The following is a 60948-nucleotide window of genomic DNA, read 5'->3' on the forward strand; positions in this document are numbered from 1 at the left end:
CGCTTACAAAAGCAAACATCTTATGAGTGCTTATTATAAAGGCCAGAATGGACTCCGAAAATCTAATATTATAGCCTTTGGATGTGACAGCAAAAGCCCATGAATGAACAGGATGAGCTATTCTGCATCCTAAACAATTTTTGGCCACTCATTCAACCATTTTGTACTGTGCAACTCTTTTTTTTTTTTTTTTAGAGGAAGCTTTCAATGGTCCCTGTTTACATTCCAGTGGTTGCAGCAAGGTAGTTGGTTTGCTAAGCAGTGTCTCCAGGTGCAGAGAGATAGCCGAGGTAATTACAAAGGAAATTCCCTGACCACAGTGACAGTGCCTCTATGACGAGCTCTTACTGTGTCATTTACCTATTCTCCCACATAAGCCTTCAAATACCATCCTTCATCTGAGTCAAAGCCTCTTGTGAAGATGCGTGTTTGCTCACTGAACACACCCTTGAACTGGGTTACTGGAAGCAACATTTCTTCAGAGGGAGATGAGTAATGATAGGATTCTCTGATTAAATCTGGAAAAAAGGAGGAAAAAGGCAAAAAGAAAATCACATATATATAAACAAATGAAGAATGCCACCAAGACTTTGGAGATTCCAGGAAGTCGTCATATGTGAGAGGGCTGAGTATGTTTTAAGCAGAAACATATACATATAAACAGAAACATTCACAAAAGGTTTTCACAAAAGAGGAGAATTAAATTATTTAATATATTCCTGGTGCAAAAAAAAGGTATTTGGAAATATATAGATACTATTGTGTAGTTTGTAGGTTGAGGCTGAGACATAAACGCTCATGATTCATTGCTGCATGCAAAACTTTGCATGTACGTATCCTTTGATGTCGCTGTCTTTTTCCATCCTGTCCTCTTAGAGTACCTCAGTGCTGTAATTTACAACTTCCAGGTTCTATCTTTGGGATCACATTTCATTACAATGTGCTGCATTAAATATACCAAAATCTTCAGCATCTGTAATATGTTATTCACAAAATAACAGATTATTTCACTCATGTTACCCTGAAGTATAATATCCGACATTAAAATCATACCTTTATTTCATAGCATGCTGTGTTCAATGCCTAGGTAAAAACAACAATTTGTGAAATTAAAGCGAACAGAATTCATCACCATGGTAACCTATTGTAAAGGAAAAAAATATTGCATGTGTCCTTTTTGTATCCTTTGACTACTTCACCTTTTTAAGTAAACTGTCACATTTCCTATATCCTTTTTCCCCCAGTACAAATAAATGATGTCACTGCACAGTCATGGGAACCTTGAAGACATTGACTTTGTGAAGATTGCAAAAAAATAAATAAATAAAGGAAAGCCATAAGTTCAAACAAAGCCTCCGCTTGCCACCAAGAACGTTCCTGCCCCCAGAGCTCCAGCAGTGTAGGCCTCGGCACAAGGCTAGCAACAGGAGTCCTCCACCAAATCATGCTCCTTAGTCTCAGCTGCATCTGCGTATGATGCGACAGAGCTGTAATTTCATGTGCCGCTGGCTGTATCCGTGAAGATTTATTTTGTGTAAATACATGTTTTACTTCCTCCAGATCCCACCAGCAGATGGCAACCATTAGTCCATCTCACTTTAAACAAAATACGGGCTGATATAAATACATTGCTGACCACTTCAACGTGTGTGATCAGACTTCTGTCTGCAGGCCATTGCTCCAATTGAATATGAAGTGAGTCCTGCATGTAGGGAGTGGCTGAAAATAGCTTAAAATGCAGCCTAGCTAAGCTCTTTGCATGCTATGGCTGATGTGCTACAGGGATTTCCTTGAGTCAAAAGGGCATACAGTAAGGGAGTGTAGAGATTTCCTTTGTACGATGCTTTCTTTTCTTTCATTTTCTGTCTGATTAATAGAACATTATTAAATATATGGAGCAAAATATATCCATATTTTGCTTATATAAAATATACTAAAAATGGAAATAGCATAAATTCCAAACTTCAAAATGTGGTGATTTGGCAGTGTGGAGAAGAAACAAAGCCATGAAGCTATGAAGCAAATCATGTGGAAAAGTATGAGCATTTTTATTTTTGATATAAGCACTTATTGAATCTAATGACGAGATATTATCCCTTCCATAATAGACAATTTAACTTCTTGGTAATTGTACTGTTTAGTGAATCACCATGTATAAGCCACCATTCCTTTTGGTGGAGGTAAGCAGGGTTGCCAGGCCTTTGTGACAAAATCAGCACAAATCATGGCCATTCAAAACTAACCCCAAAACTAGTCGAGTGGTGAATAAAACCAATCCGGTTTCAAAATTCAAAATATGAGATATTGACCTCACTGACCTCATGCAGTTGCAATCAAAATTATTCAACCCCCATTGCAAATCAGGTTTACTGTGAACATTTACAGGCTTTCAGCTGTTTGCAAGGAACAAATCAAACAAAAGCAATTGAAATAGTTCAACACAACGAATGCTTCAAGTGGTTTCCCCAAATTCAACTGAAAATGCAACTTATGATGACTTCTGTTTAAAAATGATTCAACCCCCTGAATAGAATCCCTCACAACAGCACAAATATGCAAAACAGGTGTTGTCTCAAGCTCACCTGATGCAACTAATCAAGGGCTTCATTAGTTGCACCAGGTGTGCTTGAGCTGGAACACATGAAATACCTGAACTGGCTAGGGGTTTGTTGAGTGTACATTACCTGGACGGGGCAGGAAAAGGAAGCTATCAATGGCTGCAACCAGATTTCTGAGAAGGCAGGTTGTAAAAAAACCCTTGAGTGACTGCAGAAGACCTGCAGCAAGACTTGGTGGCAGCAGGCACTGAAGTTTCAGTGAGCACAGTAAGGCACGTACTAAACGCAGAAGGTTTCCATGCCAGAACTCCAAGACGTACACCACTACTGACCCAAAAGCACAAGAACAGTCCAAATCATATTAACAAGCCTCAGAAACAAAACTTTTAGGAACTTTAGGCACAATGGATCAGCAGTATGTTTGGAGGAAGAAGAATGAAGAAAGAACACTCTGGTCAAGTATGGTAGTGGCTCGGTGATGCTCTGGGGCTGCTTCGCATCCTCTGGCACTGGAAACCTGCAGCATGTGGAAGGCGAGATGGATTCATTGCTGTATCAGGAAATCCTAGGAGAAAAAGTCATGCTGTCTGTGAGGAAGCTGAAGTTTGGGCATCATTGAACCCTCTAACAGGACAATGATCCCAAGCATACCTCAAATTCCACCAAGGCTTGATTTCAGAAGAAGTCCTGCAAGATTCTACAGGACCATCACAGTCACCTGACTTGAACCCTATAGAAAATCTCTGGTGGGATTTGAAGAAGGCAGTTGCAGCACGCAAACCCAAGAATATTACCGAACTGGAGGCCGCTGCTCATGAGGAATGGGGTAAGATTCCTCAGGAACGCTGCCATAAGCTGGTGTCTGGCTATGAATCTCGTTTGCAGCAGGTCGTAGCAGTAAAATGGTGCTCTACTAAGTACTAAAGATGCTTGCCATGAAGCGGTTGAATAATTTTGAAACTGGAGAAGTCATTATAAGTTGCATTTTCAGTTGAATTTGGGGAAACCACTTGAAGCATTCGGTGTGTTTAACTATTTCAATTGATTTAGTTTGATTTGTTCATTGCAAACAGCTGAAAGCCTGTAAATTTTGACAATAAACCTGATTTGCAATGGGGGTTGAATAATTTTGATTGCAACTGTACATTGTACAATACACAGTAATTTTGTACATTAAAACGACCAACTTCAGCAAGTCAGAAGTAGCTCAGACATGGCAACTCTGTAGACAAGAGGGTGTTTCAAACACAAACTGTCATTTAATTATAGTGCACTATTATAGAAGGTGTGAGCGAATGACTCAAAACAGATTCAGTGCTATTATATTAGCTTTTGCCTGGTAAAAACATCCCTTAAATCATGGACATAGTAGCATAGTAGCATTTAGGTGTGACTTTAAATGATTTTTCCATTTGCATAATTCTGGAAGAAATTCAGACAACTTTCGATCATTATTTCTCAGCCACCCTGAAAAACCACATACCAAAGATGACAACATAAGTGTCAACAGACAGATAATTTTTTTAACATCATCAGTGAAAACCTTAAGTAATTTAAAAGCAGTGGTTCTCAAACTAGTCCTCTGGGCCCCCAAGACAGTCCCTATTTTTGCCAGATACAATTTTACAAAACACAGGGATTTTAACAGATCAAACTATATATATATATATATATATATATATGTGTATATAAGTATATATGTGTATATATATATATATATATATATATATATATATATATATATATATATATATATATATATATATATATATTAGGTACAACGTTTAATTAGCTTCCTCTTAGTTATCTTGACATGACAGAATACTATTAAATATCATAATAATGTGATGGCCAGAAAATGATGTTGATATTAATTGTGTAATGCTAATATCATTAGCATCATGTTCTATCTGTATTAATACGAGTCTTCATTCAAAAATCTGGATTGGCAACAAACACTAATGGCGGAGCTAATGGTGCAATCAAATGGATCTCTAAGTGGGAAGGAGAACATACTATACACTCACACCTAAGTGATTAAAGTGATTAGAACACTAGGCAACTTCGAAATATTGGTACCAAATATGGAAGCTATATGTCTTTTATACATATAAAAAATAAAGACAATAAAAAGAAAAAAAAATAAAGAAAAATAAAGAAAGTGAAAACCGTACAAAGCCACTTGGATTATCAACACTTGCCTCGGATATGTTTATAAATTACAAAGAAAACACTGCATCAAAATTCACTATAATCACAGTTAGCATCAAGTGCTAGCCAAACTTAAAAGTTGTGTTGTGTAATTAATTAGTCAAAAGAACTTGGTTAGTCCAATGACAGACTGGTATCTCATCCAGAGTGTATTACTGCCTGTCTTTCATTGATAGGCCCTGGATCAACAGCGGCTCATGATCATACATTTTGATGGGGTGGGATGACATTAATAATCACATAACCTCAAACAATATTAATTCAAGAGCACTTGGCTTATGCACTGTGCTAATATCTAGTTAATTAGACAGTATCACTATCTAGCGTGTAACCCCGTAATAGTCAGTTACGAGTAGACAACATACACAGCCAGAATACTGGCTAGCAGCTCATATTGAGCAGTTTGAGAGGTTTAATTCAACTGTGTTCAATACAGTGGGTGCGCTTCTTGTTGGCTTTAACCAGGATTACCATGTGGCAGCCAACTTTCTAGCCCATCTACATTTCAAAAACATACAAAAGACCTGAAACTTTCCTCAAAATTTGCATATTGGTTCTCAGTCTATGTATTCCATAATTCCCCTTTCCCTCTCCAAATCTTTGCAATAGAAATGGTTCTGTACATTATAGATACACTACTCACACTGAAACTTTACCTCTGTTTGCGGAAGTTTATTAGATTTAATTAGAATTATTTCATATAAAATCTTGGTGGCCCCTGTGGATGAACTGCCATTGCCCCGGATCCATCACAACTCTGAACAGTATAAAGCTCTTACTGAAGATGAATGAATCACTGAACTTGTATGAATTTACATCTTTATAAGCCTCCCCTTTCTAATACAGTTTATTATAGATATTATTTGTGATATCATAGCAATACTATATAAATTTAATAAGAATTGTGTAGCCCAGCATGACTTTTATGATCTGCCACATCTGCTTTGATAAAAAGGTGCAGGCTCTTTGTTGGTACCTTGAATAATGAAGGCTAAATCAGGAGGCAGAGCTTTTTCTTACAAAGCCATTATGGAACAGCATTGGAGTCTATGCTGAAAACCTATTTGTTTAGTCAAGTCTTTTGTTTATATATATATATATATATATATATATATATATATATATATATATATATATATATATATATATATATATATATATATATTAGGTATAAGTATAGATCTTGAGGGTTCATTGGCATAGAGTGCTTTGGTAAACGGATGTTTGGATGTTGTTGTCCCCCATGCATTCAGTCATGTTTGTTGACAGTGGCGTGGCTGTCTGCTTTATGTCCTAGGGTGCGCTCTTGTCTGTTACCTTCTGACTCTCCCTCTTAGTTATGCTGTCATATATAGTTTTGCCAGAGAACCTGCTTGCACTCTTCACACAATGTATATCTTTTTAAAGATCACACCTAATAATCTGTGTTTTCCCTTACAGATCCCTACAAAGCCTACAGATCATAATCTGTGTATTGTGGATGGTACCACACAGACACCCTAAAGATGCCTTCTTTCTTGGTTCTTTCTTGGAAAGCCTAATGACAGCAAAGTTTCCATCAATGGACAGTTAATAACTTCAGTTTGATATAAGAAAATTAATGTTCAAACTCTAATGATGTTCATACTCAAGTTCCTTTTAACACACTTGCCACTGCTTAATAGACAGCTATAGAAAAAATTATTTATAATCACACTATCCAGTGTCACTCAGATGAGGATGGATTCCCTTTCAAGTCTGGTTCCTGTCAAGGTTTCTTCCTCTTGTTGCCTTGGGGAGTTTTTCCTTGCCACCGTCGCCTCTGGCTTACTCATTAGGGGTAAATTAAAATTTTATATCCAGATTTCTGTGAAGCTGCTTTGTGACAGTGTCTATTGTTAAAAGTGCTATATAAATAAAATTTAATTGAAATTGTCTTTGACCATTAGATACCAATGTGATAACACAAAAATACTCTAAATCAAATAAAGTCTTGGGAATTCCTACATGTTCATTGTATACTTTTTTACCAAATGTTCTTTAATTAATCATTATGAAGGCACTCTGTGACTCCTGTCCTGATCTACAGTTACTGGCTGCTTTGAAAAGGCCTTATTATTAGCCAGTGGTGGCAGGGATATCAGACTCTCAGCTGTGCATTCTGCAATAGTGTTAGACTCACAGCTGGAGGTGGCTCTGGGAAGAATGTTAGCATGGTCCACCCTCTTGCTGTGCCCTATTACACCAAGTCCGGAGGCATGCTGAGGGAGTGTACAGGATCAGTTTCCCTCAGTGCTGTTACACACTTTTCAACAGCTACCCACTCCTTCCTCTACTGTGAACAATATAGAAGTACTTAAAGTTGAACCAGTACTATCCTGTGCCTAAGACCTATTTAACCATTTATTTGGGTTTAAGTGTAAACTGTTTTAAACATGAATGGCTTCCCCGGGTATCTAATAGAGTGTCAAATGAGATAGCAAATGTGATCAGTAGAAAGCAGCTTGTTGCCTGTAATACAGTTAGCATGCTAACATAATAGCAGCTAGATTTCTCACATGCCTAATTGTTTTTGCTTTCAGTACAAGAAATATAAGTGAAGCTTACATAAAATATTTAACCTAGATGTAAATTTATTATTAAAAACACACCACATAAGATAAGATGTGCTAGTTGCCTGTATAGCTGTTGATGTCAACTAGCCCCATTGAGTGAATTGGATTTGTGGATTTATAATTTATGTTAAATCAGGAGTGTGTCACTTCACTACACTCATTTTGTTACACTCACCTTGTTTTCTCTTGAGCGAAAAAGGCAAACCTTCGGACTCAGTTAATCTCTGTGTCCTTTGCTAAGGAAGTTGTAACAATTCTAAATGCTTTAGGTTTCTTGTCTCAGGGGTGTTTTAATAGCACACTTGAGTGACTTATGGAGAGTCCATCTGGGCTCACTGTTTTATTAGATTTTACTTGGCTCATTTAATTACATCTGCCTGATGAGACAACCTTGGCTACAGGAATTAGAGAGGCCTGTTTGGTTTAGTATTTGAATTAGTCACATTAATAGATAATACTTTAAAAAAAAAAAAATAAATAAAAAAACTTTTAATATGAGGCTAATTCTCATGCCAGTAACTTAGTAAACTGGTATGTTTAAAGGGATGACTAAGAAGCACACAGTGACATTAATAATAGGGCATTTAATGTAATCAGAACATTATGTTCCATCGTGTTTTTCCTTGAAAATTGAAGCACTTCACACCCCGAGCTACAGTAAATATTAGTGATGTTCTTTGTATGAAGCTGATTAATTGTTTCCAAATGTTCAAGTCTGAATGGCAAGACTGTAGATATTTAACATTTAATTTCCTCATTCCATTCGGCTAAAAATCATAGAAGTAGAAATAGTAGAGCTAATCAGACACTATATCAACCCGATTCAAGTACAAACTTTATATTATTGTTCACATTACATTCAGTTCATATTCAATGAATCAATTAGCAAAATTAATGACAAAGAGAAAGTTGAGATTCTGTTCTTTGTACAGTAAGCTATAGGTTGGATATTCACAAGCTTTTATATGTGGAGGAAACGGAAACAGACAGTGCTTTATTACCACATAAAAGAGATACTGGAAGGAGGGAAAATGCCCTTTTGCCTGGCAGTTTTTCAGAAGCAGCCCACGAGAAAATTCATGGTTTAGAGATTTAAGTATAAGCTGATTTATTTAGTTGAAAGGATTTTTATAACAGCTGAACAAATCCAATCACTAAGCGTTAGGGCCACTTCTTTCTTGAGATCTGGAGACCACTGAGAACTTTTTGGTAGACTAAAAAGCATTGAGGCTGATACGCACAATGCTTCGTCATGCTTGATTCACTATCTAAACTGATTCTGCCAAGGGACTGATCATTAGTTAAAGGTTAATTAGGTTTGGATTCTGAGAGGAACAGGCCTGTTATTGCTTCAAATAAATCATATCATATTTAAAAAAAAAAAAAAAAAAAAAAAAAACCTCTCATATTTAACACCTGAAGAAAGATTCATGAAGCCTTGAGCTAGTTTAAGCCTTAAGAGTTTAACTAGAGGAAGGAGAAATTAAACTGTAAAACTTTTTTGTAAAATGACATTTAACATTGATGCTTACTGACATTTACAAACTACTCATATCCATGACATTAATCATTGGAATATTGAGAATAGCTGTAAAGTTAATTTTGGACACTCTCTCTCTCTCTCTCTCTCTCTCTCTCTCTCTCTCTCTCTCTCTCTCTCTCTCTCTCTCTCTCTCTGTGTGTGTGTGTGTGTGTGTGTGTGTGTGTGTGTGTGTGTGTGTGTGTGCGTGTGTGTAAATGCCCCATTTCCTATTTGATGTAGCTCAGTAGTGATGATGTGGTTGATTTTTCCTTCAAAGAGAGAGATAGACAGAAAGAGAGTGAATTGAATGAGAGAAGATTATATGTCTTTGTAGTCAATGCATGACATAACCTTTTTAATTTAGAATATACCAAGGTCATAGGCTTCCTATAATAACTTGGAAGTAACCAAAGGGAAACAGAAACCTTTAATCTGACTTTCAAAAATAGGGCGCTGGCTGATCAGCCACCTTGCCAAGTGGGCACAGTTTCTGGATCCGCACGGTCGTATGCTAAACATGCTTGGCCACATGAAAGCAGGGCCAATGTGGGCTGCTGCAGCACAATGAGGGATCTGCAGCATGCACGTCTGAAACGCCTTTAATAGAGGCAGCGTGTGTGAGCCTGTCCCCACGTGTCCCTGCTCCACACGACCACACTCACCACCACATCATTCTGTAGAGCCTACAGAAGCACTGAATGTAGCACAGAAAACACTCGGTGCTGACTGGACACAAGGACAAGGACAATGACAAATGACAAAGTTAGATGACAAGATCCCTCCACTGGGGAATTAATGCCACGTGGGTCTAGTCCAAATTTGAAGCTGATCCACATCAAAGAAAAGCAAAAGAGTGTGTTTGAACAACACTTAAAATACAGCATGATGATGTCATATCATTCTATATATATATATATATATATATATATATATATATATATATATATATATATATATATATATATATATATATATATATATATATATATATATATATATATATATATATATATATATATATATATATATATATATATATATATATAAATGGTTAATATTGTTAACCACAGTGCTGCAGAAATCTCAACTCCAGTTGGTCAGAAGGTGTTGATTAAGTTTCTATAACAGCATCTCTAGTCAAAAGTAGTGCAGACTGTAATTCAAAATTCACAGTTTTTTCAATATATTAGTGTGCTCTTTATAATATGTTATCGTTTCTATATTAACAGCTCATACACAAGGACTTGAATGGACAGTAAGGCTAATGATAAAAAAAAGCCTTTTTTGGGGGGATAAACCTGTGTTGTGTTTGCAATTGTTTGATATCCATGAGAACAAAGTATTTTTTACAAATTTTTTAAACAAAAGATCAAAAGGTCAAACAACAAAGACAATTTTTCACAGCCTTCTTTGCTCATATTTACCACGGGTGCCAATATTAGTGGAGGGAACTGTATTTATCTTACTGACTTCAACAGAGAGAAAAAAAACAGAGATACAGCTTCTATAGCTGCAGTGATAACAGGAACTAGCTGATGTTCTACAATACTGAATGTAACTATAAACTGTTAAAACACAACATCTTCCATTAATAAAATAAAATTTGTATTAGTTGAAAAATTGCTGTGGTGTAAGAGAAATAAAACACTCTAGGACCTTCCGTTATTTGAAACTTTGAATATCGAATATAGTGTGACTTACAACTCATGTTTGATTCTGAATAGTCACTAACAGATTTCTGTATATTCAGGGAAGGGAACAATTCAGTATTCAGTAATAAGTGCTTTTATGAGTTTCAATTGAAGTGTTTCTATTCAAGTGAAGAACTTAATTCCATTCAAAGCAGCTTTTTCCAGCAGTGAAGTTCTGCATTAAGTACAAATTTAGTCAGAACAACAAATGTAAGAGGTTTGTTGAAGTAAATGTTAAACCTGGACATCCTGGGAAAGTATTCAAATGCAAAACTATAGGTAACACGTTTATACTGAACCTGGAAATGGATTTACATCATCCTACACTTCAGCACCTAATTTTTAAAACTGTCTGTAAGACAAAGACTCCAGTCATTCCCCTCAGCATATGTAAAAATCTCCTGTAAATTATTTCTCCTGCCAAGAACCAGTATGTTAAGTTTGTGCTTCATCTTGAGTAACTTATGATGTCATTTTTTGTGTTTCTCTTACTTAGTTTTAAGAGTATGTCATTTCCTATTTGCCTCGGATTCACCGTAAGTTTTTCCAAAACTCTCATTTTGCCTAACTGCATCCAGGCCTTCAAGATGTCTACTCCTCAGTCTGTCTTTTTTTTTTTTTTTAATATTATTTATCCTTTTCACAAGATGTGCAGTGTGAGATATGATATGCTTCTCTGAGAGGTGAAATCATTCAGCTTAACGACTGGAAAAATACATAATCCTGTTTAAGCCTGTGTGTATTCACTATATCAACAGCTACTTCAGGGGGTTTGTGGTAATTCAGTCACACACAGCTCTCTGTAAGTCAAAGTAAAGGAAGTGAGGTGATGTTAAACTGACACCAAAGGATGTGTTCAAAAGATGTGGCAGTTACCCTGGGATAAGGTTACGGAGAAATATGTTTGATAAACAGAAGGTAAGAAATAAACCATGAAATTAACAATAGAGGCATTTCTATTGCTATATAAAAGAAACAACTCATATGAGAAAGCTAACTGCATGCGTATTGGAGTCAAGTTTCCCATCAATAATCCACTTTTACTGTGTATGTTTACATATAGAGAACTGTCATTTTTAGAACTGCACAGTATGAGTAAACCGTTACATGCTTTGTTGTTATAAGTTAGGATATCAAGCCTAGTTAAAATGATTGCTTTCTACCATGGTTAATTATTTTAAATGCCCCTTCAAAGTGTCCTTTTTAAGAGTGGATTGGCATTCTAGACACTTGTGAAACCACACAGGCTCACAGACAAATCTTTGTCTGTCCTCAGTGCTTTCCTAAGAGTAGTTAATTTGGTCCAAAGCCCTTCTAAAATGTTTATGTTCACACTGGAGGGGACAATGTGTCAGCATGGCCCTCTGACCTCCCACTTCCTAACACACATTACCCTGTGAGAACGAGCATGCTGGACTCGCAATTAGTCCGCAGGTCAATGCTTGAAGCGGGCCAGGATTTCTCTTCACGAATGTACAATTTCTAAACATCCTGTTAACAAACCGATCATGATGCTAGTAACAGACGAGACAGTAAACATACACAAGTCCTCTTAACAGAGTGTTTGCACAAAGCATCGGATAAGAAAAAACAGAAGAGCAGAGTGGGATTTAATGTCATTCTAAAAATGTTTACAAATCATTGACTGAAATAAATATCAAAGCTGAAACTGTAAAAATATCAGCCTGAAGAGGAAAAGGAAGCACTACACTACCCCAAACAACAGAGCTATGCAGAGAAAAACTACCAGATTAGCTCAATCTCTAGGATAAGTAGTACAAATGCTGTACAGTTTTGATCTTAATGCCAGTCATACTGTGAGTATAAGATAAGATAAGATAAGATAGTACTACAGTATGCTGTAAACCCTCTTATCTCTCTGTCCACTCGGTAATAGGAATGTTTGAAGTACATCACAGCCAATCACAAAAAGGTCATTCCTCATGAAAAGACTATGAAACTCCTATTTTTGCAATCTGTAACACATTGAAGATATTGGGGTCGACGTGATTATTTTCAAATGCAAATTGTACTGAAATCTGGAAACAATTTGCACTTAATAAAGCATGAAAGGCACCTGCATTGTGTATTTTAATGAAAAAACAGATTTATTTTAATTAAAGACATAAGTCAGTCAAGGAGTTCGATATATTGCATAAGGCCTTTGATTTAGACTTGGATGGTTGAATGATGGAGCTTGCACACCAAAATTGCATGTTGAAAGATACACACACACGCATACGTTCGTTTTACTATCAATATGAGGACCTTCCATTGACCTAATTATTAATGCAGCTAATTAATGCTATGCCTACACCTAAATCTAACCCTAACTTTAACCTCAGTAATTTTTTGTCTCTTAGGTTTTTAAATAGAAGCAGTTTTTCTTTTTGCTTTTATAATAATAATAATAATAATAATAATAATAATAATAATAATAATAATAATTTTTTAAATGGCCATGTCCCCTCCAAAGTCTCCTCCACCCCCACCTTAACACACACACACACACACACACACACACACACACACACACACACACACACACACTCACTCATGTATACGCTATGAATCAAGCATGTGAGATTTATCTGGATATTCCTTTACTTTAAGAGCCTTGCTGTGTTGGATTTGATCTTGAAATCAAACACACAAGCATATATACTTTAAATTTAATCATAGGGCCCATACTCTGACTTTGAACAGTTTCAAATGAAACTGTCTTCAAATCCTTCTAGGCATATACAAAATAATGGAAACACCAGGCAATATATCAGGATTAAAGAGCTGGACTGCCTTTGGTCTTCAGAGAAGCTTTAGACCTGCTTTAAACATGGGTATTCACATTTTGAACAACTGCTAGCATATACTGAACAGTTCATCTAATGAACAGAGACAGGATCATGTTCTCAGCTTAAGGCACAGTGGCACAGTGGGTAGTGATGCTGCCTCATAGCTCCAGGATCCTTGATTCGATCCTGAGTATGGGTTGCTGTGATGGACTGGCATCATATTCATGGTGTATTACTGCCTCATACTCAGTGTTCTGACTAGAATAAACAGTTACAGAAGCTGAATGAATGAACATTTGGGATGAATATTTGGGAAGCGCTGAATAGGTTACTGATGCATCATATAGGTATGTTTTCATAGCCTTGGTTGGCCTTCACACAAATACGCATATTTAACTCCAATCCATATATGTACCTGTGCATTTCCATTTACTTGTTACTTATTACTTATGAAGTATTACTTATTTAGTTATAGAACGATAAGTGGAGAGAAAGAGAGAGAGAGAGAGAGAGAGAGAGAGAGAGAGAGAGAGAGAGAGAGAGAGAGAGAGAGAGAGAAAGAGAGAGAGAGTACGTCTTGCTTTGTAAAATATCCTTGAACTAATTTTAGTCACAAAAATAAATATCTGAAGGTTGAATATCTAACTGTTCTTTACTTGTCACAGCTTTAATTCTCTCTCTATATAGAAACATATCTCTATATAGAAACACTATAAGTAAAGATTACAAATGTCCTCTTATATGATTGCATTAATTAATTTGTTTTGCATAAATTGCACCAAAGAATGAACAAACTTAGTTTCAAATTAAATACTCACTGGAACAACTGTGTTTAAAATCCCATAAAATTTTTATGAAGAGCAAAATAGATTTTAGGGCCCAATTATGTGAAACATTTAAAAAAACATTTTTAACATTGTTCATATTTATCGTTGGAACAATACAAAGAAATTGTTCAGTAAAGCTCAGGAAAAGTACAGTTTAAAGGGGGGGAGGTGGGGAAGGCTTGCATGCCTTCCTGCATAACAACAGGCCAAGGGCGCGGGGCTTGTGTGAGGAGTCAAAGTGGAGCATGACAGCGGAACAGAGGAGTCGATATTTAATCAACCCCATGCCAGGGCCGCTTTTGAATATTTGATGGTGCTTTTCTTCGATGATTACCTTCCCATTACGGTATCTTGTCAACGGCTGAAGGGAGAGGTTTGAGTTGCCATTGTCCAGGGTCAGCATGGCCTCAGTGTCCTCTGGAGCTTGCCTTTATTGTGAAGCTTTTAGCTGACTGCTTCTCTGTTGCCCCAACGTTATTCTCTCAGCCTCACACGACCGGGTTCTCTGACTTTATCACACCTGCCACTCACAGTATCAGTGCAGGAAAGATTGAGTACCAGCCAAGTAAAAGGGATGGAAAGAGAAAGTGATGGAGAGAAAAGCTAACTAAGAGAGAGAATGCACAGGCTCTCACCCCACACACTGAGCCCACACTTTAATTTACTACTCACCATGAGTTAAACGGATTAGGAGACACTGTGTTGCATAGTTAGAGAAAAGGAACTTGGCTCTACACATGCTCATGCTATACCACCATAGTGTCATTGACTGTTTCTTTGCTTTATGATGTCCAACAAAACTTTCACCGAATGTTACATAAAATTAAATAGTTCCACTACCTCACTATATACACGTGACTTGTCAATTCTTCTTGTGTTTATTGTGTATAATGAGAAACATTTTTGCGAACAGCAAAGGAAATGCTGTACTTTTTTACTTGTGATTTGAGAAACCATTTGTGAAGGTAGCACAGAAACATGGATAAATACTGTTTTGACTTTTAGAGACTGTACAATGTTTTAAAAGGTGTAAAATCTTTTGGTCCATCATCAAGGAGCAGCAAATCTAATTAACACATAAAACTACTGTATTATTAGTTTTCTAGTACATGGACGTCTAGTACATTATACCAGTCTAGTTTTCTAAGAAAGTAACATTTCACATGTTAAATATTTAAACAATGACAAGGAGTTTTACAGTTTACAAGCTGCTTTCATCTTCGAGAGTGTTTTTTATTTTTATTTTACTGGATTTAATATAAACAAGCGTGTGGTTGTGTACTAAATCAGACTGAGAGATTAAAGGCTCAGGAATACTTTGCAGTTGTTTTGAGCTCTTCTGAGGTCAACATTTCTGTATTATAAAAATTCTTTATTCAAATATTTTGAGATACTGGATTTTTGATTTCAAGATTAAAACAAGAAAGGATTGAAATATTTCACTTAATGTGTAATGAATCTAGAATGTATGAAAGTATCACTTTTTGAATTAAATTATGGAAAAAAATTAACTTTTCCACGATATGCAAATTTTTTGAGATGCACCTGTACTTATCTTGAGTGGTTTCTGATCACCTACAGGTGAAAGCCATAAACAGAACTGCAGAAATCTTTGGCTCCATGGAGTTGACATAAAGCTTCCATACTCTATAAAATTGCTCTATCCTTTCATTAACTAGTTAAATGAGTTAAATATTTAAGTGGTAATAATTCCATTGCAATTTTGTGCCAGCCCTTCATAGTCAGTGGATTATCAGTCATCCAATAACATCCAAGGATGTTCTTCATTGCAGCAAAGGTAAGTATATTATACAACCTTTTCTTACTTGGTGATATTACTTTTCTGCTAGGGAGGCCCAAGATGAAAGATAACAGGTCAAGATCCCCATTGACTCCAAAGATGGTGTTAACTGAATGAACTACTTAGCCCACAAATTTGAAGTTGATGACAGGACCAGAAACAGTGAGTGAGAGTTTCTGCCATTGTCTTACACTTAAGACATCGAACTAAAAGAGATTTATTAAAAGCATTTTTTGCAACTGGGTAAGATATATGTCCTGGGATTGGGAATATTTCCAAATATCATCCCAATCATCATCACTAATGTCTATTTATAAATCCTTCTCCCATACAGTCTTAATACCCACTTTTGTGTTTGCAGCCATATGTACATTCAGAGTATTATAGACTATATCAAGCCAGTGCTTTAAATAATTTAGGCTATGTATTTTACGACCTCCTGAGCACTTCCCCAGTTGGGTACATGATGTCACTCTGTTGAGGTATATAGCTGTAAGGAAAGTAAAATGCCCTCCATAAAGTCACTGCTTAATATAAATGTTTCCCTTCATGCCAGCGTTGTTCTGATCAAAGACTGAGTGATGCGGATGATAAGATCTACTTGTGCAGGCCTCTCTGTGCTCCAGTCTGGGAGACAGAGCTGGTAGAGGGAGGAACAGAGCCACTGTCGGCTGCCTGTAAAAGGAAATATCAAACACCACTGATGTCTTTTCTGAGGAAGTACTTTTAGATGGTAATTATTGGCTGTGCCTCAGCCCTTCCTGTTTGATGAGCCACTGCACAAAATGACCCATAAGAATAATTTCCTAGATGTAAACTGTTTATGTAAGACCTGTATACTCAGGGGAGAAGGAATTTACAGAGATTTTTGTACTTGGATGCTAGTCAAATGGCAATTGGTGTTCAGAGGTATATCTTTTTCAAAAATTAAAGTCATTATCTGCAGCTGCTAGGTAAGTCTTTCAATTCTGCTAATTACATCAAGCAAAGTACAATAAATAATAAATTATACCAAAGTATGCTATACCTCTAATACCACATCAATTTGCATTTGTTTTTTTGTTTTTTTTACTTTTATTAAAGAATGACACATCATACTTAAAATTTTATAGTTACATTTAGTGTTGTGGAATGCCCATGAAACAAGTTAGGTCCCATTATCACTTAGATTATAGCAGCTATAAACTGTTGTTCCCTCACCAGCTTCTCTTTTTTCTCTCTTTTGAAGTTTACAAGACAAATAAATGCAGCTTGTCATATTACAGAGAAACCGCAAAGCACAGCTTCTCTGTCCTGAAGACTCTCCTGGAACAGCTTTACGTCTGACTGTTACAAAACATTCACACAAGAGAGTCTGTTCATAAATGCCAAACAAATGTCTCCTTACAGAAAACTTCACAATATCAACAATTATACATGTTTATTGTTTTTTAAAAAAAGCTATTAATTATTATACAAGTACATACAAGTCTGCATAATTTATAATAATATAATATAAGAATAGTAATAATGTATTTGAACTTGCACATAATACGAATGTGAACCACATAATACAAAACCAGCCGGAACTACTGTCAGAGTCATGCTGCAATAAAAAATTAATCTAACACCTTCTGACCAATCAGAATAGAGAACTACAATGGTGCTGTGGTATAAATGTTACTAGCCCTCGACTAAAAGCATGTGTCCATTAGTGACACCGAAACAAGGTTTGATCTGTACTTAGTTAAGCAAAATTATCAATGGCTTTTCTTAGAAACACATAAAATGTGTTTGCATCAGCATTTGCATCTGCTTCAGATATAATAGTTTTGGCTGGCAATATCGAAACTTCTGTGTTCACTGACATGGTGTTTAAATCTAGTCTCAAACTGCTAACGATGCTGCATAGTCTATGATTTAATCAGCTAGATCCAAATATAGCAGAATGCTTCCATCTTGAGTCTGAACAAAGAGAGGCAAACATAAAGCAGAGAATGAAAACAACACTAATCGCTAAGGTCATTAAAAGTTCCATAAAAAAAAAAACCATTGGCAGAGAACATTTAGAGCCATGTAAACACTTTTTGAATAAGAACATAAAAAGCAGATGATTGGTGGGTAAGTATTGAAATACAATAATGAAAAATACTCCTCAGCAATGAGACCTGGCATTTGGGCTGCATTTTTGTGTGCCATCAGGTGTATGATGTATCCCCTTTCCTGTCGCAAAGGGCAGACTGAAACCAGAGCCGCATGACCCCTGTCACCCTCGACTATAACCATGACACCATTGTTCACATCATATTCACCTGTAACTTGCTACTGTCAGGAACAATGACAATTAGACATTAGGAAGGATTATATATATATTGTTGTCCTTGGCTGTAATTTTTCCAGCTGAGCCATGTGCCTGGTGCTGTGGTATTAATCTGTGTTGTTAAATATTTATACATTGTTTTTTACAGTGAGTTCAAGCCGCAGCAACCAGGTGGACTTTAACAATACCAAGAATGTTAATGAAGGAAAATAGTGCTTGAAGATCCATTTCCTTTCTTTTAGGAAAACCTAGCTAGCAGCTTGTATAGGTTTCCATGAATTATGCTAAGCTATGTTCACACTCTGCTTGAACTGCAGATGGAGAGGTACGTAATGGTGTTAATGAAGTCCGCTTTGTTTCAATAGAAAATGTTGCACAGTTGTTAGACCAGTTAAAAAGCTTCAAGGTAAACAATTGTGTTTCTTTTGTTCAGTAGAGTGTAGTTTAGTTTTGGTTCTGTTAGTGTTACTGTGGTCCAGAACCATATTGTTTCTTGGCTTGAAACCTTTTATTACAGTCTAACAACACTGGAAAATATACAGTATCTCACAAAAGTGAGTACACCCCTCACATTTTTGTAAATATTTGATTATATCTTTTAATGTGACAACACTGAAGAAATGACACTTTGCTACAATGTAAAGTAGTGAGTGTACAGCTTGTATAACAGTGTCAATTTGCTGTCCCCTCAAAATAACTCCACACACAGCCATTAATGTATAAACCGCTGGCAACAAAAATGAGTTCAGCCCTAAGTGAAAATGTCCAATTTGGGCCCAAAGTGTCAATATTTTGTGTGGCCACCATTATTTTCCAGCACTGCCTTAACCCTCTTGGGCATGGAGTTCACCAGAGCTTCACAGGAGCTGGCATCATGGAGCTGGTGGATGTTAGAGACCTTGTGCTCCTCCACCTTCCGTTTGAGGATGCACCACAGATGCTCAATAGGGTTTAGGTCTGGAGACATGCTTGGCCAGTCCATCACCTTCACCCTCAGTTTCTTTAGCAAGGCAGTGGTCATCTTGGAGGTGTGTTTGGGGTCGTTATCATGCTGGAATACTGCCCTGCAGCCCAGTCTCAGAAGGGAGGGGATCATGCTCTGCTTCAGTATGTCACAGTACATGTTGGCATTCATGGTTCCCTCAATGAACTGTAACTCCCCAGTGCCGGCAGCACTCATGCAGCCCCACACCATGACACTCCCACCACCGTGCTTGACTGTAGGCTAGACACACTTGTTTTTGTACTCCTCACCTGGTTGCCGCCACACACGCTTGACACCATCTGAACCAAATAAGTTTACCTTGGTCTCATCAGACCACAGGACATGGTTCCATTAATCCATGTCCTTAGTCTGCTTGTCTTCAGCAAACTGCGGGCTTTCTTGTGCATCATCTTTAGAAGATGCTTCCTTCTGGGACGACAGCCATGCAGACCAATTTGATGCAGTGTGCGGCCTATGGTCTGGGCACTGACAGGCCACCTCTTCAACCTCTGCAGCAATGCTGGCAGCACTCAAACATCTATTTCCCAAAGATGACCTCTGGATATGACGCTGAGCACGTGCATTCAACTTCTTTGGTCGGCCATGGCGAGGCCTGTTCTGAGTGGAACCTGTCCTGTTAAACCGCTGTATGGTCTTGGTCACCGTGCTGCAGCTCAGTGTCAGGGTCTTGGCAATCGTCTTATAGCCTAGGCCATCTTTATGTAGAGCAACAATTCTTTTTTTCAGATCCTCAGAGAGTTCTTTGCCATGAGGTGCCATGTTGAACTTCCAGTGACCAGTATGAGGGAGTGTGAGAGCGATGACACCAAATTTAACACACCTGCTCCCCATTCACACCTGAGACCTTGTAACACTAATAAGTCACATGACACCGGGGAGGGAAAATGGCTAATTGGGCCCAATTTGGACCTTTTCACTTAGGGGTGTACTCACTTTTGTTGCTAGCGGTTTAGACATTAATGGCTGTGTGTTGAGTTATTTTGAGGGGACAGCAAATTTACACTGTTACACAAGCTGTACACTCACTACTTTACATTGTAGCAAAGTGTCATTTCTTCAGTGTTGTCACATGAAAAGATATAATCAAATATTTACAAAAATGTGAGGGGTGTACTCACTTTTGTGAGATACTGTAGATTACTATTGAAACATATGACACAACACTGTTTGATGCTGAAACCTTGTAATAAGTACATTTGTCAGTCCTTTAATAATATTATGGTGCTAGGTGCATATACTTTCTTGGTGTTTGGTGCACCTGCCCATAGCCCTTCCGCACCTACTGCAGGAGAATGTTTAAATATACAGACACATCCATTCTCTATACCCCTTATCCTACACAGAATCGCAGGGGAGCCTAGAGCCTATCCCAGTGAACTCCAGGTGGGGGACCCCCTGGATGAGGTGCCAACCCATTGCCGGGCACAATTGCACTATCCACACACCCATTCGCACACCACAGACATTTTGGAAATGCCAATAAGCCTACAACACATGTCTTTGGACAGGGGGAGGAAACCGGAGTACTCTGCGGAAATTGTATATGTTCCCATATACAGTATATGGGGCTCAACAGTTAAGGCTCTGGGTTACTGATCAGAAGGTCAGGGGTTCAAACACCAGTACCCCCAAGCTGCCACTGTTGTGTCCTTGAGCTAGGCCCTGAATCACTGTGTGTCAACAAGATATGGACAGTTTCTCCTAATAGGTTTACATTAACTCATTTATTTAATTCATTCATTTTTAGTAGCCACTTTATCCTGGTCAGGGTCATGATGGCTCTGGAGCCTATCCCATGTACATACCCAGGCACCATGTACATGCCCATTCACACCTACAGCAGAGGTAATTTAGCAGAGCCAATTCACCTATCAGAAACTGGAGAACCCAGAGCACCTGCAAGAAACCCACAAAGACATAGGGAGAACATGTAAAACACACTGAGAGTAACCGAAGCACAGGATCAAACTAGGGACCCTGGAGCTGTGAAATGGCAATGGCACCTGCCACACCACCATTTATTCATTTAACACATGCTTTTAACCAAGGCTCAGTATTGGTATGGACTGGGGGCACAGTTGGAAAATTCTTTCTTTCTTTCTTTCTTTCTTTCTTTCTTTCTTTCTTTCTTTCTTTCTTTCTTTCTTTCTTTCTTTCTGTGTTATTGGAAAACTCATAAATTTAATGGTATTGTTATTAATTAATGATAATCAGTCTTTCCCATATCAAATGCTTTCCTGAAAATCTATTGAGTGTTCACATTATAAAGACCATGACTCAAACAGTTTGAAGAACCCTACTACAGTAGATACAAAAAGCTGATTTTAAATTGGAGTAGTTGAAAAGCCTCCAGTGTAAGTTGATTGCAAAAGAGGACCAAAATAAAATAAAGTGACTCTAAACATGTGGAGTGGCAAAGAAAACAAACGCATGCATCCAATTTTTCACAATACTCCAACCACAATCTTGAGTGATACCAGATGGAATTAGTGGTTTTGTATATCCCGTTAAAATCAGCTGTGTTAATGTCCACATTAATAGAATATACACATCCTAATAAATTGCAGATCACTTCCAGAATGTGTTCTTCCTCTGGAACCTGTTACAATCCCAAAACAAGCAGAATACATGATTAAGAATACAGCTGAGCGATAAATGCTTTTCTCAGGTTATTAGGGCTTTTGAGACCACAATATTTAAGCATTAACCACTGAGCTACCCAAGGGATAAAAATGTATGAGCCAAGTTTGTAAGAGTTTTCTGTAATAAGAACTCTTCAGTTGAAACAGTCTATACTCTCAGGTAAAGTTGTTGATTTTGTAGCTGTAAACTGCACCTCAAACCACATGCCTGGAATTAAAAAGCTACACTGACCCACAGAGTGAACAATTCATCTAGTTCAGAATCCTAATGAAGTGCTTGGCATGGTGGCTCATGCTCAACACAGGCTGCTCCAAGCCCACCTGCTGGCCTTACATGCCCAGGCCTTTTGCTGGCTCCTGCTGAGGCCCAGGTGGCCCATCTGCTCCCATTCACTTGCTGCATATCTCACACTCAGCCAGCAAGATTCTGACCCAGAAACTGTCTGACTAATTATATCACATCATCAAGCCCATCCTTTTTTGCCCTTGTTTCCGTCTCAGTGGAAAGGTTGCAAAAATCCCAGCCGCCCGAATCAGAGAGTCCACATTAACCTCTGACCTCCATCTGATGTGTGTGGCTTGGAACACTCTCACACCCAACCGTGGGCCCATTAACACATCGCTGCTAAAACACAAGCTGTTTTGATGGGATGAAATTATCACTAAGTGACATAGAAGAATGGCCTCCATTGTGCAAGGGGAGGGAAGGGGCAGCCGGGGGGTTGCTCTCATAGGCCAGGGGCTAACATTTTGAGTAATATGAATGTCAGCCCATTCCCTCCTGGGCCCCCACCACCATCTGAGCAAGTGCCATTTTCAGCAGGACACTTCACCATAGAACTGAGATAATGAGAAGGCATACACAAGAACAGCTCTAGTGGAATTACATGTTCCAGATCAGCAAAACGCTAATTAAGTCGTCAATGGTGATTCCCATTCATGGCTGTCCTGAGGCTTCCACTGCATCAGGAATGTAATTAGTTTATGTTCACTGGTAAAGGTTAAAGGGTTCTAAAGAGAATGGCGAGTGTTTTTTTCCCCCTCAGGATATCAGGCTAGATGCTGTGGTAATTGCTAGATGTTCTTAGCTGCAGGTGTGTGATGGAGCTCATTTGGGCTTTGGCAGTTACTGCTGAACCCTGACTGAGAAGAGTGGGGAATGACAGGGCCTGTTTGTCTGGCTCACTGCTTTCCTGATCCATACTGTTTTGGATTTACATGTGAAACCTTATATGAACAAAACATTATAAGTTATTAATGGTATTGTGACAGTTTGCTCTTTCAGCAAAAGATTGATTTTATTAGAATTCCTGAGAACTTTGTATGAGATTGTTTGGCTTGCTACATACATTATAAATAGAGAATGACAAGAATTAATAGGTCCAGCTGTGGACACATATTTATTCTATTTCTCCTGCTCTCTCTTTCTTAATTCTGACATGGCAATTTCCTTTAATCGGTAACCTTAGACTGCTATATTTTCTGTAACCAGTAACCTTACAAAACCTTAGAATATAATACTGTGTATTCTAATGCACATTCCTACAGATGAGTCACAGCTCCATAGTAAATGCCTGGTTCAGATGTGTTGCTAATGTAATGGGATGACCAAAGTCACAGTGGTGGGCAAAAAGTAAACTGATTTTAAAGTGTTCTTAAACCTGAGATAGGCCCAATGAGTAATAAATCTCAAAGGGCTCCGGAAGTGGTTAATCCTGAGCTTCTGAGACACACACACTAATTAGTGAGCTCTTAGCATCAAAGGAAAACAGCTCTTTGATTTACAAGAAAGCTCTGTTCAAACCCACATCAAGTCATGTTCCTCACACTTTGCGCTGGTGTTCCTCCTCAAGGCCTAAAGATCTTAATGCTTCACACAGCATGTGATGGGAGGTCAGGACAATGTGTATAATACTCCATGACAGAACGCCTTTAACTAATGTCTTGTGAAGAATTATGCCAATTTGCTACATTACATGCTATTCAGTCTTTAGTCCAATTTACAAACCAACCAAGGGCATTTTTAGCACCAACAATGAAATGTTTGATATTATGTTCCAGATATATCCATGTTGCCTGGAGGTGTATGGAAGACAGTTATGAGTAACATCCTGCATTTTTCCTGGATTGTAAGTGTTGTCTTTTTGGTACAAAATGTTTATCAAGGTGTATTACAGGGTGGATTTTAAATACAGCCTGAAATATAACTAATACAGATTCCTAAGCATAGGATGTAATCAAAGGATAAAATATTTAGTCATAACACACCAAAACACTGGCTGGTCTATAATTTCACTTTTCTTTGAAAAGAAGTCTGTTCACTCTAGTTTTTCTTTTCAGACATTTCCATTTACCTCATTTAGCTGACACTTTTATCCAATGCGACTTACAATTCAGAGAGGATACAAATGAGTTTTTGAGGGCTCAAGGGCTCAAAAATGGCAGCTTGCTGGTGCTGGGATTTGAATTCATTATCTTCCTATCATAAGACCAATGCCTACTGAGCCACCACATACGAAGATCACCAGTTAAATATGTACACACATATGAAAGCACATCAAGTTCTTTCTGTTTAGGGAATCTCAGTTCAATGATTCTACCTCCTTTGCACTAGACAAAGTGACTCAATTAGACAAGTTTTGTGAACAAAATTTGAGGACGTTTAGGTTTGGGTTTAAATGAAGACAGTCCTGGCACTCTTTTACTCTCAGACAGTCATTCGGCATAAACACATAGCTCTAAGCAGTCACATCAGGATTTCACGATTTTGTGACCGCAGAAATGAACGCAAAATCAAGCAAACTTCACAATATTCAGAGGAGCTTTCAATTTTTTCAAAATTACCACAGATTTTCTGCAGATTTGGGCCAAGGCGTGTCATATAATGTCATCATAATGCGCATTGAGCCAAATCCCCCTTCGATTCAAACATGACTACAGCTAAAAGCCTGTGCAAAACAATTTCGTGCAATTGCAACTATGCCAATTCAAGTAGTTTTCCACAAAAAAAGCAAAAGCAGAAACACATCATTAAGAATGTCTCATTATATGTCAATCACAGTTATTCATCTTAAAACTTTATTCAGTAATTCAGTAGCTACATTGAAACTAATGAAAAATATAAAGCTGGAGACTCCCAAGGGGTCGTGGGAGTTCTAAGTGGTTAATTCTCATTTAAGAAGCCAACAAGTAATATAAGCATCACAGTGCCAATGTACCAAGCAGCAGCACTGCGTCATGGACATGAATGTGACTCTTTATGCTCTTGGTCCAGGTGCAGATACTTCACACTTCAGCTTCTCCACATTTGCACCCCTATACCCCAGTCCCTTCCTCTCCCCTGTACTTTGTGCTTCAGTACTGCTCTAATGTAATGTCCTCCCTGAGTAAAATGAAGTCCATGAAAGGCTATAAAAGTGTTTTGTAGTGATGGGAAACCCCCAATCAAATACAATAGGATTTTGATATACACTGAACCTCTGTATATATAAACGCTTAATCGAGAATCAAAGTCCCCTATCATTCAAAGGCCAACAACCAACATTCATGTCACAAATCCCTAGTAAAAAATTAGAAATCTGTGCTTCTTAAAGCAATTGCTTCATATTTTCTCAAGACGTTTCCTCCCTTTACTTCATTCAGATCTACTAGTAATTAAAGAGCTACTTGTTTTCGAAAGCAGGCTACCACCGCTATGCTGTAGTATTACAAGCTTAAATAAACCAATCACATGAGACCTAAGAACCTCTTGTTCCAGAAATGGCTCCACTTTAATGTATGAAAATACAAAGAACAGGGATTCACTTACAGCATGTCAGTGTGAAGGCTTTTGTATTTGCACACATGGAAGCAGTTTCATAACTTTGCAATTGTGAGTAGTCAAAGCAAAGTAGTTTATAAAGCCATGCAAGCTGACACATTCACATGACGTGTGTGTGTGTGTCCAGAATATAAAGTGTGAAAAATATTGATGTAGTGCAGACATTTTACCAGCCACACTTTCTTTACTTTTTTCTTTTTTTAACAGAGAATGCAGTTTTTATATTTTTATTTTATTTATTTTTTTATTCAAGGCACTGGACATTTGGTTCCAGAAATAAACATTAGGCTTCAGCATAGGTGCATAGCCATAATCTTATTAAAGGAAAAAAAAACCACCCTGAATAATTTGCTTATTATTGCATTTTTTTGTAAATAAATGAATTGTATTGAAACTTTGAGCTGACTTTGAAATTTAAACTTTTTTCATCAAAAACCTGGTCTATTGTCTCTTTGGATAATGGTTTCCTACATTACCCACAATGCCATTTGACTGCCTGCGGATAGTGGGAATTCATCTACACTACTCTATATGACCAAAAGTTTGTGGACACCTGACCATCACCCCCATATCTGGTTCTTCCCAAAACTATTGCCACAAAGTTGGAAGCACACAATAGAATTTGTATGTTTTTGTATGTTTTAGCATTACAATTTCCATGAAGGCATGGTTTTTAAAGGTTGGAGTTGAAAAACCTGAGTGTCCTGCACAGAGTCCTGACCTCAACCCCACTGCCTACTTTCGGGATGAACTGAAACATTGAATGCACTCCAGGCTTCCTCGCCCGACATCAGTTTCTGACCTCACTAATGCTCTTGTGGCTAAACACGCAAATCCCCACAATCCAAAATCTAGTTAAAAGCCTTCCTGGAAGAGTGAAGGTTATAAAGGTGGACTATATCTGGAATGGGATGTTAATAAAGCACATATGGGTGTGATGGTTAGGTGTCCACATACTTTTGGCCATATAGTATATATCTAAAGAATTGCAGCACTGCTTTCAACCTTTAATTTGTCCAGCTCTTTCACTTGCTCACCTGTATACTCTATCCAACACAAAGGGTTTCAAAGCTTCAACTTTGATTCTAGTACCACCATCAATACCATCATGCTTATCATCTCATAGATTGCTAGCTAGCCAAGCCAAGTGTCTGCTGTAATTCAGCGCAACTGCGTTTTATAGCTGAGTCCAATGTTTGCTGCATCCACAAATTCTATGTTGGATTTCTCCTTAATACAACATTGAACATCAGTTAATGTGGTGAATGATAAAGAAACTCTTGCTCTTTTGTTTATAGGAGCTAACAAGAAAACCATTATTTATTGTGTTAGAGATCATTGAACATTTTTGTTCTATTAAACACCACTGTGACTGTGCTGGCAAGGTCCACCTGTGATGTAAGAGCGACACGACTGTAAACTTCTCCCGGAAATAACAAAAATACAGCACAAACTAGCAAATTAGGACCATTGCTAAGCATATCCCAAAGATTTGAATATTTCTTTCTTATATGTATCTGGGTGGAGTTTAGTTTTAAGTATTTCATAGTTTGTGTGTTTATGCATACGTATGTTTGAATATCTAAGTCATTGTGTTTGTGTGTGTCTGTGTGTGTGTGTTTATACGTGTGTAAAATCCTGTTATGTTGTTAAATGTCTCCAGGCTCTGTGGACAGGACATGGCCCTGGCTGGCTCTGCTTTGTCTAGTATAGCATTAGCTGATGGGATGCTTTGACCTTGTTAACTGTACCATGAAATGTGTCTTCGGAACAGTGTAAACCTCCATGAAACAGGACCACCACTGTTAGACAACAGAACTTCCTTTGTGCAGAAAGAAATGGTAAATCTGGACCTTTTCTGGTAATCTGCCTTTTCATCTGAATCCTTGGCTGAGAGCAAACTAAGCTTACTTCAAAACAGTGAAAAGGTCGCCATACCTTTCTTAATATGACCGTTAAGATCTACACATAGCATTAACATCCTCCCTAAGCATTCAAGTTAGCCCATCTAGATCTTAAATCATGATGTCATTGTAAATGTTACAGCATAATTCTTTAGATGCACCCTATCCTCAATACTTGTAATAACAGTGAATCATTATTAGAGAAAACGTTCCGGTAATGTCTTTTGACTTGTTGCCATATCCAATCCGATCTTGACCTTCTCGTTGAATCTGCAATAATGTATCTCATATGGAGACTAAAGGTTTCTAAAAGTCATACCCACACTCTCTGATTGGACTGTCTCGACCAATTACCTTAGGGACTCAACACAAGGAACTGTTAATGGGAAGCAGGTTGGATAGACTGCCTAGACTGCACCTGTCAAAATCTTCGTAGTTCAGATGATGGCACTCAGTCGCTCTATTATTCAATTCAGATCACTGGATCAATTTGTGTTTCCAATATCGCCTCTGATTAACTGTAATGGTTTGAGTGCTGAGTGGAGCATATGAATATTTCATCACTTTTCATAACTATACTGTGTGCTAGCAGTGAACCTGTCAGAGTCAGTTAATAACATCAACTGTGTGGTAGTTTTTACAGCTTTAAACAATTTCTTCCTTTCTCGAACTGTTATTCCAGAGATTTCTATTTCTAAGCCGTAGGGCTCTTTTTTTCTTTCGCATTTACATGCTCCAACTGTTGCAGTTCTCTGATGTAGTTTTGCAGCATGTTTTTTTTTTTTTTTTTTCTGCTGGGATGCAAGTGCAAAATTTACAGTGTTAGCATATAAAAAAAGGTCATTACAGATTGTAGATGGTTTACCTAATTGACCATCAAGTCACCGCCACAGTGTGCTGTCTGGCTCAGTTTTGCTGTACCATTTAACATGGTTTGCTACCATGCACACGAAAATACAATAAAACAGAAATGAGTTCCGCAGTAATGGATGTCAAATGTTTTCTTCCAGTTAAAGAGCATGAACTGTTAATAAACCACATGGAGCATGCCATTAAAGCCAGCTGCCAAGATGCAGAGAGCAACTCTGCAAGTCCTTTATTGGAGCAGATGGGATTCATTATTGTGGAATTTGTTAAATGGAAATGAAAAGCAGTAGCAGTTGAATGGGTTGATCTAGTGAGGTGCATTACTGTACCTTTAGTTTACATGACTGACGGCCTGCGATTGTACATGCGCAGCCGAAACTCTACCCATGTTATGCATCTGCTTTATCTGAGCCGAATATTTGTAGTGTGCTCCTTACTTTTCCACTTGAATTATGGTTTTATGGTGTACACAAAGCCGGCAGTGGCTGACTCAGCTCAGTTGGATTTAAATGCAGGACTCTGCGTCCCTGTCTGAGCTCTATTCAAACTTTTATGAGACATTTTTTTCCCTTTTTATCTACATTTATGACAAATTGAAATTGTGTAATTGTTGGTATTGATGAGGGTTGTTTGCTATGCTTATGTGTGGCTTTTTCTTAAAACCGTTAATAGAGCAATTATTCCACATTGTGAGAAATGTATGAAAAGGGCATGACTGAAAAAAACAAACAACCTTTAACCCAGTCCAGGGTTCAGGCATGCTGGTGCAATGGGGCGGGCTTTTCCTTCGCCAGGTTGGCAGAGGGTTTTGTTTGTTTGGCACTAGGCTCAGAGCTGTGCATCTGTCCGACGCATACACCTGTGTTGTAAATGCCCAGCTTTTACGTAAGAAAGACACAGTCACGCTGTTGAGCTAAGGATGTGGCAGAGTCCCACTTTGAAGGTTGGCGTGCAGGTGCAAGACCACTGTAATTTCTGACATTCTGAGTTTAATGGCTCTCAAATAAGGAGGTCGTCCTTCTCTCTTTCTCTCTCTCTCTCTCTCTCTCTCTCTCTCTCTCTCTCTCACACACACACACACACACATACACACACTGGTTCTTTTTAGTTAACCTGAGTAAGTCACTGTTTATTTTCATTGGCAAATCATTTTAATTCGGTTTAACAGGAATAATCTGAATGTTTTCATTGCTAAATAGGTATATAAATAAATTTTCAAAACATATTTGCCAACAGCTAATGACTACATATTATATAAATCTACATCTAAACAATATAGACTTTTGAATAAAATATAGTTTAAAATAATAAGTTTTTTTAAATGACAAGTTTTCATATATATATATATATATATATATATATATATATATATATATATATATATATATATATATATATATATATATATAAACATTTAACTAACTAACTAACTAATTATTAGATATCACTGCTCTACAGTCTTACTCTGTAAAGGCTATATCTAATTGTAATGACACACACACAAAAAAAAAAGTTGCACTCTGATTTTAGGTTTCCTGCAGCTTACCTTCCCTTGTTTATATGCAGAATGGTGGTAGAGCCAATGTCTACACACTTTACTCAGTTTTTCCTTGCAGACAGTCCGCACCCGGCGTTGTTTGTTGTTGTGGATACGTGTTGTGTGCTTTCCACTGAAGCGACAGTACCTCTGCCAAACCATAACTCAGGTAATAGTCGTATGCGTCATGGCCCCAAGCTAGCATATAGGTCATACTCAACCATTCCAACACAGTCATAGGTGTGGATTTTATCTTTTCACTGCATCACCTCCAGTTGACGTTCACTAAGGCCACACAGTCATTTTCCAACATAACCTGATAATAGCCTGTTAAATTAACTCGGCTAGTGAAACATTTTATGTGCCCGTATCAGTGGGGGTGACTGAATGACTCGTCTTCTCAATTATGTGCTGCTCAACTGTTTAGACGTAGTGTGTGTATGTGTGTATGTGTGTGTGTGTGTGTGTGTGTGTGTGTGTGTGTGTGTGTGTGTGTGTGTGTGTGTGTGTTATGACTTCACCTTGTTCTTAAATTATCCTCTTCCTGCTTGAAATCTTGAGCGAAATCCAAGCCACACTTAATTTCCTAAAGTTTAGATAGCTGATAATAACAAAGATCCTTACAAGTTAAAGTATAAGTGGGATCTGGTTTCCTTCCAGTTTACAACATTTTTTTTGTAGGAACTCCTGTGAGATTTTTGAACATTTTGAACATAGCAACAGATCAAAATATACCTATTTTAATTGTCTCTCGACATTGTGCTGCATGAAAGCATTCCACCTGTATTATGGACAGATGCTAAGCTAATGGCAGACAGATTGAATTGGCAAAAGACACTCATATTCTTACTCAGACAGACGGACAGACGCACACACACACACACACACACACACACACACACACACACACACTTATATTTTTTCGACCATCTGCACATCTGTTGGTAAATGGGAAACAAACAGGAATGCAAATCGTTGCCGAACATCTGCTGACCACAGGCCACATCCCAAGCCCAGAAGAAGAAATAGTGTTAGCCATGATCATGCACAGATATTAGATGTTATTAGATTTTAGATGGATATCAAACAGACCTGCACATGTAAGAGTAATAGACCACATAAAATCTGCTTGCTTTCATGTCTTATTGATTCTCTCCCCCCTCTCCCCAAATCTTGCTCTAAATGTGCATGAATTGGCAAACAAAACAGAACGATCTGTGGGAAATGTTTCATAAAACAACAGGGCCAGATGTTGGACTGGGACACGTGGTAGTAAAATACCACAATGCAAGAAAAAAAAATCCAAGGTTCTACAATTTTTGATGTCAACAGATGTTCTCTCTCTCTCTCTCTCTCTCTCTCTCTCTCTCTCTCTCTCTCTCTCTCTCCCTCTCTTCCTCTTTCTCTCTCCCTCTCTCTCTCAAACCAAATGAGCTCCCCTCTCCCTCTTTTTTTTTGAACTGCTACAATGTTGCACATGGAGCTGTTATTAACTGGCTGCAGCTGTGAGGTCCATATCAGAAAATGTACTGTCACCGGCCCAGCACAAAAATAAATGGACAATTTAGAGCAATTGTCACTGAGTGCCTAAAAGACACCGAGTGCTTTTGCTCTGGATCAAATTTGGTTTCCCCTGTAATCATATTTCTTCACCTGGTACAACTTAAATAGTCATTTTGAAAATCTTGCATGTTCTTATACATAGAAAAGCAAAACAAAGAATGCGAGCAGATGTTTTGTGAGGTAAAGTACAAAAAAAAAAAGCGTACAGTCCTACTGACACAAAACACAAATCTGCCTCCACCTCCATGCCTCATAAAACATAACTGTATGTATGCCTTAACATTTTGCCATTTTGATTTTCCGCTTGCATCAAGTGCAATAAATCCAGTGTTAATGTCAGGATTTAGTGGACTTTACTTGTCTTGGTGACTACTGAGGAGAAAATGAGGGGAAATGACTTACACAATGATATGGTCTTCCAGGCCATTAACATTTTGCTGCATCACCTAGACCAGGTTTGTTGAGTGCACTGTTTTCCCATCAGGAGTGAGATCTGATACACCAGATGCTAACTGAGTCATGTTCGTAGCTCAGCACATCTAAACATGCCTTGATGCTCCTCGAGCTGGTGTTGATTTTCTTTCAAGACCTCAACGTCAGAAAATGTGATAAGGTCACTGTACAAAGTTGTATACAAAGAGCATGAATCTGATTGCCATAAGATCTCTTTGGAGGCTAAGAAGTGAAACACTGCCCTCTCCTGGAGTCTCCATTCCATTCTGAATGAATAAACTGAGTTTTCTAAATGATGCACAACTATCATGCGGATGTGCTGTAATGAGTCCTAAACATTTATCAGGCAGTTATATGTGCTTTGCTCAAGGAAGTAGAGATTTTTCCAAAGCTCTCTCTTCTGTAGTGTGGGAGTGAACTGCAGCTGTGAATCCAGTGGCCTGAGAGCAGAAGGGCACCTGGAGTACACACAGGTGCAGAGTGACAAGCGGAACAGCACTCTTGCCTCTGTAGGTCTGCCGGCTGTGAGACTGAGGCAGTGTCTTGTCACTACGACCGCAAAACTCAACAAGGCACACCCTGTCCCATACAGTTTTGCTCTTTGGGCCTTACTATGGAAAAACCTAAAGCCATATGTGCTGGGCTTGTGGCCAACAGCACTACTTTATGCACACAAACACACACATGTACACACACACAAACTGTGGGACCGGTTGGTTAGCACGTTTGCCTCGCACCTCCGAGGTTGGATGTTTGAGTCCCACCTCCACCCTGTGTGCTCGGAGCTTGTGTGTTCTCCCCGTGCTTCTGGGATTTCCTCCAGGTACTCTGGTTTCCTTCCCCAGTCCAAATACATGCGTTGTATGCTGATTTGCATTTCCAAATTGTCCATAGTGCGTGAATGCGTGTGTGAGATTGTGCCCTGCGATGAGTTGGCATGCTGTCCTAGATGTCCCCTGCCTTGTACCCCGAGTTCCCTGGGATAGAATCCAGACTCCCCGTGACCCTGTGTAGGATAAGCGGTATGGAAATTGGATGGATGGATGGATGGATGGAAGTCTTTTGAACTGTGCTGGATGGATGAACACCAATATCTTCCAAAAGAAATACCTCAGATTGTGTTTTGATCATGGAGGTAGAGTGATCGTTAACATATCATTCCAAAATCTCTTATAGGTGTTCAATTGAGTTGTGATCTGCTGACTGTGTAGGCCATACCATATGATTTACATCATTTTCACCTTCCTCAAAACATTCACTGAGCTCTTATGCCTTGAGGATGTGGCAGAGTCATGTTGGAAAAGACCATTCCCCTTCAGGATAGAAATGTTACCATAGGATAAAGGTGATCAGTCAAATTAACTTGCACTACTTGCAATACATACAGTACACTGCATTGATTTCCAGTGATGCTTCTCTTTAAGGGGACTCAAATCATGCCAGCAAAATGTCTCCTACGGCATAACAGTGCCACCGTATTTTCCTTTCAATTCGTCAACTATCTGTATAATATAATTACTTATGATAGCCAGCCATGATAAAAGATCAGTGTTTCCTCAGTTGAACCATCACACCATCACTCCTGCAGTTAAAATCAACAGCCTTGTCAAATATCACTCCAAACATATCTAAACAATAACGGGTGGCACACTACTCCATGCAGGTCATGTTCGCGTTAGAAAACAAAAAACATTCTCATCTTAAATTTGTCCAATGTGGCGTGGAGGATTTTCGTTTCATCCCTATCCCGGTCTCGTGGCGGAAAACCCCTGAGCTTCCTTCATAAACTGTACATTTCATTTGATTTCGGCAGGAGGGAAACGTTCCCCACTGTGGCCCCTGCAAACGGAGGAGGTTCAAACAAAGTGCTAGGTGCTAATGAACAGAGTCCTGACAAAGTTTGTTTTCCTGTATGAGCCACGCATATAATGGCTTCATTCAGAAGCGGTGGCTTAGCCATGGAAAGAGCTAGTAAAGAAATCCCAAAGTGTTTGGGTGACCTTCCTGAACTTCATACAAACTCGTTTGCCTTGTGGGCCTAGTCAAGGGAGTTTACATATTCATGAGAGACATGCTGCAGCAACAGGGCTGAGATGGCTACATACTATGAATTTCCCTGACAGTTACACAAAAACTTATAAACAAATAAACAAGAAACAGAATGAGCACATTTAATATAGTCAGGAAATAAGGACAGTATGACATTTTAGAGCCTTATTTAGATTAAAAACAAGAAAATACTATCTATAATAACCTGACCAAATTAATTTCAATATTACTGTTGCTTATAGTATCTCAAGACAAATGAAGAAAGAAAGTATGACAAAGAATGTCTCCTAGTATGTCAATAAAAATTGATATGATATTTCTTCACATCTCTTGCTTATTTATATACAATTATGATAGCTTATGATATAAATAACATGTTCTAATGAATTTTTGGTATCTGTTTAATTTATTGTATATGATTCTAGAATTTCTGAATACTGACATTTTAATGACAGCTCCATGCAGATCATCAGATCCTTGAGATTTGCTCAGATCTTCTCAAAAGGGTCCTATTGATTTCCTCCAAAGATCTGCATCCTTTTGCATTACAACACAAACAATTTAAAAATGAAATAGTAAATGTAACATGTCCCAACGACTGATCATAATGTAGTAAATGACAGAAATCTACTTGTACCATGCTATTATTTACAATTATTTTATGGATGCATGTATGTTTGAACTGGAAAGAGGTACCTGTAAGAGCTAATGCAAGGTGAAGTTCCTCTCGGAGCAACTGGAGCACATCGCTGACACCTTTCTCACCCTAATAACAGCAAAAGACATTTTTGTGATCAAATTTGTATTAACTACTACTACTACTACTACTACTACTACTACTACTACTAATAATAATAATAATAATAATAGTAAACTTTATTTTATAAAGCACCTTTAAAAGCAGCTTCTCAAAGCACTGTACTCAAAATAAGCAGTACACAGAAAAAAAATAAAATTATAAAAGTTAATAATAATAATAATAATAATAATAATAATAATAATAATAATAATAATAATAATAAAAGTAGATATCTACAGTTGAATGCAAGTTTAAAAAAGTATGTCTTTTTAGGGAAGTAAAAAAGTGTCTTCTTAGGGAAGCTCAGACCTATGACATTTTTAAAGTTGAGCTTTAAAAATGTCATAGGTCTGAGTTTCCCTAAGTTCAAGCGGAAGAGAGAGACAAAACTAAAGCTTTAGTTGCCATGTTTCTGCCTCACCTCACAGGCCAGGCCCCACAGGATGGGTCTTCCCACAAACACAGCCTTTGCCCCCAGCGCCAGGGCCTTCAGCACGTCTGTACCCGTGCGTACGCCTCCATCCAGATAAACTTCAACTCTACCACCTACGGCCTCCACGACCTCAGGCAAGACATCAATCTGCTCTCACACATAGGCACATTTCGTTGCACATTTAGTATGCACATTTTGGTTTGCTCAAACTATTCTCACTTGCGTTTCATTTTTGCCTGACATACTAGAAAGTATGACCCACAAAGATGTCAGAGCAGTAAAAAAGACTAGTTTCCATAAACCTTTTGACATTTAATAAACAGTGTATGAAGGTTGCTATGATGAAATAAACCAATAACATAGCCAGTAGTCAAAAATACAGCATGGGAATTGTGTGATACCTACAATCAGAGCCTTTAGTCACGCTGCAGTGTCACACCTTAAAGAACCAACACCCAGGAAACACTAAGTGAGATGTAATTTTCAGACCACAGTTGTTTACTGAAGAGATGACATGTGGCTTGGGGATCTCTAAAGAATAAGCACTGTTTACTCTTTCACTAGGCACTTACGGTGGCTGGAACACAATCAAGCTGTCTTGCTCCATGGTTTGACACAAGTATCCCATCAACACCATATTTCAGAGCTTCTCTGGCATCTTGTGCTGCAGCACAGAGTCATTATAAACAAGATGGCATTAAAAAGCATACACATTTCTTTTTGCTTAATATGTAAGGAATAAATCACAATGAGGTGTGCTATTATAAGAAAATATTCAATGGCCTCATGTGATGTGATGGTTACTGTTTTTACCTTGAAGTTGATTATTGTTTCAAAATGCAGATATCCACAAATGTTAAATTAGCATCTCTTTACAAGATGTTTCAACATATCAATTATGATAAATTTATATGTAAATATAAATTTTCTTGGTTAAGTAAGAACACATTTTTTAATCTGATTATTATTATTATTGTCCCTACATTTTCCTACCGCCACACAGGGTCTTGGGGAGCCTGGAGCCTATCCTGGGGAACTGGGGGACCAAGGCGGGGGATCACCCAGATGGGGTGCCGACCCATTGCAGGGCACAATCATATACACACCCATTCACATACTACGGTCAGTTTGGAAATCAGCCAATTTGGTCAATTTGAAAGCATGTCTTTGGACTGGGGGAGGAAGCCGGAGTACCCAGAGGAAACCCCCAAAGCACAAAGAAAAAATGCAAACTCTGTGCACAAAGGGCGGAGCCGGGCATCAAACCCCCACCCCTGGAGATGCAAGGCAAACGTGCTAAGCACTAAGCCACCAAGCCACCAAGGCCCCTATTCGTACACTATAATTTTTTTTTTAATTATAAGATTATGTGGCGCATTGACCATACAAGGTCATGAGAGTGAGCCATCACTATGGAAATGATAATCTATTAGAACAAGAACTATATAAAACTGTGATTTGAATTACAGCTGGCACTACTGTTAAAACTGCTTTTATAGACATTAATCACCTTCTGGCCAATCAGATTTGAGTATTTAACACTGCTGTGGTATAGCCATATTTAAAGGAAGTAATAATATTTTGCCCTGAACTGTTAATTCTTCCTTGCATGCTGCCTTGGAAATTGTTAACATAGCTGGGATTGTTTAATATCAAAGTTTTTGTGTCTGTGCTGAGTACTGTATATGGACCACTGAAGATGGTGTCATTTCCCATAAAGACTGTACTTTCTCTAGTTCCACATCATAACCTTCAAACTCCATCATGATCTTAGTTCCAGACCCAGCAAGATCTGAAAGTTAAAGGCTGATCCCGAAGCAAGATAACAACGGTTTTAGCCATATGGAGGCCATTATGTGTAGGAGCTACAAACTTCACTGCATATCTTACCTACCATGAAATAAGGTAGACATTGTATTTAATTAACATGCCCTTGCTGACATGCAGCTCACATATCATTTGCGTTTTGATCGGATTATGCAAATCCCTTTGACAGTATCCTAGTGGCTCGTTTCCAGAGACCAAAGGCCGCAGACGGATGAGCGCAGACGCTCTAATCACTCCTCCCAGCTGGAGCACTCACCTCTCAGAACTCCTTTAACCACCACAGGCAAGGAAGTGATTCTTTTTAGCCAAGCAATGTCCTCCCACTTCAACGTGGGATCTATGGCCTGAGCCACATACACTGCCAGGCCGCTGTCCTCCCCGTAGCCCTGCTTTGATGAGAACGCTAAATCAGGCGTTTCAAAATTGGCCATCCTGAAAAAGAAAGAGTGCAAAAAAAATAATTAAATCACACGAATTTGAAGAGTGTTGTTTTTGGTCAGTGTTTAAAAAGCCAGTTTGGGAATTAAGCCAACCGGTAGCCCTGCTGCTCAATAGCACCTTGTTGATGGTGCTGCTACACCTTAAAAAATTCAGAAAAATCCTACAAGGCTGTATCATGTCATGTCTAGTGGAAAAGGAGTACAACTCGAGAAAAATATGATCTATTCACAAACTTCATTTTAGTTTTCGGATTGCAATAATTCACCTAGCAGTACAGGACAGGAAACCTTTGCTTTCATCAGGCTGTTTTCTTTCGCCTAATGTAATGAGGGGTAGTAAAGATTAACCAGTTCCTATTAATCCCCATGAGCGACTTGCTAATCTACTGTAAGAAGTGAGGGGGAAAAAGTTTCCCTGGTTTTAGAAGCCAGGTTTCTGTTCCGTAAATACATAAGCCTGTTTAGTGACTGCAGTTCAGTTTTTCAAGAGAAAACAAAGCTGTCTGTGTGGGGCCAAAATTCAGATGGGTTTTGCTTTTCAAGAAATCTCACAGGAATGTCAGCATTAGACACTTGCTATTCATTAGATACTTGCCGACATGCATAAACTGCAAGTGGTTTTCTAAAAAAGGTTTAGAGTTTGTGTGTGACTCCATGATTGTGATACCATTTAACCCTTGTAACGCTTAAGGGAACTTTTTAAAATCGTTTTTCATCATTGAATCTAAGAAAACATGCATTCATGATGTGATCTAAGGCAACAATATTTCCTTTTACAATGTTTCTTTGATGACATTGGCTGCATTTTCCTCTTGAACCCTCTCAGTAAAATGGTTGAGATTTTAGCATAATATTACCAAATGCTCAAAATATGGTAAGATGCTATCCATGTTAACGGCACGAGGACTTGAAGGGCTTTCTAATGATTAACTTAAAACCCATTTTTTAACCCATGATCTTCAGGAAGATGAAAGTTCGTGTTTAAAGATTAATGTTGAGGCAGAAGGGTTGACTGAATGTTTGAACAAAGTGTTTGAAATAAAATGTACACATTTCATAACCTATAATGAATGGAAACAGATTTTTCATGCATGAGATGTTAAACTGATTCATATATATATATATATATATATATATATATATATATATATATATACACATATATATATATATATATATATATATATATATATATATACATATATATATATACATATACATATATATACATATATATATACACACACACACACACACACACACAGTATATATATATATATATATATATATATATATATATATATATATATATATATATAGATAGATAGATAGAGAGAGAGAGAGAGAGAGAGAGAGAGAGAGAGAGAGAGAGAGAGAGAGAGGGAGGGTATATTACGATTCTTGAAGCATTTGAATGATTATGTTTGAATGATTAAACTGTGGTTATAGTAGGCTTGAACAGGTAAAATGCTGATTTATTAGAAGCTGTCGGTTTTATTGTTTTAGTTGATTTATCTGATTTAGTTGATTTATATATGCATATAGGTTGTTGTGAAGGACAATTATTTATGTTTAAAATGTCTTTTACTTTACACTTATACGTACGTTCACTGAGCACTTTATTAGAAATACCTATTTATTCATGCAATTATCCAATAAGCCAATCACATTGTAACAGAACAATGCATAAACCCAAGCAGATAGAGGTCAAGAGCTTGAGGTACGGATCGCATCAATCATCAGAATGGAGAAAATATGTGATCTCAGTGACTTTGTTATTGGTGCCAGATGAGCTGGTTTGGGTATTTCAGAAACTGCCAGTCTGCTCGGATTTTCATGCATGACAGTCTATAGTGTTTATATAGAATGGTGCAAAAAAAAAAAAGGGTCAAAGGACGATGGATAGACTCATTTGAGATGACAAATAACCACTCATTACAACCATGGTGAGAAGAAAAGCATCTCCGAATGCACATTTCAAATCTTGAGGTGGATGGACTACAACAGCATAGAAGACCACATCTTCTGTCAGCCAAGAACAGGAATCGGAGGCTACAGTGGGCACGGGCTGACTGAAATTAGACAAATAAAGATTGGAAAAGCATTTTGCTTGATTGGATAAATGCTTGAATGAGCAGGGGTAAAGATGTTCCTATTAAAGTGGACGGTGAGTGTATTTGTAAATATAATATCAGTGGGACATAAATGTTATCCCAATCATGGAATCACCACCGTATTATCCTACAACAAGTGTATAGTTACAGTGTTCATTTTACTGGCAGAACTGCTGACTTGAACCCTGCTATAATTTCTGTAGTTGTGTTCATAGAACAACACTGTGAAGGGTTTTTTTTTCCCTCAACGATACAGATTGTATGACACCATTTGCTAAATTCCTTTAACCAGTAGATTGGCACTGTGTGCAGTATGCCCTGCAGTGAGGGCTGCACTTCCACGTTCACAAAAGGTTGTGAAACCCTGTACATGGCACACTAACATGTTGCACATAGCTGCCTCCAAGTTTACCTCAAATGAGAGGGCAGCTTGAAGCGATTGCGCACGTCATCACGCCGCTTGCCAAGATAAGGTGTGTCCACTGTGACAAAGATACCCTTATACCCTGCTTCTTCAGCTCTCCTGACCAGAGACTGAGTCAGGGCTCGGTCTTTGTAAATGTAGAGCTGCATCCAGCGCACACTTGCCGGGGCTGCTTCTGCTACTTCCTCTATGGTGGAGGTGGCCCAGGAGCTCAGCATCATACCTGTGCCAGCAGCCAAACAAGCTACAGGAAAGAGACAAAAAAAAAACATTGTTATGTGTTAGTTTTATAGGAAAAATATTAATAAAAAGCTCTTATTTTGCTAAACTTTGTGGAACAATAGTAATGAAACATAGACTACTATAAACCACACGTATCAATTTAATACCAAAGGGTTAGCTCCTAAAAATGAAAGCCCAAGAGCTTCTTTTCTCAATCACCATTTTCCAGCTATGTTTAATGTCATACTAATGAGAAACCCAACACAGGATAAGTGGCATTGATGGCGATATTAGCACGAACGTTGAGGTTTTGGAACCCATTGTGTTTGAGCAGAGTGTACAGATGAGGAGCTGAGAAACCAGGATATCTGTCTCTCATGTACGTATCTCATTGCTGAATTGGTCTCTTTATGTAGAGATGAACCGGGGGCAAATTCCCACTGGCGCCGCTATTAGCACATATTCAAACGGCATAGTGGGAAATATACGAAACCATTAATCAAAGTGAAAAAGCTGGAAGTTGAGATGCATCTGACCTCCTGTTATTCAAACATTGCTTCTGAGCATGATCCTTTGCAGTGTCACACTTTTAAACTTGAGAACTGGATCATACAGTGGAGTGAAAAAACTTGCATTCCTTTAAATGTAATCTATTGCAGATGTTCTTTCAGTATAACAAGTGACAAAAATGGTCAAGTTATGTTAACATTTTAATAGTGAGAAAATCCTTTTTGAATGTGACGTACGCTGATCCGGTAAGCAACACATACGCACCCAGCCATCCACATGAAAAAAAATGTGATTAAACAGACCGGGCCACCATATTCCATTGCTCCATGGTCCAGTTCTGATGCTCACATGCACATTGTAGGCGCTTTCGGTGGTGGACAGGGGTCAGCATGGGCATTCTGACCGGTCTATGGCTACACGGCCCCATACGCAGCAAACTGTGATGCACTGTGTGTTCAGACACCTTTCTATCATAGCTAGCATGAACTTTTTCAGCAAATTGTTCTACAGTAGCTCTTCTGTGGGACCGGACCAGACTGGCTAGCCTTCGCTCCCGACACTCATTAATGAGCCTTGGGTGCCCATGACCCTGTCGCTGTTCACTGGTTGTCCTTCCTTGGACCACTTTTGGTAGGTACTAACTTCTGCATACTGGGAACACCCCACAAGTTTTGGAGATGCTCTGACCCAGTCATCTAGTCCTCACAATTTAGCCCTTGTCAAAGTCACACAGATCCATACACTTACCCATTTCTCCTGCTTCAAACACATCAACTTTGTGAACTGACTGTTCACTTGCTGCTTAATATACCCCACCCCTTGACAGGTGCGACTGTAATGAGATAATCAGTGTTATTCACGTCACCTGTCAATGGTTTTAATGTTATGGCTGATCAGTGTAAATATTCCTTAATAACCTGTAATGCCCACTCTTGGCCTTTAGAACTGTCTATGGGTCCTATTAGTTGTAATAACATTATCCCTGACATCTCTGCTTAGGCAGTATTTGGCATTTTTTTTACTTGATATACTTTTACTCACTTGGCATATTGGCATACACTGATTTTAAGTCAGCTGTGTAGATTAAGAGGGCTATGGCAAAAAAAAGAAAGAAAGAAAGAAAGAAAGAAAGAAAAAGACTTCTTGCTATTGGTACGTTTTATATCCTTGATACATGATTCAGCCACATTTATTTTGCATCGTTCTAGAATTATTTTTATTGCCAGATAAATTGCTATTTTTTTCTAACTAGGAAGCTTTGGGTTGGAACAAAAGAGTTCCAGCACCCTTAAGCATCTCTGCAATTTGAACACTGGATGTAAGTATGAGATTATTCTTTGAAGCACAACACAGATTAACCCATATGAAAAAATCAGATATATTTCACATGTAATTATGTGAGCAGTACATGATCATATGTGGGAAGTATGTGGAAAAATGTGCACTCAAGTACACCTGTGAGAGCATGTAAATAATGTGCGATCACATGAAAACAAATGAAACGTTGGAAATAAATAAACTGTTGGAAAACCACACAGGAAAAATAAAAACACACGGACTCCGTGTGAAAATTCCACACGAGAAGCATAACATGAAGTGCATAAAAATTGCGTATCTGTGTATATGCATAAGCATAAATGAAGTTGGTGTGACTATTGTGTAAGTGAAACATGAGAATATGGGGATATAGGTTATATACCTGCTATGACTTTGCTGTGAGAGTTCAGTGTGTGAACTATTGACCTGTATTTCATGTGGTGAAGAGGTGAAGCTCCTGCTATAACATCATGACACACAGACCTGGAGCTCCACCATGTGGTGTATTAAATATTTGCAGTATGGAGTCCATCACCTCAGTGTGAAATTTCCTCTAGCTGCATGTCTCACCTCTGGCAGTAGCAGTCTCTCCTTCGGGGTGAGCCATTTTCTGCATTGCAGTGGCTGCTACACACACAGGCATGCTCACACTCTGTCCCAGCACAGTTGTAGACATGTCCACCTTGGACACATCTTTAAGCACACGTGGGAGCAAGCGCCACCTACAACAGGAAGGAGGAAATACACTCTGATGATGAAGGGGCAGGGAGACATTAATCAGTGACTCGCTGTAATTCATCCTTCAGTACATAAGCTGCCTGCTTTGCACTAAATCAGATCCCTCCTAAGGTCATTCCTCCTTTTTCTTTTCATATGGTCATTTTTCAAACCTTTCACGTTTACTCAAGCCCTAAAGCTACCAGCGCAAACATACACACTATCTATGTTTGCCGTATTATTTATTCAGTGTATCCTTTCATCTACTTTTCTCTCTATTGAAAAGGCTTTATCTCCATCTTTTAAACACTAGTTCCAGCTGAGTCTTCAACTTCTCTCCTCTCATATCTTTCTTCTCTTCTTCTTGCCTTCCATTCTCCCCTAATCTCAGACCACTCTCTTCTCATCCCTCCTTTTCTGTCGTCTTCTTTTCTTTTCTCCTTTGCTTGTCTTATCTCATTCTCCCCTCCTGCTCTTATTTTCTTTCTCATCTCCTCTCATCCCATTCTGTTCTCAACTCCTTGTTTCATCTCCTTCTCTTGTCTTATTCACTACTCATCTCATATCCTTCTCTTCTCTTTTTTTAATCTCCTTCTCTAGATTCAGTTGACTGTTCTGTTTTTGACTCTTCTCTTCCCATCACATATCTTGCTTTTCTCCTCTCATTCACTTCTTATCTCTTTCTCTTCTCCTCCCATTTTCTTGTCTTGTCTTCTCATCTCCATCTGTTTGTTCTCATCCATCTCATTCCATTCTATTCTCTTCCCATCGCTTTCTCCTTTCTTCTCTTCAGGGTCAGGGACAGGGTCACGCTGGTTGCAGGGCCTATCCAGGGAATACTGGGAGAGAGTTGGGAATATTCCGTATGTATATCTTCTTTCCCATCACTTTGGTATCTGCTGGTCCTTTTTCCAATGTGTGACGTTATAAGCATTATATAAAGCAAGAACAAAGCTATATTCTAGAGCCACAGGTCCAATTCGCCGAGTTGTTTTAAGTAGACACATTAATGTGAAAAATAGAGCACCACCACGGAGCTCCTAATTGTTGCCTGTCACTGTTAATGGCTGATGTAGTCAGGGTGATCTGGCTAGAGCTGACTAACTACAGCTTCTTTAACTTTCCATAATCACTCCCTGAACCCTGAGCTTAATGGTTTGTTCTTGATTATACTATAAATAATGTAGCACAAGGTTTATCTGCATAATGACAGGCTTTTCGTTTTTGTTGACATTGCTTTAGGACATTTTCCTCTCCTCAGTAAAGAGCATCACACTACCCACACAGGAGAGAACAGTGGGGAAAGCTAAAGCAAAGAAGACCCCTTTCTGACCTTGCATGTCCATACCGTAGATTAAGAATAAGGAAAAAAATAAGGTTGTGTAATGGTTTGGTTTATCTTTTTTTCTGCCGTTTGTTGATTGAGTAGGGACTGACATATGGCTTGTGTTATTAACTTGGTGTCTGAAACCAATTTTCCAAACATTTGTTGTGATGGTTTATATTTCCTGCTTGATTAGTCACAACTTCCACCACAGCATGCGTCTTACTCGTCTTGGTAACGACAGTGGAAAAAGGGGTTTTATGCAGAAAAACAACGCACAGCACTTTCAGAAATAGCTTCTTTCACTACATAGCATGACAGAAGTGTATTTGTTTGATTGATTATATGGCCTCTCCATTAGAATAAGTTTTGCATTGTAGCACGCATACACTGTAACTGGATTTCCAGCTTATAACTTGTATGAATTCTTAAACCGCACAAGGTTATTGGCCCGTTATTAAATAGTGTTGTTTTTACCCGTTTCTTGCACAACTCAAGTGAGTCAGATAGCTTTTTTTTTTTTTTTAACACACACACACACACACACACACACACACACACACACACACACACACACACACAGCTAAGATTTATTACTGTGTGTCAATTTAATTATGAGGTGTGGACTCAAATGTGTCAAACCACAGCAAATGAATTCCAAATTCTTCATAAATCATTTAATATTATTTCTTAGAGTCAGGCTGCACAGTCAACGTATAGTAATACTCCTAATTACTCCTATTACAACCCAAGAACTATAACTGAAAATTATTTTTGTGTACATTTGTCTTAGCTACTCCAGCTTCCAGCTTGAAGAACAAATAATTAAATCTCAGAAACAATTACTAAATGTGTATTTACTTTTTCACAAAGGCATACAAACGGAAAAAAAAAAAGATTTTCCACTTAATCAGAGATCATCCTTATTTTTGATCTTCAAAAGCACAATTTTGTGATTGTGTCCATGTATACCGTTATACCATTACATACCTTTTGAAAGCTGCTACATTATCAACTAATGATTCCTGCTGATCTGCTCCAGAGAAATAATAATCGAATACTGCTTTGGGTAAGATTGTTTTAGCTCTGTGCTCAAAATCACTCACACACACTGGCTTGTCGGACATGTTTCCTGAGAGACGACCCTTCATCTGTGTCTTTTTTTTTTTTTTTTTGCAGCATTTCACATAAATCAGCAGCTCACCTATAAATAATTAACTCAAAAATCTTTGGGGAGTTTCACAAATGTTTGTATTCTGAGGGCTGACGTAACTGTAGGGTGTTAAGCCTCATAAAGGGTCCATGAACAGCCTACGCTGTTTGAATAAAAATCAATACCATGTGTTGTCTGTAAAAATAGGATGAGCCCTACAACCTTACATTAGTGCATTCATGTAAAAAAGGAAAAGGCAATCTAGAGAATGAACCAATTCTGGTTGATTTTATACGTGATTAAAGGAGTAATTCTTAATTGGGTTAATAGGCATATATTTTCTCAAGAGGAAAGATTTCCCACTGTGCAGATCCTGCACCACAATGCTGTGTAGGTTGTAGGCTGTTAACATTCCTGCTGGTTTAGATCCTTCTCACCATATAGCCTCCTCTGCAGCTTTATGTAACAGTAGTGCAGCACTCTTCTTTTCTCGGTATCCCACACATCATGAGTTCAGAGGACGGTATCTAAACTTCCAGCTAACTTTAAATCAAAAGGAGAAAATATAAAAAGGTGTCAAATAATGTGTATGATCTACATTAGTTTTTCCCCTTTTAGCTACAAACTTAACAAATCTCAACCATGCATTATAATTTGATTTTTAAAAAATTATACACACACAAAATTACCATTAGGACCATACAATATAATGCATGTTTAATCTTGAACATTGCAATGACCTGAGTGTGAGTGTGTGTGTGTGTGTTTTGGTGTAGTATAAAAATGCATGACACAAAAACATGATTAACAGCTTATATTCCAAATTTCAACAGTCAGTAGTATAAAATAGGTATGACAGCATGTCATGGCTTCACACAAACATTGCATAATCAAAGTCAATTCAGTCTTCAAGAATTACTAGAAGTGAATGTAATGGTTATGTGCTAATAAATTCTAAATTGTATCCATGTTCATTGCTTTAAAAGTAACCTGCCCCAATATGTTGGAACAAATAAACACAAAGAAAACAAACAACATATGCTAATCTAAAACACAAACATCCATACAGTAAATACCCAACAAATTGAAACACTGGTAATTTTTTTAAGCTTTACTTATTCACCCATACAAGGCTTGTGCAACATGATCTTACACTACCATATTACCAGACCTGCCAAGCTGTACATATCACCAGAATACGCTAGTACGAGTTATCACTTATAAAAATGCAAATCCCCCAGTAAAACTGTAGCTGAGCCAATCGACATTAATCTGGAATGATTTATGAAGGTGTTTTGAACTCTCTGATATTAACCGGCCCCTGGAAGTCCCCTTCCCCCATCTCATATACTTGTGGAGCTCCCTCGCTTTCTGTAAAGGTAAATGGAGAAGGTTTTGATTTCATGTGAGATAAAATCGATCAGTGTATGTTTGACTCACCTAGCATTAGGCAAGTATACTGAACAGTCAACATCAGTTAACTAGATTGGACAAAAATGGCTCTTTGATTTTGTCAAACAAACAAAAATTTGACATAAAAAGATTAAATAGGCCTACAGTGAAGTGTTAAATCCAATCATTTTAATTTGAAAGTGAATAAATGTGCTGCTTGCTCTCCTTCATTGGTCAGCACTCAGACATGTACAAATACTTTGAGCAGCATCAAAAGAGAAAATGTCAGCCATGTGGACATTAAATGTGTAAAACACTTATATAACGAAAATGTACTGTTATGGGTTTTTTTTTTTTTTTTTTTTTTTAAACTGCTTACTGCACTGCACCTAAAAATCTACCATCCAGCGGGTTTTTTTACGATTGCAACTGCCAGTGTTCCAACTCCCATTTGCAGGTACATGCAGTCCAAAGTAGGCTTACTGATGCTGCATATTTATTTGTGATTTCTGTTGTTTCTTTTGAGAACATGAGATGTAAGGAACAGGCTATTATGGTGTGCCAATGCATGCAAAAGCACATCGAATTCAGTCAGATTCGGCAGAACACCGCACCAACAAACTCTTCATGTCATCAGACAGAATTTGTAATGCTTTCATTGTAATGCTTTTTGTTGGGCTTTTTTGGTGTAGTTCTGGTAATTACAGTGTAGAAAAAAAAAAAAAAAAAAAAAGAACTGTCTCTTGATAGATTAATAACAGAAAGAGAAACCTTCAGTAAATATGCAGCACTGGAATGCTCACTTCATAATACATGCACATGAAGGGGAGTCGGATTCTGCCGGGGAGAATTTGGCTCAACAGTGACAACCAGGTCCCGACTACACAGCTGAGAATACTACTGCATCAATCCTTACTCTCCTTCAAGCTGAAATGGTGGAAATGCGCATTTTCTTGTTTGTTCTGGACGATTAAATTGTGTATTGTGATTTTCCTAAATGGTAAATCTCACGCAGGGAAAAACTTACATCACACAAGCCTACATACAATAAAAGTAAATGGCCTGGCATCACCATTAAAATACTTTTGTTTATCGAGTATTGTTTACTGTATGGTAAACTACATAGAGTCAACTTTCAATTAATCTAATGAATGCACTGAACCTATTAGCAGAGCGATTCGGTCTCTAATTGATAAAGTTTTTTTTTTTTTTTTTAAATACTTATGCAGTCATGGGAAAAACTCAGAGCATCAGATAGAGCCATGGTTCTCAATGTGGTTCAAAGGAGTTTGTAAAGCACAACCCACCATTATCAAAGCTATTATGCATGTAAATAATGTCAGCTGGAATCTAATGCCAGTTTTAATAAACATGTGGGTGGGAAATTCAAGAAGAAAAAAAAAAAATCTCTGGCTCCAATAAATAGGTAAAATTGTACATTTGAATAATTTTTTGAATAGTCTGTTTGTAAAATAAATCTGTTGAGATAAATGCGTCCCTGACTGCTAAAAAATTGAAAACCCCTGATGTAGAGCATCCCGCTGACAATCTATAATTCACGATGATGATTCTCCTCACACTTGGAGTTCCTTCTGCATAAGATGCCTTCAGTCACTCTTACTGAAATAACGTAATAAAGCAGTTTCATACCCTGGAATGTAAAAGCATGCACTTGGCAGTTGTTAGTTTAAAAAAACAACCAACAATGAACAAGGGTGTAAACAAACAGTCCACTTGCAGCATTGCACATGTACATCCTAAATGCAAAATAGAAATATTAAAACAGGTTTTCAGAGCTTCCTTAAAATATATTTATATATTTTTTAATATTATTTTTCTTTTTTCATTTTAAGAGCATTACAGTTACTTGCTGTGTGATGTATCCTTGGCAACAGTTTTGTTTATAAGCAAATACTTTTTTTTTTTTTTTTTTTAAAGATTTCTCTTAATTTACACACAAAAATACTGGAATCCACAGGAGGAGTTTATCAGAAACAGGGAAGGGCTGGTTAAAATAGATAATCACTGATTAGGAAAGAGGAAATAAGCGTTCAGCACTTACAGTGCTGAATTCAACTTTGCTGTGGAGTTTTGGTGTAAACTGCATTTCAGATTTCTAGCCTGTGCAGAAGTGTTATGTGGCCTTGGGACTGCTTGGACCTGGAGGTTTCCTCTTCCTCACTGCGGTCTCTGTAGATCGCTCACTGCTACCAGCTGCAGCTTCAGTGCCAGGGCTTCCTTCCTCCTCAGTGAACTCCTCCTCTCCAGACACCTTCTCACTGTCATTGTCCAGGTCAGATGCTTGCTTCTCCTCTGTCAGAGTATCCTCCAATTCATCCTCAGAGCCTTCATCTTTCTGAAGTACAACTGAACAGGCAGAGAAATGCATCCACTCTAAGACGAACTTCATAATGCAACAAGACAACGACCCAAAATACACTGCTAACACAACAAAGGACTTCATCAGGGAAAAATTGGACAGTTTAAAACTGGTCAAGTCAATCACCAGACCTTAACCCAACTGAGCATGAATTTCATCTCCTGGAGAGGAGATTGAAGGGGGATCCCCTCCCCCCAAAAAAAACAACAACTGAAAAAAGCTGCAAGCCAGCACATATAATCCTGGAAAAGCAACACAAAAGAAGAATGCAACAGTTTGGTGGGGTCAGTGGGTCACTGACTTGATGCAGATATTGCAAGCAAGGGATATGCAACCAAAATTTACGTATTTATTTACTTTAAGACTATTTGTTCCTATAGTTTTTCAAAAGGCGTCATGTTCTAAGATGTTTAACACATCTAGATGTAACTATCAGGAAATGAAAGCTGAAATTCTGATCTACTGTCTTATATTCATCTTTTGAGCTCAAACACAAATGTCTTCAGTGAATAGCAAAAACATTGTTTGCTTGACACCTCTGTGCTGGAAATAAAACCATATAAGCTGCCCAAAATCCACAACACACCACCTGCCGGTTGGGACTACTGTACATCAAATGCCAGTGGCACAACCAGAGCATGTGCTTGCAAAATAAATATTCGTTTAAAACCAATAAGAGCTGGGTTTTTAACATGATATTGAGCTTGCTTCTGGATTCATTTGCCTAATTTTGATTTATATTTTAATTTCAGTCTGGACCAGTCTTGATATGGCATATTTGGTAACACAGCAATACAAAAATGGGTACAGCTTTAGCAAGAGGAGAAAAATTGTTCCCTTCAAGCAAACTATCATTTTAACATGTGGTGCAAATTATATTATCCATCTTACCAGTCTTACCCTCTTTGTACTTTGGCCTAGATGGGCAAATGCAGTCTGCAATCAGTACCAGCATCTGTTAGAAATGCAGAGAAGATTTAGGAGTACTGGCTAAACTTTTCTATAATGCAAGGCTGCAGTTCCTCCCACTTTATTCCCAAACGTGCAGTACAATAGATAATGATTACACAACCAAGAGTTGTATAACACTTCTGAACACCTTTATTTTCTTACATAATTCCTAATGCTGCAAGTTATTATCTCTTTGCCAGTTGTAATAGAATATTTAAATTGAGAGAGTCGTGTACATTTTCATCCTAATGTTAATGCAGAGGGAAAAAAGAAAAAAAAAAAAAACTTGTAAAAGTCCAGTTTTAAGGGCCTGTGGAAACGTTATGCATGAAACACTTTGACTAAACAATATCAGTCATTCTTTAACCAAGCTGGATTTAGGTAGTTTTTACTTACCAGGCCTAGGAGAAGGCCCAGGAACAGTGTGACAATGGCAAAGATTACATAAGAGCCCCATGACGGAATGCCAAGACTGTTGGTTAGATACGTGTGGATTTGCTGAATTGGATATAAAGATTCACAGGATGATTTTCTGATACAAAAACTTTCCAAAAAATATTACTATATTTCAAGCCAACTAATATTCTCCAACTAAACAAAGTCTAGGTGATTATCAATTTCTTATGGTTGTTGTGTAGCACTGTTGTATTTGATTCCCAAATCTTGTTGATTAATTTTCTATAACAGCAGCTCTCACACTAGTACTGACTGCTATATAAGTCACAGGTCTAATATATATATATATATATATATATATATATATATATATATATATATATATATATATATATATATATATATATATATATATATATATATATATATATATATATTATATACACACACACACACACATATATACATACACACAGTGAGGGGAAAAAAGTATTTGATCCCCTGCTGATTTTGTACGTTTGCCCACTGACAAAGAAATGATCATTCTATAATTTTAATGGTAGTTGTATTTGAACAGTGAGAGACAGAATAACAACAAAAAAATCCAGAAAAATGTTATAAATTGATTTGCATTTTAATGAGGGAAATAAGTATTTGACCCCTCTGCAAAACATGACTTAGTACTTGGTTTAAAAACCCTTGTTGGCAATCACAGAGGTCAGACGTTTCTTGTAGTTGGCCACCAGGTTTGCACACATCTCAGGACAGATTTTGTCCCACTCCTCTTTGCAGATCTTCTCCAAATCATTAAGGTTTCGAGGCTGACGTTTGGCAACTCGAACCTTCAGCTCTCTCCACAGATTTTCTATGGGATTAAGGTCTGGAGACTGGCTAGGCCACTCCAGGACCTTAATGTGCTTCTTCTTGAGCCACTCCTTTGTTGCCTTGGCCGTGTGTTTTGGGTTATTGTCATGCTGGAATACCCATCCACGACCCATTTTCAATGCCCTGGCTGAGGGAAGGAGGTTCTCACCCAAGATTTGACAGTACATGGCCCCGTCCATCGTCCCTTTGATGCAGTGAAGTTGTCCTGTCCCCTTAGCAGAAAAAAAACCCCAAAGCATAATGTTTCCACCTCCATGTTTGACGGTGAGGATGGTGTTCCAGGGGTCATAGGCAGCATTCCTCCTCCTCCAAACACGGCGAGTTGAGTTGATGCCAAAGAGCTCCATTTTGGTCTCATCTGACCACAACACTTTCATCTAGTTGTCCTCTGAATCATTCAGATGTTCATTGGCAAACTTCAGACGGGCATGTATATGTGCTTTCTTGAGCAGCGGACCTTGCGCACGCTGCAGGATTGCAGTCCTTCACGGCGTAGTGTGTTACCAATTGTTTTCTTGGTGACTATGGTCCCAGCTGCCTTGAGATCATTGACAAGATCCTCCCGTGTAGTTCTGGGCTGATTCCTCACTGTTCTCATGATCATTGCAACTCCACGAGGTGAGATCTTGCATGGAGCCCCAGGCCGAGGGAGACTGACAGTTCTTTTGTGCTTCTTCCATTTGCGAATAATCGCACCAACTGTTGTCCCCTTCTCACCAAGCTGCTAGGCAATGGTCTTGTAGCCCATTCCAGACTTGGTTAGGTCTACAATCTTGTCCCTGACATCCTTGGAGAGCTCTTTGGTCTTGGCCATGGTGGAGAGTTTGGAATCTGATTGATTGATTGCTTCTGTGGACAGGTGTCTTTTATACAGGTAACGAACTGATATTAGGAGCACTCCCTTTAAGAGTGTGCTCCTAATCTCAGCTCGTTACCTGTATAAAAGACACCTGGGAGCCAGAAATCTTTCTGATTGAGAGGGGGTCAAATACTTTTTTCCATTAAAATGCAAATTAATTTATAAAATTTTTGACATGCGTTTTTCTGGATTTTTTTGTTGTTATTCTGTCTCTCACTGTTCAAATACAACTACCATTAAAATTATAGACTGATCATTTCTTTGTCAGTGGGCAAACGTACAAAATCAGCAGGGGATCAAATACTTTTTTCCCCTCACTGTGTATATATATATATATATATATATATATATATATATATATATATAAAAAATAAATATAAAAATGCTATTCGTCTATATAAAAATTCATTCACAGGGACTTGCATAGTGGATGCTCCGCATAAGCTAAGGCTAATAATGGATTACAAATGTTGCTATTTATGAAAAATAGCAAATTGTTGATACGGTGAAGGTAATGTTTATTTAACATTTACGTAAAGACTCCAATGTCAGTGGTTTGTAACAGTTCCACCATGGGAAAAATCAAGGACAGAGACCAGTTTTATGGCAACTGTATTTTCCATCTCTTATTAACTTCAAGAGGAATTGAAAAGGAAATCACTGTTTACAGCTGTTATAAAATAAGTGATAATAGGAACAAATTGGTCTTACAGATGTTCCACAACATTAAATGCAACAATCCTCTTTCTGTACTGCTTATCCTATACAGGGTAGAGGGGGAGCCTGGAGCCTAACTTGGTGGGCAACACCCTGGACAGGGTGCCAACCCATCGCAGGGTACAATAACACCCATTCACACACACACACACACACACACACACACACACACACACACACAACTTGGAAATACCAATCAGCCTACAATGCATGTCTTTGGATTGGGGGAGGAAACTGGAGTACCCAGGGAAAACCCAAGAGGCAAGGGGAGAACATGCAAACTCCATGCACAAAGGGCAGAGGTAGGATTCGAGCCTCCAAGCAAGGAGGTCCTAGGAAAACTTGCTAATAACTAAGCCACCATGCGCCCTTAAATGCAACAATAAATGAGTAAAATGTATGTAATGTAAAAATGTAACCATGAGCAAAATGCTGTGGTATTGGAGGGGAAAAAAACACTTCAAGGCGTGATGTTATAGGAAAATAATCCACCCTGTTGATTCCCCCCACTCCTCTATAACTGCATGCCTCATTGTTTATTTCTTTACATGTTATATAAACATCCGAAAAAATACATCATACCCGTATCCACACAGAGAGCCGGAATAGACCAGCCATTCCTGACATCCTGGAATAAAATCCAAAATATATGCAAACAATAGTGATAACAGCACAAATGGCTTCAGATTGGTAAGAAACACATCTCTAAGTTCAGTTTATTCAATACACTGAGACCCTCTGAGTGCTGAACATATTTAACTGAAGGTACACAGAGAGAGATGAGTGTATGCTTTACAAGATAGATGATGGTGATTTCCATCCTGGCAGCGGCTCCACAGCATCCCACTTTTTTTGAACAATGTATGCTTGGATATCCTCAATGGTCCGTGATGACATGTATCTTCTAAAACTTCCATCTTTAGCACTGCAATAGACAGCAGCTGAACTCTTGACCACAGACTATAAAACAAGGTGTGATTATATTCCACAGAAAGGCAGTCAAGCGGATTTAAACCGAAAATAAAGCAGACTGATGACTGTTTTGCTCTCCTAAGGAGAGTGTTCCAATGATGTATTGTTTATACACTCTGTGAACACGTCGTTCTACCTGACAATTTTCTTCCTTTTATGCATAAAGTAACATAGTTCGTTCTTTATTTCCCCATATTAAAACTGCAAAATGTAATATTTATACACGGCTGTGAGTGCCAAGTAATACACATTTAGAGAGAATTTGGGGCTATGTCCCAAACAACATAGCGCACACTAATTAGAACAGCTGCAACACCTAACCGACAAACCTGATCGAATTTGGTAATATAAATGGTTGGCATAGAATTTTATTATTAGTTAGTTGGTTTAGTTTGTGAAGCATGCTGTGGCACACACTCATTCACTTCATTTAGACCAAAAACACATCTAATACACAATGGAAAAGGATGTTATAAAAGCACTTAAATGCTATATTACATTACATTATATTATATTATAATATCCTACACACTGTAGCACATGATTATCTGAAATACAATAATCATCAAATGAGGCAGCGTTATTTTAAAGAGCTTTTGCAAAGTAAAAATGCTTAGTACAGTCAGCATCATGCAACATTAAAACTCAGAACACTGGAGACTTACTGAAATATAGTCGGTAGTGAGGTGACCAGAAAGCGCCCACTCAGGCCTGCAGAACAGAGCAACACAGGGCAGGAGAGAGAGAATTAGTTATTACAGAAATATATAAATATAGGTGCAGTGCAGCTGCAGGTCCAACAGGCTCATCTCCAGAGTGTGGGAGTTTCATACTGCTTCAATAGCGGAGCTGTAATACGAGTAAAGTAACTCAGTTTTTCGATAGTGAACTGTAGCACGGGTATCAATTTCACCCAACAGCTGAGGTCTCCTCATACATTCATCTTATACAAGCAGTGTATTACAAGCAGCCTGCTTGGAGACAGTGAGGCTTGGGTTGGTTATTTGCAGGAGCACAATGAAAGGAAGAAGTCTTCTTTGTTTCTTCTTTTATAGACCAAAATTTTGTTCACGTGTTCCTTGGGATTTCATAGTGGTATTACGATGAAGCTAAAACATAAAGCATGAAAAACAATAGGGTGTGCTGTTACAAGAAAATAAACAGGGTGGTGTTATTTTTCTATAACTTCACATCCCAAAGTCTGTTACTCCTCTTATACCATAGTGATTTGACAAAAGATTATTTATTAATGAACAAGTCTTCATATTTTTAACCATTTATAGTTACAGATAATGATGTGGAACATTCGCAAAACAAGTTAGTTCCTGTTATCACTTATATTTAAATAAATAAAATAATAAATAAACATTACTGAATATTGCAAAGAGCAGCCATTCAAGACTCCTTCCATACAGAAAGCTTCACAATATCAACAATTATAATTATAACACCACCACCAGGGGCATTAGCTGGACTGTCCGAGGCTGAGCCCAGATAAGCCCAATCAAAAAACTTTTTAAAACATAATTCTAAATAGACTGTTTTTTTTCTTGCATGTGATGGCTAATGGTTTAAAAAATAATAATAATTAAATTGGATAAAAAGTTGTTTATAAAACTTGCCTTAGGTGTGATCACTGTTTGCAGGACTGGACTAGCAGACTGAGAAAATAAAACGTTTTGGCAATCCAACACGATACTAGGTTAGTTTGGTGTTGCTAGCTAAGGGGAGGCACAACTAAGCTATCACTGTATGGGTTTAGCTGCTACAGTGCCATGCAAAAAGTACATTAGCTGTACTTATGCACTGTTCATATAAACTTCATAACTTGGAACTCAGACATTTACATACACTGTTTTCCTGGCTCAGGATGTTAGTGTTTCAGTTTCAACCCCTTTGTAAAAAAAAAAAAAAAAAAAAAAAAAAATTTTTTAAATGAAACGAACTGACTGAGTGAGCTAGAGTTTGGCACAATTGAGACCGGTTAGCCAATAAGACAAGTATTTCCACATATTTTTATACATACAGCCCGAATGCCCAGGCCCGGTTACACCTCTGAACAAACACATTTTATTTGTTTATTAGGCTTAGATTATGTGAAGCATCTGTCACTTTGAATTGTGTGATAGAAACAATAATATAGAACATAGAAACAAGAATATATTAGAACAAGTGTGTTATTATAAACCTCCAGGCAGTCAGCACTACTGTCAGAAAAAAAATAAATAAATAAATAAACACCTTCTGACCAATAAGATTCAAGAACTCACCAGCACTGTGGTAAAATGAGCCATTACCTGAACAAAGAACAAGTATAATCGATGTGGCAGATTATAATTTTTGTGCTTCACAAGTCTGAAGTCATCTGAAGTAAAACATTCATATTTGGGCTGCTAATACAATTTGTATGCCAAATGTCCTTAACTATTCACCTTCCCTGTCCTTCCCCAGATCCCCTGGTTCTCCTCCCCCAGGTTAGTCATTACCAAGGTTATTCAGTATCCTTTTGAAAGATTGGCTTTAACATGCAGTTGACCCAAGCTTTCTATTTTAGAGATGCACACACTGATAAGTAGACCACATGTCTACTCACCAAATAAGCCTTAAATTAAAACCCATATATTAACAAAAAACCTGCAGCATAGTAATAGGAGTTATGATTATTGAACATCCATGCAACACAATACACTGACACCATGTCCCATTATGAAGGCCCATTATGATAAAAGCCAAAAAACACAACCGACAACCCAACAGAAAGGCTCAATATATTTTTTCTCTTGTCCATTAGCAACAAACATGACCTACAAACAGTAATGCAGTGTGATTATTTAGAAAATTAAAATTAGTTACAGAATCTTCATCTGCTCTTCAAAGTGGGTTACAGAAAACTTGTGATTACTCGTGCAACTTGTGATAAGGTGCAGTCGTTACTACATTCCTTATTAAATTCAATCACTGTTCAGCAATGAAAAACAAAAAAACAAGTTTGATGAGGCCACATGATCAAACACAGAAGGCAGTATGAAGAAGGATAAAAGGAGGATTATTGTCTTAAATTAATCTGCAAAGTGTAAACATGTATAAAAACATGACTTGCCATAATGCTGACTTTTAATAACAAGCCTCTCACAAGTGTGACCAATGACTGTCATTCAAACTGTAACTAACAGCTTAATTGTCTTTTCTGGTGACTTCGTGCCATGCATATACTATGAACATAACATTAGAATAATAATGCACATGCACAGATATTTATCAACACTGAACAAACGGAAGCCATATCTCCCTGCAGTGCTCGCCTGGTTTACCACTGAAGCTAAGCAGTGTTGAGGCTGGCCAGTACCTGGATGGGAGACCTCCTGGGGAAAACTAAGGTTGCTGCTGGAAGTGTTACTAGGGTGCTCACCCTGTGGTCTGTGTGGGGCCTAATATCCCAGTATAGTGGTCTTCGGATGAGGTCCTGACTCTTGTGTCCTGGGATTTTTAATGACCACTTATGGTAAAATCATCCCTTATCCATCATAGCCATCTCCTCTCCACTAATAACTAGTGTGTGGTGGGCGTTCTGGTGCACTATGGCTGCGGTCACATCATCCACGTGGATGCTACATACTAATGGTGATTGAAGAGATTCTCTCCCCGCCAAAAATAATTATTAAACTATACATAATTTGTACCTGTGAAAACATGACTGCGTAGTCTATTGGTTAACAGGGATGATCTGAAGTAATTCCGATCCTAAACATATCGAATTGCATCAGTATACTACAATAGGCCTGAATAATATGATGGTGTGATAGAAACAAAAATGTCTCTCCTTTTCTTTGAGAAATAACATGCTTTATAAATGCTGGACTATAAAGCTCCGAGGTGAGTGGCACCTGTGGGTGCACTGTTACAAAAACATAACAGTGCACGTTGTATATCGCAATTGTGTATCATGAAGACGTCTTCAAGTGTTGTGATATGAATAAAATGTTAACAAACATGTAAAGCATTAAGTAACACCCAACATAAGTCCATGGGAAATAGCTTTTCCTTTACATTTTCTTCAACATCAAATAAGACTTTGGGGTAAATTTACAAATTCGTAGACAGGACACTTGTGTTCCATTCTTTTTCTTTTAAATAGCTATCCACAGATGATAGACAGGCTTTAAAGAAGCTGTATTGAGTGTATTAAAGTGGGTCCTTTAAGAGCCACTGAACTGGTTATTATTTAATGGTTATAATGGTGGTTATTATTTAATAAGGTGTTGTCATGAGTTAAGTAACTTGAGCTGTATTTCATAGCAACAAATTATTTAACTTGTGGCAGGTACTGTATTTTACACTGAGATACTGAGAGAGAGAGAGACACACAAAGAAAGAAAGAAAGAAAGAAAGAAAGAAAGAAAGAAAGGAGACTGACAATTATGGAATGATACAGAAAGACATACTGGAAAGTGACATGGATACACCATTAGCCGCATCACCCACTTTAAGTGAATACACTCCAGCCAAATAATTAACAGGAGGTCATGTATCATGTATGATGCTCCCATAATATATGTCAAATTCATGGCTCATGTATAGCCTGATTTACACTGCACTTACAGTGAATTACAGTAGTGTCTTAATTTTATTACTTATCACACTGTACAAGATGATCCCAATCAAATCTAGACTGGATTCTATAAAAGGCTAAGCGATAATGTGTTCTCCATTGCACGATGAATATCCTCCAACAACAGACCCATGATGAAAGATTCCTGTGTTGTGCTTATGTCAATCAGTGCAATCGAGGCTCACTCAGAAAATGGGCTCACAAAAACAGAAACATAACTCAAAGTGAACTTGAGGAAATAAGGACATATTGCTTTCCTGAGGCATGTTTTGTTTACACTGCACCATTGTCACTACCATATTTGTAACTGCCCCATGAGTTTTGTGTGATCTATTGGTGGCTTTTAGATGAGAATTGTCCATCAAGATTTAAAGAAGCCGCAGAAATTTCTAACACTACCAGAACTTTGTCATCAGTTGTCTTTGGTCACAATGACACTAGTTTGGCGGTCTGTGGAAACGTTCTAAGATTGCTGATCTTAAAGTTCCTGTGAAGTGCCTTGAAGCGTGCAGCGTTATTCAAAGTGTTGACATAATTTCCACTGAAACAGGAAGTCAGGGCGGGAAGTCAGGCTAACTCAAAACCAAAAAAATAAGTTGTTCTTCAAACAACTGGTGGTCATGAGCTTGGTCTCTTGTAGCCACAGCATAATAATTTTTACTATAACTACCTTGTTGACTCAAAATATTAATGCACAGCCTTCGTAACCAAGCTTTAATAATAATTTTTTAAAAAAAAAATTAAAACACTATGTTGCCTCAGTAGGTTCTAACATTGTCTGACTGTCTGTGGAACCAAAAGTGGACCACAAATCGTAAGGTGAATCCGACTTTACACAATTCATTGCCATGTCTTTGGTATCTCATTGCCACAACATAATACTTCATGACCAATGCATATTTAGCTTGTGGCTTCGAAATATTAATTCGTGGCTCGGCCTTAAGAAAACATAACCACCATGTCACTTCAGCAGCTCCTTGCAACACTTACGTGGAAAATGCAACGATATCCCATCACCCCCTATCCCCAAGGTGTAAAAGAGTTACACGTACCAATCTGGCAACATAGTCACACAGTTTAGTAGCTGTGCTGCTACTACAGAGGCCTGTATTATTATCCTGCTATACGCCTGTATTATTTTAACCTCCACGCTGTCTGCAAAACCGACAGGAAAAAAAAATAACAAACCTGGTTGTTGTGTGACATCAACATTTCCCACGGATATTCCCAGACTGTGGCTTAGTTTGGCGAAAGCCTCCCAGTCTGCCTGAATGTGCTGACACGCTGGACACCACGGGGCGTAGCTGTGGCAAAATAAACCGCACTGTTACCTTGAGCTGGACTTAATCTCAAGTAAAACCGCAAAGCGGTGTGCAGAATTGTACAATGACACCCTCACATTGGCAAGGCAGTAGCACTAGCTATAGCTAATATGCACACATGGCTTATATTAGCTATGCTAGCTCGACCATTTATAGTGCTTGCATGAACACAATCATATTTGGGGTACAATGTATCAATAATATAATTCCCTTTCATACAGGCTACATGACTTCCGCTCAGAGCAGAAATAAACAATACAATGGGCGTGGCGTGTCAAAACATAAAGCTGTCGATTATTAAACACGCACTGTCAGTTTAATACTGATTAATAGTGCTTAATAATGACCTGCTCGCTCAAATAAAACACGGCAACAAATGATACTACTCACAATTTTAACATCCACTCGCCCTCGAGAATAAGGGTCCAGTTTGAGTCAGCGACTGTCAACACGCTGCTTTCGGTTTGAGCACTGACATTTTGCAGCTGGACTGTTAAAACATACCCGAACCAAAACATATTTCTTAAAAGCTTCAGCTGCTGTGAACGCTTCTGTCCCGCCATGTTGCCAGCACACATGCTTGTATGATTGTCAGAGACCTGAAATGCCTCGGCCTCCTTTTTTTAAGCTAGACCGTAGAGTCGGTTTTACACGCCTTCGGCAAATTTGTGGTTACTTTGGCACCGAATATGGTGGTATCTGGTTGGTTGTAATGGCTCCCATCTCTTGTTTGTCAGCAGAATGTCCCGCCCTTAAGCTTCACAAAACGCGCCACTTTCAGTTTGAATCCTCCAGTTGTTTTCACAGACCACGCCCCCGTTCTCCTGTGATTGGCTAGAAAATTTTATTGACGTTCGTCATTATTACCCAGTGGCAGCTCTATCTAGTATCTATGGCGATATTGTATCACCTGAAATTCAAGGCATGTGAGGTGTCTTACATAAATATTTCTTTTTTTAAAAAAGGTCTATTATCTTGTCTACCTTCTTACTATGGTTAGTTTGCCTGGTGAACTCACCATTCACCATAAAAAAGAGCATGTTCATTAA

At 38.2% G+C, this 60948-nt stretch overlaps 2 protein-coding genes across 4 annotated transcripts; both read right to left on the minus strand.

Annotated features, from left to right (window-relative positions):
- Positions 1-34244: 34244 nt before the first annotated feature.
- Positions 34245-45434, minus strand: hao1 (hydroxyacid oxidase (glycolate oxidase) 1). Its single transcript, XM_017476652.3, has 8 exons — positions 45254-45434; positions 42793-42944; positions 40162-40417; positions 37452-37627; positions 35941-36032; positions 35357-35515; positions 34833-34902; positions 34245-34673 (listed from the first exon to the last, which is right to left on the minus strand). The coding sequence occupies exons 1-8, from the start codon at positions 45412-45414 to the stop codon at positions 34606-34608; spliced, it is 1134 nt and encodes a 377-aa protein (XP_017332141.1). The 5' UTR covers positions 45415-45434; the 3' UTR covers positions 34245-34605.
- A 253-nt stretch (positions 45435-45687) lies between these two features.
- tmx4 (thioredoxin-related transmembrane protein 4) lies at positions 45688-60663 on the minus strand. 3 transcript variants are annotated; one of them, XR_008396979.1, is made up of 9 exons: positions 60290-60663; positions 59766-59881; positions 54634-54679; positions 53793-53921; positions 53579-53624; positions 50536-50637; positions 50080-50143; positions 48871-49175; positions 45688-45959 (listed from the first exon to the last, which is right to left on the minus strand). XR_008396979.1 is itself a non-coding variant. In XM_017476654.2 (8 exons), the coding sequence occupies exons 1-8, from the start codon at positions 60475-60477 to the stop codon at positions 48943-48945; spliced, it is 915 nt and encodes a 304-aa protein (XP_017332143.1). In that variant the 5' UTR covers positions 60478-60663; the 3' UTR covers positions 46216-48942. The 3 variants fall into 3 exon arrangements, 2 of the variants coding, with proteins under 2 accessions (XP_017332143.1, XP_017332142.1); XM_017476654.2 differs by lacking the exon at positions 45688-45959 and having other exon boundaries at positions 46216-49175; positions 50089-50143; XM_017476653.2 differs by lacking the exon at positions 45688-45959 and having other exon boundaries at positions 46216-49175.
- Positions 60664-60948: the final 285 nt, after the last annotated feature.

This window comes from Ictalurus punctatus, chromosome 9 (assembly GCF_001660625.3).
Source record: "Ictalurus punctatus breed USDA103 chromosome 9, Coco_2.0, whole genome shotgun sequence".
In the NCBI taxonomy this organism is placed as follows: domain Eukaryota; kingdom Metazoa; phylum Chordata; class Actinopteri; order Siluriformes; family Ictaluridae; genus Ictalurus; species Ictalurus punctatus.

What these genes read in the sequence shown, in the direction of transcription:
- hao1 (XM_017476652.3), bottom strand. Translation starts at nt 45,414, where the DNA reads ATGAAGGGTCGTCTCTCAGGAAACATGTCCGACAAGCCAGTGTGTGTG. An exon ending in AGAGACTGCTACTGCCAGAG is followed by an intron (nt 40,418 to 42,792) that starts GTGAGACATGCA and finishes TCTTTCCTGTAG; the next exon opens with CTTGTTTGGCTGCTGGCACA. An exon ending in TGTGGGGCCTGGCCTGTGAG is followed by an intron (nt 34,903 to 35,356) that starts GTGAGGCAGAAA and finishes TGCTGTTATTAG; the next exon opens with GGTGAGAAAGGTGTCAGCGA.
- tmx4 (XM_017476653.2), bottom strand. Translation starts at nt 60,477, where the DNA reads ATGTGTGCTGGCAACATGGCGGGACAGAAGCGTTCACAGCAGCTGAAG. An exon ending in TGATGTCACACAACAACCAG is followed by an intron (nt 54,680 to 59,765) that starts GTTTGTTATTTT and finishes TCTGTTCTGCAG; the next exon opens with GCCTGAGTGGGCGCTTTCTG. An exon ending in GTACAAAGAGGGTAAGACTG is followed by an intron (nt 49,176 to 50,079) that starts GTAAGATGGATA and finishes CTGCCTGTTCAG; the next exon opens with TTGTACTTCAGAAAGATGAA.